The sequence below is a fragment of the Colias philodice genome, chromosome 29 (assembly GCF_061535455.1).
Source record: "Colias philodice isolate Cphi_HAF_F1 chromosome 29, ilColPhil1 Martin Lab GWU primary, whole genome shotgun sequence".
In the NCBI taxonomy this organism is placed as follows: Eukaryota; Metazoa; Arthropoda; class Insecta; order Lepidoptera; family Pieridae; genus Colias; species Colias philodice.
In genome coordinates, this window is record NC_143114.1 from 7,293,862 (window position 1) to 7,354,809 (window position 60,948).

Here is a 60,948-nt window from a genome sequence, read left to right on the forward strand (position 1 = left end):
AGTGTACACTATTAAAAACATGACGATTTTTTTTTTTTTATTGTTTTTCGTTTTTTTTACTTAAATTAACAATTGATATTCTTTTCATTATATGAAAATTATGATAAAACCTCTTAATCAGGATTATTTACTGAAATACAACTAATTTATTGCCCATGGAGAACAAAATTTATTCCATTCCGAAACGAATGGCTTTTGGTTATAGAAATAAAATAAAACTCATTTGGATTTAATCAAATAGTATAATTGGTTAACGGTATTTTGTACTTCAATACAAAATAGATAAAACATAAAATCAACAATAGCAAACATACATAATCATCATTTTAATTTCCATTACGTTACTCTTTGTACCAAATTAGTTCAATAATTTCTGGTATGTTTCTCAATTAGGATACAGCTTAGGAACTCTTTTTTTAATTATATTAATCAAATGATTAAAATCTTAAGTATCAAAATCTAATAACAATTAAATAGCATTTCGCTCTAAAAATAATATTTATATTAAAACATAAAATAGGACAGTCACGGAATAGACTATTTCTATAACGGAATAGAATTCTTAAGACTATTGCACATTATCAAGAAAATGAGATCAAATTATTACAAATATTCTAATATGAGCAAAATGACAGGTACATTATAATAATATTACCATGGGTACTGTAACTCTTGCCGTATTAAAGAATGCAGTTCCCACCTATTATTAATTAGTTACAATAATTACATTCATCTTCGCAATAGTGATCATAAATGGCATAAAATGTACATTGCTGACACCAAAAAAACTCAACATTTATTAAATTCTTCACTTTGGTATTATCAAATACAATAAAGTGGTATGGTTTATGGATTAAACTGGTGGGAAATCCACAACCGAAACATTTTTCCACAATTCGGAAATGAGTGATTAACCACGGCCACATTGATTCGTGCAATAACATAAAATCATTTTTGTTTAGAAATTTATCAACGTTTGCTAGGACAACCATTTTTACCAGGTAGGGAAAGTACCTGAAAAAAACACTCTTATTAGATAGTCAACTTGTGCCATTTTGAGTACATTAATTTCAACAATATTATAAAAAAAAAACTTTTAACTTCAAAACCTACCTTAGTACTTACTTAACTTAAATATTTTATATATATCCAAATAAAAATAAATTTTCTTATTATAAATAGATCGATACTACAAACATAATGTATCATCTTCCTAAGAATTCCATTCCGAAACTTTTCGATTCCATTTCTACGTTACCTGCGTTTTGGTTACGGAACGGAAGTATCGGAAGTCTAACTTTAAACACTTTTATTTTATTATTTTAAACTAACTCATATAAGATTAACAAGTTTGGTATCAATTTAAGTTCACTGAAAGCTAATTAAAGATATCAAAATAATTAGCAAGATATAAACTTGTAAACTTACCTTGAAATTGGTTGCGGTTCTGGGAAATCTAAACCGGACCGCTACTGAGATGTATGTTGCTCGTCCGCCGGTCGACGTCAAAATAGCCGAAATACTTGTTGGAACCAGTTTACAGCATTAATAATGTTGCCAATCGACATAAATAAGCATTAAATGGTAGTTTTTATAGAATCATTTCGCAAAAATTGCGGTTTCGGAAGGGAATTTTCCATTTTAATTAGTTTATGTCCTCACAAAGATTAAATTATTTAAATTTTTTATGCGACATTAGACTATTGCTGTAATTATTAAACAAAGGGTGCATAACTATACTTTCCAAAATATCAAACACATTATTATATATAAGTCAAAAAAATACATTAAGGTTACGTTATATTAATGAAAATGGTAGTGGGACAGTGCAAAAATAGGTACATTCTACTTTCATTTTTGAAAATTAAGGTAATATTGGTGTTTATAAGCAGCAACATTATACAATATATTGTTAAGATATCACTACAGATCCAAAGTTTTAGTGTTGTTTTTCTTAAAAGTTAATATTACTCTTTAAATAAAATACATAAGTTGTGGGACACACCCAAAACACGAATGTACACTTTTTGTGAAAATGACCCATATAATCAACGACACGTCACATTACCGTCCAACATTGGAATCACGCCGCCCGCATCGCGCGGCCGCGGGGACATTTAAAATTATTAAAAACCGCTAACACCCGCCGCAATTACAACATTGTTTAGAAAAAGTTTAAAACAAACGCGGGAAACGTGCACAGAGTATAAATTTTTACTTTTTCACATTTTTAATGGCGCAAGGCATTCGTATTTTTTTTCGAATTACATAGTATGTGTTCGCAATTCGTAAAATTATTGATGTGCACAAAAAAAACTTAAGCATACATTGCTTCCATATAATATGTTACAGACAACTAGCTCATATTATTATCAATCAATGAAAAATCTCTTTCCTAGCCAAGGTTTTCTTGCCCTTCACTAAGCAAGCCATCCTATAAAAGGTAATTTTGTTCACATAGTGACGTTATTTTAAAAAAAATTAAAATAACGTCACTATGTAATGATTATATTTTCTTCGTTACAATTTCTTGAAATAAATTAATTAATATTGAACATAATAAAACAAGATAGGTACTTAATTGAAAATCTATACTAATATTATAAAGCTGAAGAGTATGTTTCATTGAACTGCTGGTCCGATTTGAAAAATTCTTTCGGTGTTAGATAGCCCATTTATCGAGGAAGGTTATAGGCTATATATCATCATGCTATAAGACCAACAGGAGTGCAGCACTGCGGGTAAGACCGCAGGGCACAGCTAGTGCAAAATAAAATGTTACTTTAGAATTTAGATCTCCATTTTATTATAATTTTAGGAAATATGATTCGGAGTATATGTCATTATTTTTTCTTCACACCATCAGGCTGTTGATTTTTCCATTAAAACTTGTTTCTTTTAATTACACATCAAAACATTCATAACTATGACTATATTATAATATCTACCCCAGTCCGTCTAAATCCTAATTCAGACGCAATAACTCACAGCCCGCAGGTGTTCCGTCATGTTGCCCATTTGTATACGTTATTAGATTATTATTAATCTTGCTTTTAGATGTATAGCACAATGCTTACTACATCCTACTAAAACATATCTATACTAATATTATAAAGCTGAAGAGTTTGTTTGTTAGAACGCGCTAATTTCAGGAACTACTGGTCCGATTTGAAAAATTATTTTGGTGTTAGATAGCCCATTTATCGAGGAAGGCTATATTATATTATCATCACCGACGAACAAGAGCGGAGCCACGCGGGTGAAACTGCGGAGCGCAGCTAGTCGTCAATAAAAAAATTCAATAAAAACTGGCAACCCTAACTTCTATAATTCACTTTTTAAATAACCCTTTCCATACTTACCCCACAGAGAACTATTAAAAGACATCTAATAGATAAACGAATTTCCCTTTTAGGATGTTAACATAATAAACAAGCGACGAACCTTTATAATTACCCGGTGTGAGTTTCCCGCGCTTTGCTTTCAGTGCCATTTTACAAATGGCCGCGGCAAATGACGTGTGAACTGATAACGGCGGGAAAAACTTGCGGCACGAGCGCGCGATTTTGGCAAAACGTCAAAAATTTTGTTTAAAGAAAAAATTGGAAATGTGATGAATACAATTTTAATTAATTGGTTAACTTTATGTGCTTTCAAAAATAATTTCTTTTCAACATTGGAAATTTACGAAAACAGTTACCACCGGTGAGGTCGGAGTGGACTGCTCGTATAAACTAAAAATAATATCATAAAGAAGAAATATTTGTGTTTTTGTATACGCAGATTCACCGCAGATTACACTAACGTAAGTTCCTAATGTTCACACACAATAACTACTGAACTAATTGTAATTCTTTCACCACTGCAAACAATCTTAACAATCTTTACCGAGTAAAATAGGCTTTTATTAACATGCAAATATTATAAATAATAGCTTCACCCTATCACCTATATGTTTGCATTTAACAACCTATTCCTTTACACTGGATTTTGAGTTTTGACCTACTTTAAATGGAGAGATTAAATTCAAACTTTGTACACTTATCAAGTACTTACCTTATTTATTTTTTAAAAAAGCGTGTTTTATAGTTTTTCAAACTCACTATCTCATGTAAATCCAAGCAAAACCGGGGCTAGCAGGTCAATAATAAAATCGCTCTATTTACAAACATGTCCGCACCCTTTTCATTTCAGTGAACCGAGCCGCTGGTTTTCTATTCCGCTTATCTCGGGGTTAAATGATTTGTTGCGACATCACTTCGAATGGCTGTGTTATCCGGATGATATTCATATTTACTAGTATTTGAAACCTGGCTTCGCTTGTAGGGTAGGTGGAAAATACTGCGCTACGCACCTTCTACTCGCAAATCTAAATGATAAATGAATAAAAGTCAATGTAATGTTCGTATGCACTTCTTCCAAATGACTGCAGTAGTTAGGTAAATTGGATAAATCTCTATTGTATCCGGTGTTGTCAATACTTGTATTGTAACAGGAAAAGTTTATTGAAAATAAAAAAAATTTGGAAAATCCAAAAGTGCACGCCTCATAATTTTTTTTTAATAAATATTTATTAATTATTATTTTTGTTTATTTAATAACAATTAAACCACATCGAATCAGACCCTGAAAAATGAAAGGGTTCTATTCCTGAGCATACTCAAGCGTAAGAGAAAAAAAAAGACTCGATTAGTAAAGTATTTCGGTCGCTATCGTGTTAACAAGAAAAAGGATCCACACACGGACGTCCAAGACAGAACTTTTTTAAACTGTTTTTTAACTAGTTTAAATAACAAAAATGACATCAAAAATATCATGAACGTTAAAAATAGTGTTTTTTCTTAATATGTGTGTGTATGTATTATCTTACAAGTGCAATGTATGATACATAAAGACATTTTAAGTTTGAAAAATCAGATGTTTTGCGCGAAGTGACAGTAGTACCCACCTCAACGCTTCGCTTATGAGGCGTGCAATACCTGATAATTAGACATCGGATTATATGCATTTGCATATTTGCATATGCAAATGCATAAAACTCTCTAATTACGGCGTTAGTGCATATTTTAGCCTTTTTCCCCAATCGTGCATATTTTGATAAGTAGCGGGAGTTTTGATTGGTTGACTAACCTTTATTAGCCAATCAGAACGCTCAGCGAGTAAACAAACCCTATTTTGGCATGGTAAAATGGCAAAAAATTACAAAATGGGCTCCATTTTAAGTAAATTTTGAGCCATTCAAAATAGGGCTAGATTACCCTTTTGGGGCTAAAAACTTAAAACACGGGTTGAATTCCAAAAAAGGGCTAGATTTAGCCCGGAAAGGTCTAAGGTGACAACACTGGGCTCGCGGGTGACAAACGTCACAAATTTGTGCTCGCAAAATTTGGTAAAAATGCTTAATTGTATATTGGCACAAAATCTATAGTAAATCTATAGTACTTAATTTCAAGAAAATTTCACTGTTTTTGATTAAAATATATAAAAAATAATAAAGGTTTTTGATTTTGTATGGTGCATATTTTAGGCATATCAGTCGTTTTTAGTGCATATTTCGGCCTTTTTTAGTGCATATTTGCTTGCATATTTTGGCATTTTGTTAGTGCATATAATCCGATATCTACTGATAATAATTGCAAAAAATCAACTTAAGTGGAGTTAGGCCGCACAATAACTGTGATTAAAATGAAAATTCCATAGTTCAAAAGTTATTGAAATAGACGCATTTCACATTTTCTTAACTATCTAATTTTAAGAATTTTCCTAGTTTCATTTAATGTTATAGCTACTATAACGGAATGTCCATCAATATCTGGAATAATATGTAATGGCTTAGTTCAAAAGTTAAGAACGAAATCTTTCTATTTCTTATGTTTCTTCATTGTGTTTCTTATGATTTTTATACATATCCCAAATACCTTGTATTCGATACTATAAAAATATCCCACAAATAAAACAACTGTCATCTGTCTCAAGTGACAATTACCGATCAGCTGATATAACCTCGAAAGTGAAAATAAAAACAAAGCTAAATTATACGAAATATAACTTAAAAATAAGTTTTTAGACATAAAATCAATATTATGAGGTTACTCTCTCAAATATTTCAACCAATTATCACAATACCGAAAGGAGCTAAGATTAAAAACACTGAAATAACATGTAAAAGTCAAAAAGTAAGTAAATAGATCTTATTACTTTGAAAAGAACATGAAAATTCTACTTGAAAATGTAAGAAACACATTTTTTACGTTAAATATAATCTATACTAATATCGTAAAGATAAAAAGCTTCTAACATTGTATGTTTGTAAAAGTTATTGGAAGTATTGATCCGTTGAATTGTTTCACAAGCTACACAACTTATTTAAAGGATATTATTTGTCCCAGGGCAACCCGGGGCAAGTGGCTAGTACATATATACAAATGCCTAACAGTCCATAAATGAACTTTATACATACATAAAATACTAGCTTTTCCACGCTGTTGCACCAATATCTTTATCACTAGCTGTGCTCCGCGGTTTCACCCGCATTGCTCCGCTTCTGTTGGTCTTAGCGTGATGATATATAGCCTATAGCCATCCTCGATAAATGGGCTATCCATCACTGAAAGAATTTTTCGAATCCGACCAGTAGTTCCTGAGATTAGCGCGTTCAAACAAACAAACAAACTCTTCAGCCTTATAATTAGTATAGATTTCTTAGCTCATGTATTATTTACATTACTATAAACTTTCATCCAAATCCGTAGTAGATTTTCAGTGAAATACCAACACACATCCATCGTCACAAATTTATTTAATAGGATGATTGATTCTCATTTATTTAATAGGATGATTGATTCAAACATTACAGCTATTACTAGAATGCGGTCTTATCCGTCCAACGAGTGCGGGTTTCTTCACGATCCTGCCGCTAGCGAGACGAGCGATCACCAAACTCGAGGATCTGATCCATAAATGTTTACAAGATGTGAACGCTCAAAGAATATCGCTACCATGTTTAACATCATCTCGATTATGGGAACGATCGGGGAGGCTGGAGGATGTTGGCTCTGAATTGTTTCAAGTTGAGGATAGACATGATAAACGGTATTTGTTGGCCCCTGTGAGTATTTTTTTTAGTTAAGATCTTTTAAAGAAACACACAATTCACTAGTTCCACTTTTATTTTGATTATTATTACAAAATTATTAATCGGTTTCAATTCATCATTAGATAATATGTTTAATATTTTATCCAATATGGTATGTGTAATCTTCTTCTTCTTATATATAAAAATGAATCGCAAAATGTGTTGGTAAGCGCATAACTCGAGAACGGCTGAACCGATTTCGATAATTCTTTTTTTATTATATTCCTTGAAGTACGAGGATGGTTTTTATGTAGAGAAAACGTAAATATGTACCACGGGCGAAGCCGGGGCGGACCGCTAGTATTATAATAATACAAAGTATACATATAATTTTTTTTTGTTAATTTCACGCTCAAATTGTTTCTTGTTGTATTGTAGAGACTGGAAATTAATAACTAGGTCAAGTAGAATATGTAATAAATGAAGGTTGAGTGTCCTTGTTACTTTTTCTATATTTTTGATTGTTTTCTTTTGTTTGTTAACTAATTTCTCTGAAACAACTTAACCAATTAAAATGGCAATTTTTATAACAATAGGCAGTATTAAAATAAGTTGTAAACTAAGTTTTTTGCCCCTACTTTACTAGCATATCTTGTTAAAACCAAATTTGCCAGGTCAGCTTGTTCTTTTAAATATTAGTGGTATAAATGTAATACAGTAGAACTCCAATTATCCGAATTAATGGGGACCGGGACCCATTCGGATAATCAAATATTCGGATAATCGGATTTTAAAAAAAAATGCCATTGGAGAGAATAAAAGCTACGTTTTGATATTGCACTATTTTTTTATTGAATTAAATGAAAGAAACATGAAATTTTCACATGTTTTAAATATTTTTGCAATCATCTTTCTTATTTCCTCTAGTGACAACGCATCTTTATCATTATCATCCTCTCCATATTCTTGTTAGGGGAAGAATAATAGCGCACTTAGACTTTTTTTGGAAAAATTTTTGTGATTCGGATAATCGGCGATTCGGATAGTCGGAGTTCGGATAATTGGAGTTCTACTGTATAACAATTGTGTTTAATATTCCAGACTCATGAAGAAGCAGTGGCTGATCTCATGGCTGATGTGGGACCAATATCTTATAAACAATTGCCTTTACTTATTTATCAGGTAATTTTTTCATGTATCTTCTGCACTGTATAAACTATAAAAATTAACCTTCGTTATTATGCAAAAAATAAGTAAAATTTTATTATGATAATATCCAAAAGTATATGTAGAAATAAATATTATTGAAGTATGCAGTACAGAGCGTCTTGCTGGTTCTTGGCTGTAGATACTGTTTTCCGAATTGGTGGTAATTGGTAAAAGTATGTATTGACGATTCAAAAGTGCTTCTAGAAGAAGTCTAATTGAATAAATAAATGTTTGAGTTTGAGTTTAGTCAATTTGTAAGAAAATCTATCAGTTTGTTAAATTAAATTAAACTTTTTATATTTAGAAACAATCTATACTTATATTATAAAGCTGAAGAGTTTGTTTGTTTGTTTGAACGTGCTAATCTCAGGAACTACTGGTCCGATTTGAAAAATTCTTTCGGTGTTAGATAGCCCATTTATCGAGGAAGGCTATAGGCTATAGTATATCATCACGCTAAGACCAACAGGAGCGAAGCAATGCGGGTGAAACCGCGCGGAACAGCTAAATAAATTTGTTTTTTTATTTTCAGATAACAAACAAATATAGAGATGAACTACGGCCGAAACATGGTTTATTGAGATCAAGAGAGTTCCAAATGATGGATCTATACGGGTTCCATACTGATCAAAATTGTGCAGAAAATACTTATAATAATGTTACTCAAGTATATAAAAAAATATTTAAAATACTGAATCTTCCCGTCTATAGAGGTGAGATTTTTTGTTTTTAGTTTTTATCTATATAATTTTTCATGTAAGTAGTTTTATTTACTGATATTTTACGTAAAAAGGTGCAGATAGGTTATTAGCACGTGTAAATGTGGCTAATCCATACTTTATATCCATACTATTATACTATTAATATTATAAATGCGAAAGTAACTCTGTCTGTTTGTCTGTTACTCAATGACGCCTTAACTACTGAACCAATTTGCATGAAATTTGGTATAGAGATATTTTGACACCCGATAAAGGACATAGGCTACTTTTTACCCCGGGACATAGGATAGGTTTTATCCCGGAAATCCCACGGCAACGGGAACTACGCGGGTTTTTCTTTGACTGCGCGGGCGAAGCCGCGGGTGGAAAGCTAGTTAGCTATATTTTAGTGCAGTAAAACTTAAGTAAAACTTTTTTAGGCGTGTTGAGAATAACAATGTCGCGTCATGGCAATACCGTCACGCCATGGAGTAAGGCGATGATTTTGATATATTTGAATCTTGCCAAAGAATTTTCACTTCTGACACGTGTGCACGCCAGACGGTATTTTTTTTGTATATTTTTGGCAAAATAAATGTTATCCCCTCTTTCAAACAGACAAACACTTCAGCTTTATAATATTAGTATAGATAATATCATAGGTATTATTATATATTTTAGTGGTAGCACCATCTGGTGATATGGGTGGGACGCTATCCCACGAGTGGCAGCTCCCCGCTACCGCGGGGGAGGACTCGATAGCGATATGCCCGTCCTGCTCGCACACCAGCCTCGCTAGTGGGAAGTGTAGCGAGTGTGGAAAAGAGACGGATGTATGTGGTAGTGTTGAGGTAGGGTGATTTTTTTTTAATTTGATATATATTGCGTATAAATGCCTATTTCACACATTTTCACATGTATTTCCATATATTGTTAGTATTTTAACTGACAGGAAATTTGAACAGAATATAAATTATATATTATGCATGTTTTTGTCATAAATCAATGTAAGATTTTTTAAAATTTTGGTGGATATATAAATTGAGGGTGGACAAGCCATCTACATGATTGTTCAGCTTTTGTTACATATATTGATGGCTGTATGTATGTATGTTAAAAGCCATTTGGTTTCCATAACACAAGCGAAAAGCAGTATTAATCGTGCTGTGTGTGAAAAATGCCATATTTTTCCTTTGTTGTTGAAATTTTTGTTTTAATATTTCAGGTTGGACATACATTTATATTGGGCACAAAATACAGTGAGCCGTTACAAGCAAAGTGCATAACACAAGCCTCGAATCCCACACCTTTGATCATGTCTTGTTATGGGATCGGCATTACTAGGTAAGAAATAATTATACTATCCCATATTAGATAAGAATTAATTAGGTATCCCGTTTCTTCTGTGACTCTGTCTGTCAGTCGCTTCTTCACGCCTCAAAGACTCAACCGATTTGGATGAAATTTGATACAATATAGATAACTAGAGACCTAAAAAAGGATTAGGCCAGTGGAAATTAACATTAAATTCGCAAAGCACGATGTAGATTTGAATTTTTGGTATGTTGTTTGGATCAGTTAGGGTGATGTAAATCCCAATTTGCAACTTCGAAAAAGTTGTGCTCGCTGCGCACCACGTGATAAACTGCGAAAATTTTGGACTTTTTTCACTTTTTGCTCTAAAAGTCATAAACTATGCGTTTCCGACAAGTATGATTCAGTACATAAATTAAGGTTATTAAATTTGCAACAATTTAAGCCTAACCGCAGCTCTCTAAACCTTATAACGACTAAACTGTGGCCATTCGAAGATGGTTCATTTTTCCGGAAATATTGAAATTTTTAGTTTTGCTCCCGTTTGAAGCAAAATATTGGCAAAAACCGCTCGTTCTATGAGAAGTTCGTATAATAAAGTTGTAGTGCATTTAATTTTCTTTCATAAGAGCATAGAACAAAGTCTGAAAGACAAATATTTCACACACAATATCTGAAAAACAAAAAGAAGGTAGAAATAGATTTTTAAAGAATTGAAACTGAGAGCATATATAAAATCATAAAAAGAATAATACTTTTTCATTTGCAGGATAGGTAATTAACAAAATTACAAAATTTGGGAAAGTAGGAAAAAAGATTATACGCAAATAATAAACTGCGAAAATATTGGACTTTTTTCACTTTTTGCTCTAAAAGTCATAAACTATGCGTTTCCGACAAGTATGATTCAGTACATAAATTAAGGTTATTAAATTTGCAACAATTTAAGCCTAATTAAAGCTCTCTAAATCTTATAGCGACTAAACTGTGGCCATTCGAAGATGGTTCATTTTTCCCGAAATATTGAAATTTTTAGTTTTGCTCCCGTTTGAAGCAAAATATTGGCAAAAACCGCTCGTTCTATGAGAAGGTCGTATAATAAAGATGTAGTGCATTTAATTTTCTTTCATAAGAGCATAGAACAAAGTCTGTGAGACAAATAGTTCACTCACAATATCTGAAAAACAAAAAGAAGGTAGAAATAGATTTTTAAAGAATTGAAACTGAGGGCATATAAAATCATAAAAAGGATTATACTTTTTCATTTGCAGGATAGGTAATTAACAAAATTAAATTTTCTACAACTTTATTTTATGACCTTCTCATAGAACGAGCGGTTTTGCCAATATTTTGGTTCAAACGGGAGCAAAACTAAAAATTTGAAAATTTCGGGAAAAACTGACTATCTTTGAAAGGCCACAGCTTAGTTGTTATAAGGTTTAGAGAGCTGCGGTTAGGCTTAAATTGTTGCAAATTTAATTATTTTTATGATTTTATATGGCCTCAGTTTCAATTCTTATTAGTCTAGTTAGTCTAGTCTAGTTAGTCTAAACGCATAGTTTATGACTTTTAGAGCAAAAAGTGAAAAAAGTCCAAAATTTTCGCAGTTTATCACGTGGTGCGCAGCGAGCACAACTTTTTCGAAGTTGCAAATTGGGATTTACATCACCCTAACTGATCCAAACAACATACCAAAAATTCAAATCTACATCGTGCTTTGCGAATTTAGGGTTTTTTAGTGTCGATTTCTACTGGCCTAGATATATTATGATAGGTTTTATTTCGGAAATCCTATACCATAAAGTGTAACACTTACTAATATTATAAATGCGAAAGGCTGTCTGTCTGTCTGTTACGCTTTCCCGCTTAAACCTCTCAACCGATTTCGATGAAATTTGGCACAGACAATCTTACCCTGAGAAAGAACATAGGCTACCTTTTATTGCGAAATATGTACCACGGGTGAAGCCGGGGCGGACCGCTAGTATAATAGAATTCTGAAATTAATTTTAAGTTACTGGTAAGACACAATACTTAAACTTATTTCTTTACATGTCTAGGTTATTAGCAGCGAGTATAGAAGCTCTATCCACCGATACGTGTATCCGCTGGCCAGCCGCCATTGCTCCTTTTTCAACTATAGTAATAGGACCTAAGGTAAGTAATAACTTAAATTTTGTACCGCTTACAAATACCTTACAATTTCATGATTTAAATAGAAAAAAAAGATAAGTACAATTTGTTTTATCTCAAACTTTTGCCCCGCGGTTTTACCCGCAGTGCTCCGCTCCTGTTGATCTTAGCGTGTTGATATATAGCCTATAGCCTTCCTCGATAAATGGGCTATCTAACACCGAAAGAATTTTTCAAATCGGACCAGTAGTTCCCGAGATTAGCGCGTTCAAACAAACTCTTCAGCTTTATAATATTAGTATACTCTTTATTAACAGGAAGGCAATATTAAAATTGACAATTTATATACTTACAATCTACTTACTAAAAGGATTGCCGCTCAGCATTTTACAATGAAAAGCATAGGCCTTCATTGCAGAGCTGATTTTCAGCGACACTTAATTATCTTTTCATATACAGGATGGTTCAAAAGAATGGTCGTTGCATGGAATCCAAGCGACGCAGGGTGTAGCGCGTTGTATAGGTGATGTGGTTGGTGATGTACTTGTGGATGATAGACACACACTCACTATTGGGAAGAGGATGATGATGGCGGATCGGTGAGGATTTTGTGTATTTTTTGTGACTATTTTGTGTATTTTTTATAATTTTTTTGTGATTTTTTTGTGATTTTTTTTGTGACTTTTTGAAGTGAAACTTCTTTAGGCGCGTTGAGAGTAAAATTTCAAAGTCCCTCCATGGCTATAACGTCACGTTATGATGTAAGGCGATGATTTTGGACTAAGGTTTGACTTCTGACACGTGTGCTCGGTACACACGCTCTTTTTGTGATATTTTCGTATACAGGTGATTGGAAAGTTTGTAAAATCACTGCATAGTATAAAACAAAGTCGTAATCGCTGTCTGTCTGTCCTTTATATGTATGCTTAAAAATGTTTAAAACTATGCAACTGATTTGCTGCGGTTTAAAAAGTGAAACTGCTTTAGGCGCGTTGAGAGTAAAATTTCAAGGTCGCGTCATGGCAATACAGTCACGTCATGAAGTAAAGTGACGATTTTGGTTGAATTTTGCCAGAGAAGTTTCACTTCTGACACGTGTGTTCGGCACACTTTTTTAATTTATTTTTTGTTTATTTTTCAGAATGGGCTACCCAAATATTATTGTATGTGGCCGGAATTCAATAGAAAGCCCGCCAAAATATGAACTATATGCAAACAACGCAAAAACTCCCCTCCTACTGGATATCAACGAATTGATGCAGTTCTTGCGAAATGATAGCTCAAATAATGTTGTTGAGTGTGCTAATTAAATGATTAAGAGATTCTTTTTGTTTTATTTATCTAGTTTTAATAAAAAGTAAGTTGCAAGAAGTAATATACGAAATTAGTGATACAATTTTGAAATTATTTTACCATTACAAAGGTAATCTACACTAATACAGGGTGTCCAGCAGCAGATTTCAATGTTTGAACGCTTCTAGTTTTAAAACGTGACGTGCGAGGGGGACGCGGGGGGTGTCATTCAGCGCGTGAGTTCTGCGGATTTTTTAGTCGCCATGGAGCAGTGGAGCGGAGAGCATCGCGCTTATGCTATTGAGGCATACTTTTCGGGTGATTTCGCTGGCAAAAACACGCCGTCGGTTTAATAACCATTACCAAATTCATCGTTTAAGAGATGGACCTTCGATAAATTTGATACAGTCGTGGCTAGCAAGGTTTAGGGCTACAGGTTCAGTCATTAATAACCCTAGGCCGGGACCAGCACCATCAGTATCCACGATAGAAAACATTAAACTTGTTATGAATTCTGTAATTGAAAATCCTCGTTTATCACTTCGCACACGTTCGTCGATATTGGGAATTCCTAAATCGTTTTTCAGGTCATTATGTGAAAAAAGGTTAAGCTCCATCCATACTAAATTCAGATTATTCAAGATTTGCTACGGCTCATACTGCTAATGTGTCAATGAATTCAGTGCGGCAGTTATTTCCTGAAAAGCACATATCCCGAAACGGCACCATCCCGTGGCCACCCAGGTCACCAGACCTAAGTCCATGTGACTTTTTCTTGTAGGGCTATCTAAAAACTGTGGTTTACCAATCAAATCCAACAACCATAAGATAACTGAAGGAAAATATCCGGGCTGAAATAAACCGAATTCCCAGTTCCCTTTGCAAACAAGTTTTTCTCAACATGCGGAATAGATTGAGGAGTGTGTGAGAGTAGAAGGGCGGCATTTGGAAAATGTAATTTTCAGGAGATAAAATCCGCACTCGTCTTCTTTTGACTTTAATAAAAATATTTTGTTTAGAAATAATACTTCTTTTTTTACAAGCCCTCAAACATTGAAATCTGCCACTGGACACCCTGTATTATAAAGAGGAAAACTTTGTTTGTTTGTTTGATTGTAATGAATAGGCTCATAAACTACTGGACCGATTTTAAAAATTCTTTCACCATTCGAAAGCTACATTATCCACTAGTAATATAGGATAGGTTTTATCCCGGAAATTCCACGGGAACGGGAACTATACGAGTTTTTCTTTGAAACCGCGGGCGAAGCCGCCGGCGGAAAGCTATTAATTATTTCTAATACATATAGTAAAGGTTAGTTACAAATAAAAATATGTCAAGTGTCAGTCGGAATAACGACAGACCACAGACAAATAAGCAAAAGATAAACTGCAAAAAATGGTTCCCATCCAATTTATGACCGTGTTAATCGTTGCTTAACCACGATTGTTTATTATTATATAGAGGCAACAGAAATATCCAATCTCACAATTTTTCCAAACTTTCTATCACGGTTCATAAGATACAGCCTGGTGACACGGACAGACAGACAACGGAGCCACAGAAAATAATAGTCTCATTAAAATAAAAATCTATTTTACAACTAATTGTACCCCGCAGTTTTACCCGCATTGATCTGCTCCTATTAGTCTTAGCGTGATGATATATAGCCTATAGCCTTCCTCGGTAAACGGACTATCTAACACTTATAATTTTTCAAATAGGACCCATAGTTTCTGAGATTAGCGCGTGCAAACAAACTACAGCTTTAAAATACTAGTACAAGTAACTACACTAGGTACGGGGATTGCATTAAAATTCACGTTTTCTACCACGAAATGCCTTTCACCAATAAATATGCAAACAGTTTTTGTGCGAACATGCTATTCAATACATACCTACCATTATAGAATTATTCTAATAACAGTAATTTCAATAAATTATTAACAAAAAATAAATATCTAAAAAATTACTCTCATAAATACCACTAAAAATCCAGTCATATTTAGAGCACTAGCTGCGCTTCGCGGTTTCACCCGCGTAGCTCCGCTCCTGCTGGTCTTAGTGTCATAATATATAGCCTATAGTCTTCCTCGATAAATGGGCTATCTAACACCGAAAGAATTTTTCAAATCGGACCAGTAGTTCCTGAGATTATCGCATTCAAACAAACAAACTCTTCAGCATTATAATATTAGTATAGATTACCTATATTTGCTTTTAATCGAATAGAAATATTGTTTATGAAACAAAAATCACGCTTAAACTGATGAAATAAATTATTGTCTGTGTTAGTGTATTGTCACCGAACCTTGATATGTGTGCATATTTTTAATTAAATCTGTCCGTTTAAAGTCAAAATAGAGTATATAAGAGTCGGTTACTGTATACAAACACACAGGTGAAGCTATTAACCGTCTTATTAGTAAATACATCTAAAAAATATATCTAGCCTTCATTTGCTGATAATCGATGACCTATGTACAAACAATATTTCGAAGTTTGAGCAAACATCAATCTTTTATCGTAAACAAAAATATAGAGGTACAACTCTACCAAATTGAATGTACTTCGAACAATTCCAAACAGTAATTACCGCCATAAAACAAGTACAAAGGACGTACATACTCAATTTACAGGGATAATACCGTACACCGTTCACTTGAGAATATTAACCTCAGTATCCGCGTCGCTGGCAATCGCTTCACGCGTTCCAAATTCAAATACGAAAAAAAAGTAATTGTCAATTTTGGCGCTATTGTTACCCGCGCAACTGCAAGTGAGTTTTTTTTTAATTTGTTAATGGTCAACGAAACAGGTTTTAATTGTGTACATTTATAGTTAATGTAAAAAGTTAAAACAGGATTTGTTAGTGAACTTGAATTATCAGCAAGTTGCACTGCTTGAATAAAATATAATGATCCAGTCATTTTTGTACTCACGGCCTAGATACTGGTTAGTTCATGATAAAAATATGCGATGCGATTTTATTATTATTTCATATTTTTGAACGGACTTAGCGTTCAAACATATAAAAAATAGTAAAAAGATAAACAATATTTTTTGAACTTTTAAATATATGTAGTAATTTACTTATGGAAAAAAATGCCTAAATGAGCCTTGATAGAGTAATAAATAGAATTTATATATAAAAATATAATATTATGTTGGAATCTCAATAAATTTTTAAACATAAAAGTGAAGTCCCGTGTCTCCTAGTGGGGTAAGGGGCAAATGCATTATACATCTGTTTCACTGATCGATTTTCTTTACGGACAAGTACTTAGGTGATCAGCCTTCTGTGTCCTACCAGACCGAGCCATTTTTTTTTCTTCGTCTCCACCGGGATTCGAACCCCTCGGTGCTACGCTCACGCGTCAACCTGCACTGAACCACGGAGGCGGTCGTAAATTTTTAAAAATACTGAGATCATATTTCTCATTACTTCGCTAAAATTTATTTGTCAATGTGTAGAGTTCATATAATATTCTATTTGCTATTTATTTAACATCTGTTTCTTCGAAATCATGAAACAAGACCATGAAAAATATACTCAGGCTTAGATTTGTGTCAAATAATAAAAACTACCTATTTCAGAAATAGGCAGGCAAAGAGACAATTACTTAAAATCTATTATAAAAACACAAAAAAATCCATTCTGTAAACCTTTTTTAATTTCATCTACTTTTATCAGAAGTTCTCGATTCGTAACATTTTTAGCTGATATAATAATGCTGTAGTTTTTTTTGTAAGTTGTTTTTGTTTGTAAGTTATTAAAAGACACTGATGACAGATAGCCCATGTTGGACAAATTATGGGTCATTTGAACCACCAAGTGACCTATCTAGAACGATATAAGAGCATAAAATAATAAGATTCAGCACTATGCCGTCACTTGTAACTTTGTAAGCTGTCCACTGAGTGCAGATGAGAATTCGAAAGATTTTTTCCCCTTGTCTCCATGATTTTTGTACGGCGTTGCAGAATAATGGATTAAAAGCAGACACAAACACAGATTACAAAAATGGTGGTCCACAAAGTCGGAATTTATTTTTATTTACCGACAATTGCCGGGGTAAATTTGGTCATTTGATTTTGTACGGCTTCTGTGTCATACTATTTCAATACTGCTTTTAATCCAGATAGATCCAGATAGAGTAATAAACGTCTTCCTCGATAAATGAGCTATCTAACACCGCAAGAATTTTTCGAATCGGACCAGTAGTAGTTCCTGAGATAAGCACGTTCAAACAAACTCTTCAGATTTATAATAAAACTATAGATTGAAGAATGAATAAATTATGCTGCTAAGTGATAATTTGTTCGTAAAAAATCCCCTATGAGTTTTACTTTGATTTTCCTTATTCGATATTTTTAGAGTTATTTCTATAACGATCATTAAATAATAACTCAAACTCCAACTCAAACTCAAAAATTTATTTATTCAATTAGACTTCTTCTAGTCCCTAGAAGCACTTTTGAAACGTTATTACATACTTTTAACATTTACCACCGATTTGGAAAGCAGTAACTACGTATCTACGGAGAAGAACCGGCAAGAAACTCCATAGTTGCTCTTTTAAATCATGTCAGTTTTACAGAAAAATATACATATGTAAAATCATATATTATAATAATAATATGCCAAACTGATACACAAATGAGAATAGATTTTTTAATACTGTTTATTATTTAAACTTACGAAGCAATTGTTATCAAAACCCTGGAATTACGGGAATCTACGTGCAAAATTAAAAAATAATATGTGCGTGTACTAGTGTACTCACGTAAGAAGTGAAACCTCTTTATGACCTTATTTTTCAAAAAATAATTTACTATATGCAACTTCACAGAAATACGTCGAATCACGCGTGGTAGGGATAAGAAAAAGATGGTGCGTAACGGAAAAATGTCACGCGCATAGGTCACGCGTAACGAAAAAATGTTACACTAAATTTTTTTCCAACCCCGATAAAGAAGTTTCGCTTCAAAAATCAGTATTATCTAAGTACCTACATAATAAAATATCTATATCTCTATTGTACTTTTTAATATCTGAATGTTTGTGGAGCTCTACCAGTGACACCTGCGCCACCTGAGCCAAAACTTTTATCAGATGCTTTAAAGCTCTAATAAATGAACTTAATTTATTTTTAAATGTCTGATTTTTTATATATTATTAAGATTAACTAACTATAACAATCTTAGATTTATGAATTTGTTTTGTAGGTATACAGTATATCACCAACAACCCACCACTGTATGTAATTCTGTCTCATACGGCAGTACAGCACCTAAATTACGTCTAAGTGACATGGGCTAGTTTTTCTGGATTAATATGAATAGAGTCGGGACAAACAGATACCTAATCCTACTAATATTATAAATGCGAAAGTTTGTGAGGATGTGTGTGTGTTTGTTACTCTTTCACGCAAATACTACTGAACCGATTACAATGAAATTTAGCACACATTTAGATGGTAACTTGGATTAACACATAGGATAGGTTTTATCCCGGAAATCCCACGGGAACGGGAACTATGCGGGTTTTCCTTTGAAAACGCGGGCGAAGCCGCGGGCGGAAATCTAGTTATTTATACAATGTACAATCTTATACCTAGTTACTAATTAATGCAATTTTTTGTGTATTCGGTATATCTGGCTAAGTGAAAAGGGGCTTCTGCCTTCTGGCAGGTCGTTTGCCGATTACAGACTATATTTTTCCTGGTCATGACCCTGTTAAACATTAATTGGACATTCCGCTAAACCCCAAATAATATCTAATAACATTTCCCATGTCAAGTATTTAATAATAATTTGCACTTATAATATTATCTTGGCGCCAGAGACTTCCGTGACCTTTTTATAATATTTATACATAATATTATCAGACAATACCATTGACCCTGCCAAGTTCCGAAAGTATTTTCAAGCCGCAACTGTTAATAGTAACTAACTATTTAGTCTAGATTTTAACGGATTTTAAACGCGATTTATTCCTTACTAGCTGTTCTCCGCGGTTTCACCCGCATTGCTCCGCTCTTGTTGGCCGAGGATTTTTTGAATAAATGCCCTTGTAACTTAGTTTTTTTAGCCTGTATTCAGTCAAAATAATGCATCGCAATATATGTTGGTAAGCTCATTACTCGAGAACGGCTGAATCGACTTCGTTGATTCTTTTTTTATAATATTCCTTGAGGTGCAAAGATGGTTCTTATAGAGATAAAACGTAAACATGTAAAACGGGCGATGCCGGATCGGATTGCTTGTATAAAATAGTACTTACACAGTAATATAGAAACGATTAAAAGTATTTTTAAGACAAAATTCATTAGATGTAAACTATTTGCCTGTGGTTTCGTCTGCGGTTCAATCTACTTTATATTATCATATTTCAAACTATATAATAATATACTAGCTGCGCTTCGCGGTTTCACCCGCAGCGCTCCGCTCCTGTTGGTTTTAGCGAGATGATTCATGATATTATATTATAGCCGTATACGTCGATATATGGGTTATCTAACACCGAAAGAATTTTTCAAATCTGGCCAGTTGTTCCCGAGATTAGCGCGTTCAAACAAACAAACAAACTCTTCAGCTTTATAATATTAGTGTAGATTATGTTATAAAGATCCTAAGTTACTAGAAAGTCTACTTAATTATTATGTCAAAACATTTTAGAGTGCTCAAATGAATTATTATGTCAAAACATTTTAGCACAAAATGTTTTGAATATACTGTAGGTATAACCCAGAGAAATGGCCTCAAAGAATGATTAACGAATTGTTTATTTATAAAGAAAACAGATAGCAAAGTTCAAGCAAGTCATTTATTATCTTAGTTGCTGTTAACAACAGTGCATCGTTACACGTATTGTTAAAATATTTATATATGCGTTTTAAGCGTTGCTATTGTGTTGTTTGGAGGGTAAGCAATAAGCATATTATATCTTAATATATATAAATCTCGTGTCACAATGTTTGTCCTCAATGGACTCCTAAACCACTTAACCGATTATAATAAAATTCGCACACCATGTGCAGTTCGATCCAACTTGAGAGATAGGATAGTTTAAACATGTAGGTACCACGGGCGAAGCCGGGGCGGACGGCGGACCGCTAGTATTAATATACATTATGTAATCGTACTATTATAAATGCGAAAGTTTGTTTGGATGTGTGTGTGTTTGTTCCTCTTTCACGCAAATACTTCTGAATCGATTACAATGAAATTTAGCACATATATAGAGGGTAACTTGGATTAAAACATAGGATAGGTCTTATCCCGGAAATCCCATGGGAACGGCAACTATGCGGGATTCTCTTTGAAAACGCGGGCGGAAAGCTCGTATAAGTATAATTAATATGGTTAAAAAACTTAAAACACGCTTAATGGCCGCTGTACACGGGTAGAGTAAACGGTAGAGTGGTAGAGTACTAACTATCCTACTCACGACACTAATGTAGACACCATTGGTAGGGTAGTTAGTGTACTAGGCCCTTCTGGCTAACATTGAGAGACACCACACAAAGGAGTGTACTAAAATTTCTACTAAAACTGGTAGAGTATTTCGTATTATATTTAGGTTACCTGGAAGAGATGGCTCTGTCACTTATTATGCAATTTGTTTGTGTCTTATTTTATGTTATTTCTTTCATATGGTGTGTGCAATAAAGTATTCATTCATTGATCATTCATTCATCCATTCATTAGAGTACTGAGAACTGATAGAGTAGTACGCTAGTTCACTCTACCCTTGTAAAGCAGCATATCTCATGAATTTATTATACAGTGTGTCCGGACATGACATATCGATATTTGAAGGGCTATTCTCCAGGTATTTTTATCGACAATTCAACCCCTCTACAGTCCCCTACCTCACCCCCCTCAAAATGGTTTTCGAATTTTTTAAAGTATGTTTCCTCACTCTTATCAATTAAATTTGTTTAGTGGTCCCTAGAATAACTTGTTATTGTTCAAATAAAACCAAATTTAGTATTTTGTGACACTCACTTTCGAAGTTATTACAATTTTCATAAATTCACTATCCGAATTGATAGGTTTGCCATTTTGAGGGGGGTGAGGTAGGGGACTGTAGAGGGGTTGAATTGTCGATAAAAATACCTGGAGAATAGCCCCTTCAAATATCGGTATGTCATGTCCGGACACACTGTATTGTCACCGATCTTTGATAAGTGTGCAAAGTTTGAATTAAATCTGTCCGTTTAAAGTGGGTCAAAATCGAGTCCAAAAGAGTCGGTTATATACAAACATACAAGTTTGTAAAAAAGCTCAAAAACTACGCAGTGTTTTTGGAAATGATTTCACGAGTAGAAGGATGCATTATTCCTGAGTGAATTTGTTTTATTATTTTTAATCTTTAGCCTCAGATAATCCGATTACCTATAATATTTATTATATTATCTGTGCCCAGCTAATTCTCGGGCATTTATTATCAAAAATATTATAATGTTATGGGCATTGACATTATACCTATTTAGTTATCATTGTTATATCTTCAACAAGCAATCAATAGGTAATAAACTAATTTGACATAACAAAGAGTTACTAAAATTAAATTTATTCGTAGACATTGATCATATATTATGAGTACTAAAATATAATAATATACTGCTAATAGCCTTTTAATTCATAAAAAATCTAAACAATGAAATGTGCAACACAAAACAACAATAATTCATCTCTATACCGTGGCAAAACAGTAAATACATTGCAATAAATTACATAATAAATTATAATTCATACTTACCAAGGACGAATGCATTTATTGTACTTGATTCTGTTCTTAAGTTACGTCAAATATTCTATTAAGATTTTTTTTCTCACTGTTTACTTATCACTATTCACTATAGTATAAAACAAAGTCGCTTTCTCTGACCCTATGTCCCTGTGTCCCTATGTATGCTTAAATCTTTATAACTACGCAACGGATTTTGATGCGGTTTTTTTTAATAGATAGAGTGATTGAATAGGAAGGTATCAGTATATAATTTATTAGGATTTCAACAACGCGGGCGTAGCCGTGGCCCCCGTGGGCGGAAAGCTAGTCTTTAATAATTTGCATACGAAAAGTCGACTCTACCACAGAATACAATTAATGGTAGTTTTACTTCCTAAGAATTACTTTTAACTTTTAATTCATATATCCGCTTCACACTTGACCGGTGTTTAACTTACACTTAGGTGCAAGTAACGGTCACTTTAAGTTAGAGAAATCATTTTAGAAAACAATTTGACAGTTATCCGTTTGTGCATAGTCTGTGGTTTGGAAAGCGTTACGCGATTAGAAATTTGTTATTGTTATTATTGTTTTTAACTGACTCCAAAAAGGTATCGGTTTTATGCAGCATACTCTCAATAGTATCTATTACTAGCGGTCCGCCCCGGCTTCGCCCGTGGTACATATGAAAAATAGATGTTGGCCGATTCTCAGACTTACCCATATTTTACATATGCACAGAAAATTTCATGAGAATCGGTCCACCCGTTTCGGTCAATTTTATATATAAGATGTTATTCTGGTACATAAGCTACATCACTGCCGAGTATCATCAAAATCGATTCAGTTGTTTTATAACAAATATATATTTCAGTAACTCTCGCGTTGAGAATATAGTGGATATTTAGAAATATTATTGAAAATTTGAAACTGTACCTACTGGCATTAGCTTCAGACTATGCTTTCGCTCGCGTGGCCCAAATATATAACAAACTAGTTGTGCTCCGCGGTTTCACCCGCGTGGCCTCACTCCTGTTGGTCGTAGCGTGATGATATAAAGCCTATAGCCTTCCTTGATAAATGGGCTATCTAAGACCGAAAGAATTTTTCAAATCGGACCAGTAGTTCCTGAGATTTGCGCGTTCAAACAAACAAACTCTTCAGCTTTATAATATTTAGTATAGATACGTAAAAACATACTTGTAATTGAGAAGAGTTCTCACTTCTCAATATACTAGATGATACTGGTTAAGACAGACACTGTTCTGATTGAATTAGCGGTCAACGATCCAAACTTTCACAATTGACCATTCATGTGTGACCCGGACAATGGACATTATTTAGATAGTCTATTCTTTACGGGTTAGGGTATCCTACTAATCCTATTAATATGATAAATGCGAAAGTTTGTGAGGATGTGTGTGTGTTTGTTACTCTTTCACGTAAATACTACTGAACCGATTAGGTACTATGAAATTCAGCACACATATAGAGGGTAACTTATGTGTTACATAGGATAGGTTTCATCCTGGAAATCCCACAGGAACGGGAACTATGCGGGTTTTTCTTTGAAAACGCGGGCGAAGCCGCTGGCGGAAAGCTAGTGATATCATAAAGCAGATAAAGCCGGCTACTCACGTACCTGCCGCAGCTGCAGGGGCAATATTGGAACAATATCGGTTGCACGATTGTCGGAGCAATTTCAGCTGTTCTCTAAATTGCCCCTGCTTGCTTATACACATCACAATTAAGGAGCTAATTAAGGGTGCAATAATTCCAATATTGCCCCTGCTGCAGGTAGGTGAGTAGCCGGTTTTAAAGATCAGATTAATTATTGTTTCCTTTTTAAAACATCAAATTACCTGTATGTTTGATACAAAGATTACAGCTCGTATTTATTATAAAAATTCTTCCATAAACTTACACAAGTGAAGCCACAGCTAGCTAGTAGTCTAATACACTTCACTATCACTACATAGTATAAAACAAAGTCGCTTTCTCTGTCCGTATGTCCCTTTGTATGCTTAAATCTTTAAAACTACGCAACGGATTTTGATGCGTTTTTTTTAATAGATAGTGATTCAAGAGGAAGGTTTTAGTATATAATTTATTTGATTTTAGACAAAGCTTGCGAAGCCGCGGGCGGTAAGCTAGTAAATAGATAAATTAAATAACATTATATACTTATTTCAGTACAAGATGAGATCACTGCTCGCGATCTGCGCAGTCGCATTCCTGTGTGGTGCGCTGGCGAAGAATAGGAAGGATGACAATAAGGTACGTGTGTTCGATTCCCTGTACTATGGATAAATAACAATTAAATATAACCTATGTTAGTTACCTATCGGTTAGGATTTAGCTTTCTTTAGATTGAAAGATTTGGTTGTTTGTTTGTTTAATTTGAATAGGCTCCGAAACTACTGTACCGATTTAAAAAATTATCTCTGATGCACATAGGCTATAGGTACTTTATAATGTTTTTATCCCGGGTCAACCCGAGCGGATCCGGGGCGAGCGTAAAACTAAAAAAAAGTCACAACAAACGAATAGGTACTTAACTATAGTTAAGTTAATCTTTTCTTTTATAATGTTAGCTGAGCGAACATACTAATTAGATGTCCGCAAATGGTATACTGTTGCATAAATCTCATATGCAGTTTTTATTGCAAAACTTTGGTATGCCGTATGATGTTGAGAAGGGATTGCAGTAATTTAAAGTCATTTGTATATCTACTAGCGGCCCGCCCCGGCTTCGCCCGTGGTACTTACATATGAAAAATAGATGTTGGCCGATTCTCAGACTTACCCGATATGCACAGAAAATTTCATGAGAATCGGTCCACCCGTTTCGGAGGAGTATGCAGACTAACATTGTGACACGAGAATTTTATATATAAAATACTAGCGGTCCGCCCCGGCTTCGCCCGTGGTACATATGAAAAATAGATGTTGGCCGATTCTCAGACTTACCCGATATGCACAGAAAATTTCATGAGAATCGGTCCACCCGTTTCGGAGGAGTATGCAGACTAACATTGTGACACGAGAATTTTATATATAAGATATAGAGATGTTATAGTCAAATCCCGAAACACAATCTCTTATCGCGGAAGGACTTGTTTATCTCATGTTTATCTTAGGTTTGTTAAAAGCCATCGGGCAATCCTTGAAAAATATTTGTAATTTCACCCTTTGACTGCAACAGTCTCTTTGACTAGCATAGGCATCGCACGCGCATAAGATGCCTCAGCTAGACAACAACTGACGAAAATTGTTTAGTAAAAGGCAGAAATATTACATTTATTTGGGCTTTGACAAAGTCATTATGCCAGACCTGGCCCAGTAGACAAAGTAACAATTACAAAACGATAACGAAGTTAGAAATCGCAAAAATGTATGGGATTGACATACGCCGCGTTAGATCACGTGGTCTATCTAATGTCAATCCCATACATTTTTGCGATTTCTAACTTCGTTATCGTTTTGTAATTGTTACTTTGTCTAAGGCCCCTGAGGTTTGACCAGTCCAACCTAGGATTGCCCGAGCTTTGGGGTTTGACTATAACATCTATACGCAAAGACATTACAAGTAAAAACTAAAAAGGTGTAGATATAGATTGTTACCGCTCTAGAAGTTCAATGAAATGTGGCTAATTGACCAGATTTTATTTCAGTCTCTTTTTCGCTCACGATAGTTGAATCATGCCATCTCACTTTGACATCTAATGGTGTGTGCGTTAGTACGTTTTTGATGATCGAATGTTGTGTTGGTCTATCTACAGCTTTTTATTTAGAATTGTCTGTATGTATGTTTGTTGATCACGCACTGCTAATAAAAAATCGGTATGCACATAAATCTCATTTTTAAAACATCTAAATTGAATTTAATTGCAGTAATTACCGAGATAAATGAGAACATACACGTTTAAAAAACATAAAGTAACTTGTCGATCAAGATCTTGAGTGGGTCAAAAAATCTAGGAAATTTCTGATAGGGCTGCCTCCGATATGAATTTAGAATACATGGATCATCAAATCATGTTTTATATAATCTTAAAAAATATATATATCAGGTATATAAAAAAAAACATGTTGAGACAAAAATTTTAACTTAAATTTAGCCTCACTATTTTTTTCTTAGATTTAATTCTTAGCTTCACTTTTTATTTTTAAACTTGAACAAATTTTGTTTCAAATGAACAAATTCGATTCTGGTTTTTATTTCTGCATTCAAATTCCCAATTTTATGTGTTTAACAATTACTAAATACACACACATACTATCACCTGACTATATTGATAAAAGTTCGCTAATATGTTTGTTACTTTGCTTACAATGCAAAAAACGTACATTGAATGTACACCTGCAGCTCAAATTGTCCAGTGACCAGTAAGCAAGATGCCTGTTCCAAGAAGTAATTGACGTCAATTTTCTATAACACGTTTACTTTTTATAATCTGTTGAACACAAAATTCTTTAGGCGCGTTCAGAGTAAAATTTCAAGATCGCGTCATGGCAATAACGTCACGTCAGGCGTAAGGCGGCGATTTTGGTATCTTTGAATCTTGCAAAAGCAGTTTCACTTTTGACACACACGCTCTTTTTTATCTTTTATTATTCAAGAATGGATAAATTAATTTTACGGTCCTCAATTTGTTAAATTAAACCGCCTCTTCTAATCAACAAAGTAATTACTGATAACAAGCTTGTATTTGCAGTATAAATAATCTTATATATAAAAATGAATCGCAAAATGTGTTGGTAAGCGCATAACTCGAGAACGGCTGAACCGATTTCGATAATTCTTTTTTTATTATATTCCTTGAAGTACGAGGATGGTTCTTATGTAGAGAAAACGTAAACATGTACCACGGGCGAAGCCGGGGCGGACCGCTAGTAAACAAATAAATTAACGAGAAGGACTTTAAAGTAGGATATGGTAGTTGCCATGGTAACAAAACATTTTGTTATTCTAAGCGACTCCATTACTTTCAAATCACTACATAGTATAAAACAAAGTAGCTTTCTCTGTCCCTATGACCCTATGTATGCTTAAATCTTTAAAACTACGCAACGGATTTTGATGCGGTTTTTTTTAATAGATAGAGTGATTCAAGAGGAAGGTTTTAGTATATAATTTATTATGTTTTAGACAACGCGGGCGAAGCCGCGGGTGGAAAGCTAGTATAAAATAAATCAATGTAATGTATAAAAACATCTGAAAGTATGAGTTGGCTACTCTGAAACCTATCACATTGTAGAAATTTAATGTATTTTATGTAAGCTGTGCCCTGCGGTTTTACCCGCAGTGATCCACTCCTGTTGGTCTTAGCGTAAAGCCGTATCGTATAGATATATAGCCTATTGCCTTCCTCGATAAATGGGCTATCTAACGCCGAAATAATGTTTCAAATCGGACCAGCAGTTCCTGAGATTAGCGCGTTCAAACAAACAAACAAATTATTCAGCTTTTTAATATTAGTATAGATATTTAATTAACAACTAAAATCTATGAGATGGCAGCCCTAACACCTAAAAACGATCTTGCAACCTTCGCACGCACCTGGGAACGAGGTCACTTAGCTGAGTCCAATTCCTTTGTTTCATAAATTAGGGTCCCGTATGTTCGACTTTATTACGACTTCCATACTGTACTTGCAGTTAGCACTTGAGAAATGGAATGTTCGCAATATAAAAAAATGTGTGCGTGTACTAGTGCACACACGTAAGAAGTGAAACTTCTTTATGACCTTATTTTTTAAAGGCCCTAGTCCGCGGACGGGGAATTTAAGTTTGTAGGCATTTATTTTGTGTAACACAATGGTCGATCATGTCAAATACAGGTTTTTTCTTTCTATTTAATGAATCTCATAATCATAGTAGTAACTAGTTATGTTTAAATATAGGTTATGAACCCTTACAACTTTTTTATACAATATTTGCAGGTGAAAATAGCAGTGTACTACGAGTCCCTGTGCCCCGACAGCAAGTCATTCATCACCAACCAGCTGGCTCCCGTGTGGAGAGAGTTGAGAGGAGCTGTCAAAGTCAAGCTCGTGCCTTACGGAAAGAGTACGGTAAGAGTTTTATATTTATTTAGAAAAGAAAATTGTTGAAGTGAAACTTCTTCAGGCGCGTTGAGAGTAAAATTTCAAGGTCGCTTCATGGCAATACCGTCGCGTCATGAAGACAAGCGACGATATTGGTCTTCGAATCTTGCCAAAGAAGTTTCACTTCTCTTTTGTTCGCCGATGTAGCAACCCTGTATCGGATAGATTCTGTAATGCATCATTTTCAGCAATAGCTTATATTATGATATTTTATGCAAAAAAAGACTAATGTGTAATGTAGGTACCTACTGTAAACAATTGAGTTAAAATAATATTATGACGATCTTGCCAAAAAATAAAAATTAATAGTTTATTAAGTAGGTAATAAACAAAATATTATAGGAAAAACAACCTAGATTAATCTAGATTACCGACCTATTTTAGTATTTTTATTTTTTATTGATTTTCTACGTTTATAATGTTCATGAATAATCAATAATACTTAACCGACGACAAAAAAGGTTATCAATTCGGCCGGTATATATTTTTATGTACCTACCTATGTACACCGATTTCGCCGAGGTTTTTAATATTAAATACTAGATAGCTATGCCACCCACAAAATTTCGCGTCATTTGTAACAGGATGGCGGTTCTACAGGGGTCTTAGTACGCAATGACAAAAAGAAAAATGATGGTCCGAACGCTGATACCGGATGCGTTAAGATACTGTAATCTTCTTATATATAAAAATGAATAGCAAAATGTGTTGGTAAGCGCATAACTCGAGAACGGCTGAACCGATTTCGATAATTCTTTTTTTATTATATTCCTTGAACTACGAGGATGGTTCTTATGTAGAGAAAACGTAAATATTATGTACCACGGGCGAAGCCGGGGCGGACCGCTAGTATAAAATATAACAGTATCTTAAGATAAAATATTATAGTATCTTCACCGTGTGTGACGCGCTTAAGAGTTGCCTAAGTCTAAAACACAAAGTTCCCCCTAATTTGACACACATTTATGTAAAATAAACTTACGAAAAATTAAACTAGATTTTTGTTGTTCCAGCATGACAAAGTGAACGGCAAATGGCAGTTCATCTGTCACCACGGGAATGATGAATGTTACGGGAACAAGGTAATATTATTTACATATTATATAGTTTAAATAATTATTTACTATTTAGACTTAACTAATATAGTTACATATTATAAGACTTTCAGCTTTTAAGTCAGAAAGCTGGCCATTGTTCTGCTTTTATATTTTCTCTGCTATAGTTTTTCTTTTAGGTTCGTGTAAAATTTTTGTAAAAAAAAACAGAATTCAAGCCATTTGGAACTTACTTATTTTGTTTTAAGACATGAATATAATAAAAAATAGGAAAGAATAACTCTACTCAAATAAAAATTCAATTATAGGCCATGTTTTTTGAAGTGAAAACTTCTTTAGCGGCGTTGAGCACTTTTTCTGTAATGGGTATAAAATCTTAAACTCGCGTCAGGACACGTGACCTGATCGAAAAAGCGTAAGACGGAAGGAGAGAACTCAACGTTAATAATCAAGTTTTCACTTCTGCCGGCACTCCCGGAGTGCAACCCATCTTTTTTTTTACTTTTACAGCAAATACAGGATGTTCTTTTTGTGAATTATTATTTTAATAAATTCTTCCAGGTCCAAGCATGCATTTTGAAAGACCGGAGCCTCGCGGACACAGACAAGATGGAGCTTGTCATCTGCCTCATGGGACAGGCCAACCCTGACAAGTCTTTGGACACGGTAAGCTTCCACAAATTAACTAATACTATTTATGAAGTGAAACTTCTTTGGCCGCGTTGAGAGTAAAATTTCAAGGTTACGTCATGGCAATACCGTCACGTCAGTACGGCGATGATTTTGGTAGGGATCTTTGAATCTTGCAAAAGAAGTTTCACTTCTGACGCGTGTGTTCGACATACACGCTCATTTTTTATTATGTATACCTTAATCTATGTCTATCATGATTTGATTTGAATTCAGCACTTACAATTATTATTATATAATAAAAAAATGAATAAAAAAATCATTTCTGCCAATTTATGTGACCGTCTTAACATAACACCGTATACTTAAACAGCAAAATTACGTCAAAATTTTTTCCGGAAAATCCATGTTTTCTTCTCTAGGTTCGCGTAGCCGGCATATACCGCTTCTCTAATGTGAGCATATTGTCTATAATGAAAACATAATCTTAAACGATAGCTCACTAGTTTTAAGAATTCATCTATTTGAAAAACATGCGTCTGGAAATTTATAAGTATTTTTTACGTACTCAGCGTATGCAAAACCTCCTTTGAGCTTAGTATACCAACAGTGGGACAGCCTGTATATTACAAACCCGGTACCCCGTTTGTCTTATATAGTACATTTAAGTAATTTTTTATGTTAATAAAAAAACATTGTCGTGCACCCAGTTCAGAAGACTTCAAAAACAAATTTGCCAATATTTTTTTTAAACATCTCTATAACAAACACCCTGTACATTCCAGTGTCTAGAACAAATGAAAAAGTCAGCGGAATCAAGCAAACTCAAGAAGTGCGCGAGCGGGGAACAAGGTGACAATCTGCTAGCTTCCTATGGAGATAAATCCGATACTGTACAACGCCCTCTGTCTTTCGTGCCTACTGTGGTTATTAACGAGGTGAGTTACTTGAAAAATGGAATGAAAGAGTATTTTTTGTCATAAAAAGTAAAAAAAATTATAAAAAATGCAAAAAAAATTGTTTTTAAACAAAATCCTAAACCGCCTATCAAATGATAAGAACTGGACAAAATATCAATGGGACAAACTCGGTTCACCCAGTCGAAAGTTTAGAGGTATCAAACGCAAAAAATACAGTCGAATGGAGAAATTCCTCCTTTTTTGTAATCGGTTGAAAAATGCAAAAATTGCCGCTTTCGGTCAACACAACATTGTATTCTTTGCAATAATGTATCATATTATCATCATAGTTTAAATTTTGTATCAAAACTTTACAGAAATTTACCTATTTATCTAGAGAAAACAACATTTTAATTTTGTATTGTAATATTTAAAATGTATTTTTTTCTGAATATCTGTCGGAAGAATAAACGGTCTTAATTATTAAAAAATAAAGTTTTTTTTTAATATTCTTCTCTCAAACAAAACATGATATATTTACGTTTTTTCATATTTTTTTCAGAAATTCGATCAAGCTGTCCAAGACGAAGCTATCAAAGACTTGAAGGCTGTAGTGTGCCGCGTCGCGATCAACAAGCCAGCATCTTGTTCATAAATTATTTATTATTTTATATTAAATAACCTCAAATTAGATATAAAACATGACTCATTTTGAACTTAGTGTCTATGGAGGTAACGATAGTTTTATTTTTCAGTACATAATCGTAAAAACTTAAACAAAACTTAAACAAATCTTTTTTATGTAAGATTATTTTTAATAACTATATATATATATATATATATTTGTATGTCCCATTGAGATAATATTACTACGTATGGAGGAGACACCACGAACAAAATCTGTGCGCCATTTTTTTGCTCTAACTAAGTTTTAAAAATTATTATTTAGTTAGGTACTTAACGATGAAAGTTATTCCTTTGCACTTTTCCGTATTATTTGTATTATTTGTGCAATATCGTAACACACACGAAGGCATGTTTGATGCGTTTCACTTTAAAACCATTAAAAAATACCGCTCAACATACGTCACATGACGTATGTTGAGTGGAACATAAGCGATGTAGGCGGTGTCGTCTCCTATTAATATTATCTCAATGGTATGTCCATATATTTTTTTATTCATTTCATAACATGTTATTAAAATCCACCGCAAATGTTTGTTATATTATACATTTTAATAATAAAAAGGGACTCAATATTTTTGTACGCGTTTAATTTTGATGAAGTATTTCTAATTTAAGTTTTTATCTAAAATAAATACTAAAGTACTTAGTATGATTGTTGTTTCTTTTACCTTTCCTTCCTTACAAGAGGTCGTCAAATCTATACTAATATTATAAAGCTGAAGAGTTTGTTTGTTTGTTTGTTTGTTTGTTTGAACGCACTAAGTAATCTCGGGAACTACTGATCCGATTTGAAAAATTCTTTCGGTGTTAGATAGCCCATTTATCGAGGAAGGTTATAGGCTATATATCATCACGCTACGGGCAACAGGAGCGGAGCCACGGGGGTGAAACCGCGCGGAGCAGCTAGTCAATAACATAATTAAAAATTTAAGGGTGATTTTCCACCAATACTATGCGAGGAATGTGTTTGTTAATAACCAATCATATCGCTTCTTTTAGTTTGAAGTTTGAAGCGTTTAGCGTTTGAAGCGATACTATTGGTTATTGACAAACACATTCCTCGATACACATCCTCGCACATTATTGGTGGATAATAATGAAGTTTGACCGCCGTCTTCAATTATGGTACAGTGGTTTATGAGTGAGCGTAGATCCGAGGGGTCCTGGGTTCGAATCCCGGTGGAGACGAAGAAAAAAAATGTCTCGGTCTGAGAGGTTACAAAAGGCTGATCACCTACTTGTCTCTAAAGAAAATCGATCAGTGAAACTGATACAGTATATCATATATGTCTTGGTAATATCGTAGATTTGCTCATTTCATGAAATGATTGATCATTTTATGAAATGGTCGCATTTCATGAACTTAGTGTGGCCAACTTAGTTTAACCAGATCGTTAAATCGTCAATGTTTCACGATTTTGTTAGCAAATCTACGATATGGCGACGACATAAACATAATAAATGTCCATACATAAAAAACTAGTTCTTAGTTCAGAAATCGAACCCGAACATTCTGAAATATTATTTTTTTTTAATCCATGAATTTATTTTTGTAGAAATTAATTAACTACGCTAGTGGCCTTAATTTTTTAATGAACATAAGACCTAGGTTCCACAATCGCTTTACTAAGGTGGCTATACTACAATAATATTATAATAGTGGTAAAATCATTGAGGTATTATTATAGAGAGGGCACCACGAACAAAATCTGTGCGACAAGCGCGGCGGCGCGGGCGGGCTGGTGAGTCATACAATTTGTAGGATATTCTGCCTCTTATCTTCTTATATATAAAAATGAATCGCAAAATGTGTTGGTAAGCGCATAACTCGAGAACGGCTGAACCGATTTCGATAATTCTTTTTTTATTATATTCCTTGAAGTACGAGGATGGTTCTTATGTAGAGAAAACGTAAACATGTACCACGGGCGAAGCCGGGGCGGACCGCTAGTTACTTATAAATAAACCAATCAATGTAACAAATAAATATTGTTTATCTTATTAAAAATTATGAATAAACTTATCAATTAAAACTGATTAAAACCAATTAATGTAACCAAAAAAAATGGTTTGAGACGATTGACTAACTCGTGTTCAAATAGTGTAGAAGCGATATCCTCTCTAGTACGTAGTAGTAACTCAATGGGTAAAATAAACAATGTTTCTAGAGCAATAAAACAACAAAATGTATTCAATTATTTATTAATTTTTACACATAGTCACACTTAAATCTCAAATTATTTACAACCATGATTTTAGTTATATTTTATACACTTACAACTTATAATGTAGTAGAAACATTTGTATGAGACATAGTAAATATGTTTTTTTTATAAAGAAATAAAATATAAAATACATTTGTAGACGACATTCAGTTTTGTTGCAATCATTCACGACAAAAAAATAAAAATTTCAAATAAGAATACTTACGAAATAAAATATTATTAATAATAATACAATACAAAAAAATTGGTTGTTTGTAAAGTAGGTTTACGATCGAGATGTTTACGTGATAACGTCTTATTGGTGGCAGCGCTCGAGATGAGACGGGAGATCGGTCCGTCTCTCTCTCGTTATACCTGCGATCGCGCTCGTGAGGTTTTGGTGTGACACAAGTTTCTGAACATGTCATCCGACTAAAACGATTTTAAAAACGTTATCACGTTAAAAATATAACTGCACAATGTATAACCAATGTACATTAAACTGAAAGATTATTACTAAATATATTATTATCTTAAAATCTAAACCCTATTAATTATCTGTACTCAATTACTTTAAATAGAAAAGAATGTATAAGGTTTTTAATTTATGACATTCTTACATTAGGGCGTTTGTCCACTACAAGGAATTTTACGGTCCGGCATTCCGATTTTTTACGGTCCGGTATGGCACGCCATTAATCTATATACTAGCTTGTGCACTATACGTAATTTTACTGTCCGACATTTTACTTTTCCCTATTCCGGATGGTTTTTTGTGTCTACGAGTCGCTGTAGGTATAATTGTTTTCGAATGCCCACTTGCTTGGATTTTACTGTTTTTACTGCATATGCCAATTGAAAGCAAGCTCTTGTTTTACTTTCTTTTAGTTGGCAATGAGATTTGAGAAGTCGGTATTGTTATTTTATATACATTGACCAAGCATTGACCTATAATTATTATCTAAGTAAGTGTTGGTAAGTTAAAGTTCAAGTGGGAATAGCTTTAGCTCCTCGTCACCGATTAAAATAAATAAGTGAAACACGCATTTTAAATCTCTTACGGAACTTTACTTTTTATTATAACGAAATAATATAATATTTCACCTTCTATATTTTTTACTCGTTACTTGTAAAATGCAAAAACAATCATTTATGATAGCATTATACCGCCAAACTTCCTTGAACTGTACCGCACTGATCCGAGTAAAGACGGACAGGTGCACAAGCAATTCATCGGTTTTTTCATGCCACACCGGACCGTAAAAAATCGGAATGCCGGACAGTAAAATTCCTTGTAGTGCACAAGCGCCCTAATACATTTTCCCGCTCAAAAATTTGCATTTTTCTAATGGGCGCCATAATCAATACTAGCTGTTCCCCTCGGTTTTACCCGCAGTGCTCCGCCCCTGTTGACCTTATCGTGATGATATATAGCCTATAGCCTTCCTCGATGAATGGGCTATCTAACACTGAAAGTACTTTTCAAATCGGACCAGTAGTTCCTAAGATTAGCGCGTTCAAACAAACAAACTCTTCAGCTTTATAATATTCGTATAGTTAACATGACGTTTCATTTCATACCGTTTCTATATTGAATGTTTATTTCGGACTTCCCGTATATTACATTCTAAAGTTATTATTATTAATATTCGGTAACTATATGTTACATAAAATTAAATTATTTTATCATATTAATTATTTATTATACACTTTATTTACAATATTTTTCGCATTGAGAATCAAAACTCATAAACTAACATTTGTGATTTTTAACTCTATAAGGTTTAAGTTCACACTATATTTTAATAATTTCCCAAAATTTATCTATTCTAAGTTTCTCCACATTGAGTTCAAAATAATTAAAAATCATACATCTTATATTAATTTAAACAACCATCGGCCTATCCTTAAAATATAATACATGAAATAATATTTTTGAAGTGAAACTTCTTTGCGCGTTGAGAGTAAAATTTCAAGGTCGCGTCATGGCAATACAGTCACGGAGAAAGGCGACGATTTTGGAATCTTCAAATCTTGCCAAAGAAGTTTCACTTCTGACACCAGTACTGGGCACAAATGCAAAATTTTATTAACTAAATCAGTTTTTATTACTTCACTGTTACTTTGGCACTGTTTACTCTTTTTTATGTTTTCAAAAAGTCTAGTTGAGTAAATTAATGCTTGAGTTTGAGTTAAAGCAATCACTATAATCTTAATCTTAATACATATATAAATCTCGTGTCACAATGTTTGTCCTCAATGGACTCCTAAACCACTTAACCGATTATAATAAAATTCGCACACCATGTGCAGTTCGATCCAACTTGAGAGATAGGATAGTTTTACCTACACCACGGGCGAAGCCGGGGCGGACCGCTAGTTATATTACAAATATTGTTATTTCACTAATAGTTCACTGTATATTTATACTAATACTGTCTCAATACTAACAAGTCTTTCTTCTTTTCAATTCACTTCACAAACATAATTTTGAATCTTTCCCTCGAATCTTTTACCTTTTTCTTCGATTATATCTGTCTTTTCTAAAAAAAAAGACGTGTGGCACTCGGGGACTACCGCGGTAAAGCTATTGCATACTATGCCTTCAAGCCACACCTCCGCGCCCGTCCCCGTGGAGAGCGTGAGGTTTTTCGTTACGGAATTTCTGGATTCGGTCCCCGCGCTCAAGGCCCGCGATAAAAGCTATGCAATAGCTTAAAAATTATTTCTCCATTTGGTTGGGAGAGAAGTTAAAACACTTTTACCCTCCCCATTACCTTCCCTGTCAATTTTTTTCCGTCCTTAATCTTTTCCTTACGTTCTAATCTTTTATCTTGCTCTATCAATCTATCAATTCTATCTTTCCCTTGCAATCTTTTTCCTTCTCTTACTGTCTTTTCCTTACGTTCTAATATTTTATCTTTTGCTTGCAATCTTTTCCTTTCCCTTACAATCTTTTTTTTAGGTTCCAATCTTTTATCTTTCGCTTGCAATCTTTTTCCTTTTCTAACAATCGTTTCCTTACATCCCAATCTTTTATCTTTCCCTTGCAATCTTTTTCTGATCTTCCATCTCCGAATCTTTTCTCTTTCCTAACTCCATCCCGGCGGTACGTAATCCCCATCCTCGACCTTGTCATCTTGATGAGCACTTACCAAATGCCTTTTTAGAGCCCCTTTCCATTTGGTACTATATAAACAATGGTTACATTTAAACGTATTGCCACATATCTTCAAATGTTCCAACACTGTTTCTTTTGCGTTGGTGAAAAAGCCACATTTTTCGCACTCAAAAGCACTTTTCGCCTCATGCGTACTCATGTGGTACACTAAACTCATGTTATGTTTCGCCCTGTAATTACAAAGTGGACATTTGTACTTCTTTTCTTTGTTTTTCTTTTCTTTCGCATGTTTGTCTTTATGTCTGGAAAGGAGAAGTTTACTAGATGTGGTGTAACTGCAGTTTTCACAGCAGTGCAAAACATTCGAATGTGAGGTTATATGGTACTCGTAATCGGCTCTATCGTTTGTGGTGAATTTGCAATGGTAGCACTCGTATTTGCAGAAACTCATGATTTTGCTGAGTGCTTTGCTTTTTTGGTTCTTTTTGGACTTTTTCTTGGATTTTTTGTGTTTTTTTGCTAGTTTTAGCAGTGGAATGTCGTCTTCGTCTGTCGCGTCTGAAACTTCGATGGTGTCTATTTTTGGCTCTTGGATTATGACGTCATCTTCATCGCTGGATGAGAGTAAGCTGATTGGCAGTTCTTTTCTGGAATAAAGATTTTTGTTGTATTTTGAGAAAAACTACAGTTGTACAGTAGTTACTTAGATGGAGATGAGAAACAGTTTTTTAGGTTACCCACCTACAGACCACAAAATATAGCATCGTAGTGCATATGGACAAAAGCAAGATTTATTTATTAAAATACATTTTATTCAATTGTAACCTCAATGTTAAGAATATCCTTACTTTTATATGGTAAATTTAACGTAAATAAAAAGTAATAAAATGGTTTAAAAAGTTAAAATATCAAATATTTCTGAAGCTAAAAATTTTCTGCTCAGTAATGTTTCCTTTTTTGCTCCAAATGAGCTATACTTTCCCTTTAAAACTATAACCTATATCAAGCCTGTACTCACTTTTCTCCCAGATCTATGACGTCAGAGCTGGAGTCCAGATCCAGGTCTACCTGCTCGATGCTCAGATCCAGGTCCTCATGCTCAAAGAGACTAGGGTCCACTTCTACCTGGACGTCTTCGAGTAGCATCAAGCAGTCTTCGTCTTTTTCTGGAGTACATATTATACTAACTTTTTAGAGGAAAATTTGTATGGATGGATGGTATTTTATGTAACTACTGGACCAATTTGGTTGAAATCCTGATATTAAATGCGAAAGTTTGCAAATATGGATGAATGTATGTATGAATATGGGTAGAATGTATTAGCCACATAATATTGCAATTAAAAACATCTATAATTTGTAACTACATTCTTGCAAATAAATATAATTTGAATTTGAATTTGAATTTGACGAATTTGGATGAAACTTTACAATAATATAGGTTTGGTAAATTTTACAAGAACATCAGAATAACACACGAGTTTGATATTTAGTTAAATAGAATTCAAATGCTTTACAAATGAGAATTTTATAAATACGTCACGAGGCAGGATTAGAACTAAATAATATAAACAAATAAATTTTTTCGAATCCGGCCTCGTTAGATTTTTTTTCTATCCTTTAAAAAAATCTCTCTATCTCTATATTTATTATCATCTTCATACCACACCCATTTTTAAATATTTTTTTCATATTTTGAAGTGAAACTTCTTGATCGGGGTTGGAAAAAAATTTAGTGTAACATTTTTTCGTTACGCGTGACATTTTTCCGTTACGCGCCATCTTTTTCTTCTCCCTACCACGCGTGATTTGACTTATTTCTGTAAAGTTGCATATAGTAAATTATTTTTTGAAAAATAAGATCATAAAGAAGTTTCACTTCTTACGTGTGTACACTAGTACACGCACACATTTTTTTACAAATCATTCACACTTTTTCATATTTTCACAATTTTTTTATTTATTTCTCACCATGTCCTTTCCCCGCAGCCACTTCCACATAAGTAGTGCTATCTCGTTCTACATCGATTGCTTCTCTCAAATCTGTTTGTATGTTCGTCTCTCCGTTTATCTGCGAGAGTGGTATCGTTTGTTTTATCTGATAGTTCGTTATTATGTCTTCTATGTCTTTGTTCGGCGAGAATTCTACTTGTTGCGGCCTGAAATATTTAAAAAAATATTAGGTTTCAAATGTGTCAATTTTTTATATGTCGGTATACTACATAATATAAAACAAAGTCACTTCCCGCTATCGGTCCGTATGTTGACCTATATGCTTAAATGTTTAAAACTACGCAATGGATTTTCACGCAATTTTTTTAAAGAGTAAACCAAGAGAAGAGAAACAAGGTATATAATTTGTTGAGTTTTAAACAAATTTTAAGCGGGCGGAAAGCTAGTAATAAAAAGGTGTTGTAAAAATATTATGAATGAATAATGTCAGTGTATTATATTTTGCTTAAAAAAAATCTTTGTTCATACCTTCTCTAATTATCATAGTAATATTTCTATTTTTACCATTTATTGTCTGTTTAACACATACCTCTTCACACAATTTTGGGGACTTTTTGGCGGTTCACTACTTTCTTCTTCGTCATCTTCATTTGTTTTGTCATCATCTATAACTCTATTATCTTCATTGTCTATGGCATCAGAGCTTTTGGTAACCTTGTCTATGACTTCATTAGGGTTTACATTATTGGTTTCTGTGTTGCCTATGCTAAGTTCGTCTTTATTATCTATGCTTTTACTTGTTTCTTTGTCTATGGCTTCTTTTTCTTTTTCTTGGCTGTTATTTGTTTTGTCCTAAAATATGAAACGGAGTATTCACTTAGTAAGTAATGTGGTATTCCTAATTTATGGATTTTGCCAAATGCTACAGCCAACTTTAAAAAAAATACAGATTTTTTTACACAAAAAATGTAAAAATCTATTGAAAGCTGACATCATAGTTGAAATTTATTAAAAAAAGACTTTTCTTTTAAAAAGTTTTAAAATGACTACTTATATATTTTAATTTTTTCAAACTACTTTTACTATACTCACATCAAAAACACAAGGCACGACCTTCGGTTTCAGTCGTCTCTTGCCGCGCACTGTCATATAATTGTCCTCCAGAAAATGCCTACTACATACCACGGCGTCGTCTGTTAGTTTGAACGAACTGTTGATCGCGTCTAACCATTTCTTGCGTAAGGTCCTGCTTATCGGTAACCTGGGAGTTGAATTTGAGTGGTGGTAAAACTATGTTATGACGATTCAAATGTGTCTAGAAGTCTTATCTCTACTAATATTATAAAGATGAAGAGTTCGTTTGTTTGAACGCGCTAATCTCGGGAACTACTGTTCCGATTTGAAAAATTCTTTCGGTGTTAGATAGCCCATTTATCGAGGAAGGCTATAGGCTATATATCATCACGCTAAGACCAACAGAAGTGGAGCAGTGCGGGTAAAACTGCAGGGCACAGCTAGTAACAAATAAATGTTTGAGTTTGAGTAATATAATATGTCGTAATATTGGTAATCTGAAGGATGGACTAAATTTGAGTTAAGTAGTATCCGCGCTTTTTAAGCTAAGCAAAGTTAATAAAAATTTAAAACATTTTAAAAATTAAAGATAAAACGCGATTATGACTTGGGAATTGGGATTCGAACCCGCGTCTTTTGCAACAAGCATGCAGTCTTTTTCGTAACGTGGCAGAAATATTTTTAATTCTTTTAAAAAATCTTTTATTAAGCATTTACTCATACAACTTTAAGAAAAACTAGCTTTCCGCCTGCGGCTTCGCCCGCGTTTTCAAAGAAAAACCCGCATAGTTCCCGTTCCCGTGGGATTTCCGGGATAAAACCTAGCCTATGTTACTCGTGGATAATGTAGCTTTCGAATGGTGAAAGAATTTTTAAAATCGGTACAGTAGTTTATGAGCCTATTCATTACAATCAAACAAACAAACAAAGTTTTCCTCTTTATGATAAAAAAATAAACTACTAACTTGAAATACGTAATATCCTCTTTGGCAGTGAGGCAGCCATCGACGCAGCACTGTTCCACCATTTTTTGTTCTTCAATTTAATATATTAAACCTGCAAATATAAATGCAAGACATGAATTTTTCAGCTACTACTACTCTTATGAAACAAAACTGATTACGATAAAAAATTTGTCTCATAAACACACTCCAAAATTGTCCGAAACCAAACTCTGCTTACGCGTCTGAGGCATAGTTTTCTAATAAGCTTATAAGCGATACGATTTTGAACATTACTGCCAAAAAATAAGTTGCAAATTTCAATGACCCTACTTAATATTACAGATGCGAAAGTTTGTGAGGATGGATGAACATGTTGCTCTTTCACGAAGAAACTACTCAACAGATTTTGATGAAACTTTTCAATAATATAAGTTATACATCGGAATAACACATGAGCTATAGGTACCTACTTGATTTTGACTTTTTAATACGCGATTTTGATAGGCGATGAAGCATAATAATAATCACATAATTTGTTTAACTTTTCGATTATATTTACGTATAAGTAGGTCTAGGTAGTTAAGTACCGTCTTTTCTTTCTTTCTTTCTTTCTTTCGCTTCAGATAATAATTATTAAAAAAAATGTGTGCGTGTACTAGAGTACACACGTAAGAAGTGAAACTTCTTTATGTCCTTATTTTTCAAAAAATAATTTACTATATACAATATTAAAGAAATACGTAAGTCACACGCTCGTCGCTACCTACTTAAATATTTACACCGGCCGCTGCTGCAACTCGCTCGCTTCGCTCGCTCGGCTCGTGCGGTAGTTCAAAAGTTAACCTAAGATGCTCGTCGCTTCGCTCCTCGCTACCTATTTGAATATTTACGCCGGCCACTGCCGCGACTCGCTCGCTTCGCTCGCTTGGCTCGTGCGGTAGTTCAAAAGTTAACCTAAGATGCTCGTCGCTTCGCTCCTCGCTACCTATTTAAATATTTACACCGGCCGCTGCTGCAACTCGCTCGCTTCGCTCGAGCGGTAGTTCAAAAGTTAACCTAAGATGCTCGTCGCTTCGCTCCTCGCTACCTATTTGAATATTTACGCCGGCCACTGCCGTTTTCAGCTTATAAAGGATTTCGACTTAGGCGGATTTTGATTGGACAGAGAGTTTGAGGTTTATTCTTATAAATTTTGAATTCATAAAATTATAATTGAACACCTGACACCAATCAAGCAAACACGTGTTTACGTGAGTCATAGATTTATTATCGTATACTCCTAAAATGTTTTCTAAGAAACAATAGTGTACTTACATTGTCGGCACGTTCTTAAAGTCGGTAACTTATTTTTGTTCGAACAATAGATGTTTTCTAAGAAACAATAGTGTACTTTCATTGTCGGCACGTTCTTAAAGTCGGTAACTTATTTTTGTTCGAACAATAGATGTTTTCTAAGAAACAATAGTGTACTTACATTGTCGGCACGTTCTTAAAGTCGGTAACTTATTTTTGTTCGAACAATAGATGTTTTCTAAGAAACAATAGTGTACTTTCATTGTCGGCACGTTCTTAAAGTCGGTAACTTATTTTTGTTCGAACAATAGAGGTAATAAATTCCTAATGATTAAGTTGTAAAGGTTGTACAATAAAACGTTGCTATGTTCGACATACAGAGCTCAAATTTAATTTTTCGAGTCATAGAGTGAAAATATTTACCAAAATGGCTTGGAGGGACTCGGTGATTATTTCGACAAACAGAGGGTAGAGATTTCAAGTAATGGAGGTTTTGGTGTTTGAAGGGAAGGGAACAAAACATTTTTTCGAGATTTGGAGGTTTTTGACTTATCGAGGTTCGACTCAACGGGGTTCTACCATATATAAAATATGTGCGTCATTAATTTCTAACTGTTTCGAGATTTGGTGCAAAATAAAAAATAGTGTGTAAATAAAATTTGTAAAATTAAATGAACAAATGAAAGAAAATTAATTAATTATAGTAAAAAAACCATAAAATAAAATATTCTATATTAAACGTATATATAATATGTGCGTCATTAATTTGTGACTGTTACGAAATTTGGTGCAAAATAAAATAGTGTGTAAATAAAATTTGTAAAATTAAATGAACAAATGAAAGAAAATTAACTAATTAATTATAGTAAAAAAACTGTGTAAAAAAAGCATAAAATAAAATATTCTATATTAAAACGTATATATATAATATGTGCGTCATTAATTTCTGACTGTTTCGAAATTTGGTGCAAAATAAAATAGTGTGTAAATAAAATTTGTAAAAAATCAATAAAATAAAACAATTGAGTAAAGATCTATAGGCATATTATGTATGTATTTATACAAGATATGTATATATATTTATACAGGGAACTTCTCAACGTGTTATCTATGAAATTATACTTTTACTCAATTGTTTAATTTTATTTACACACTGTTTTATTTTGCACCAAATCTCGAAACAGTCAGAAATTAATGACGCACATAGTACATAATATATACATATTAAGACAGAGGTTAAGCTTAAATAACTTGAAAAATAAATAACATGATCACGCCCACGTGTTGGTGTTTTAAAAAATTCAATCATAAACTGAGAATAACTGTAAATATTTTAGAATTAGAAAAATAAATATGTACCACAATAACATTCAAGTATTAGAAAAAATTTATACATAATTCCACCCACGTGCTAGTGTATCTATACATATTATCTATACATATTATAATAAAATTGAAAAAATTGAAAAATACAATCAAAAAGTGAGGTTAATTTTAAATAACTTAGAAAAATAAATACCATAATTGTCCGTATTTAAGCAAAAAGGAACCACCCAGCAAAAACGCACTTCTGAGATATCAAAGGATTTACAAAAACATTTGCAGCTCTGTCAGATGAAGTAAAATTAAAATTTATTTTATTTAAATTCATTGATAAATTACTTATTTAAGTATGTGTATATAAATTTGCTCTGAATATTCTTAAACTTTCTAGATAATTAAGAAAATGTGCATGTGGTTCCTTTTAACATTTATCAATTGATAGGTTTTCTCTTATACAAAAAAGAACCACATCCCAGGGATTTAATGATATTAATGAAACTATGTATTTATAATATCGTAATTAAAGCTTTAATTAATAAAATATATAAAATAATACTTATATAGGACGTTTATTCGACGTCATCATCAAATTGGATTTCGAAATCCACCGTGTCTAGTCCATCTATGTGGTCTTCTATTGCATCATCACTAATGAGACCGTTATAAAAACTGTGCATCTTGTGGAATGAGATGTAGGTAATATGGACTGAATATCGCTAGAAGGTGAAGAAAGCTTCTCCAGAGGCAGCGACGTATAAGGTTCTTCGTTATCTTCTGTAATAAAAAGAAAAAAGCTTTAAATCAAAACAATAAAGCCGCGTGGCTTTTATACGTAGGTAGGTATATGGCGACAGCAAAATATTATTAGTTCTTATAAAGCCGTGTCCCTACTAGACGACTAAGTATGTTGCATGTACATGCGCCATGTACAAAAAACTGGCTAAGTGCGAGTCGGACTCGCGCAACGAAGAGTTCCGTACCATTATCTATAAAAACGGCAAAAAAATCACGGCTTATTGTATGGCCCGAGCTTCTTAAATATTTATTAAGCTATTGCATAGCTTCTATCGTGGGCCTTGAGCGCGGGGACCGAATCGAGAAATTCCGTAACGAAAAAAACCTCACGCTCTCCACTCCGACGGGCTCGGAGGTGTGGCTTGAAGGCATGCTATGCTTTACCGCGGCAGTCCCCGAGTGCCACACGTCTTTTTTTATTCTGTTTTTTAGTATTTGTTGTTACAGCGGCATCAGAAATACATCATATGAAATTTCGACTGTTTAACTGTCACGGTTCATGAGACAGAGGGATAGACAGACGGACAGGGAGTCTTAGTAATAGGGTCTCGTTTTACCCTTTGGGTACGGAACCCTAAAAATCATACGCAACAGTGGCAACCCTAGCAAAAAATTAAATAAACTTGTTAAAATTTTGAATTTCGCAGGCTAGGGCCTTGTTTCGGTCAAAACAGTGGCCGCGCGAGTTTTAAAATCAAACAAATAATTAAATGCGCTGAATGATGTGGCTGAATGTACTGTACTGAATCTGAATCTAAACGTATTTTACCAAAATAGTAGGTAGGTACCTAGATCATCGACAGTTATTTTTAAAACAGGGTTTAGACTTTAGTAGTTTCATCTCACAATGACAGATGAAATAAATGCATTAAATAAAACTACTTACCCGTTGTATCTTCATTATTATCTTCGGTGTTCGTCTCCAATGCTTTTCTTACCCATTGCTTGCTTATTTATTTATTACTAAACATTTTCACATTGAATTTTAAAGGTAATTATTAACAAAAACAATAGAACTTACTTCGCGGAGGAAAAAAACACCGTCACGTATTCGAACTACTTCGCTGAATGTCATCTATATTGACCTTAGATCATTAAATGATCTAAGATATTGACAGATGTTCGACGTTTTACTTTAAAAATTGGAGTTTTGCACTTTGAGCTATTTAAGTAATGAAATACGTTGTTTAAAGATGAGAAGCATTGTAACAAGTCAAGGCATTTGGTTCCATATAGCGATGATGGGTTTCAGAATGTTTTACAATATTTATTTATGCATAATAGAACCGAATGCTTGTGGTTTTTTTTTGCAATAAAAAATTACAATTAAATTATGTATTTATTTTACGCATAACCATACCACAGAAACCTGGTTCCATTTTGTGTATTAAAAATAATTGTTATTAATAGAAATATGTGTAATGTATAATGGTACCAAGTAGGTGTGGATCTGTTTTGTATAAAATAACATGATAGTAATATCGTTTATTTTTTTGAACAAAGCAGTCTCGTGGTGCTGTGGTTCGGTTTTGCTTAATATGTAAGTATTCGTTGTTGCTGGTGGTTCCTTTCTGCTTTTAGTATACCTTGTTTCCAACGTAAAAATCATGTGGTTCTTGTTTGTATAAGAATTTAGACCACTTTTGAATGAGTATTCTTCAATAAAAGCAAAAAACGAAATTTGTCGAGTGGTTCCATTTTGCATAAATACGGACAATTACACCTAAGTATTAGAAAAAGATATGTAATTACTTACTTTTTTTTTAAATTCACTGGAATTAGAATAATTAAAATAAACACTTTGATTGTGCTGATCACTTTAATATAATATTATCACGTCACCATAGAGCGTTGGAAATAAATACGAGTGCAATAGAAAAACGGTCAAGTAAAGTGGTAGGACGTACGTTAAAACGATACGATATCCCTACTCCGCTGGAGAAAGTATACGTCGAATCACGCGTGGTAGGGATAAGAAAAAAAATGTCACGAGTACGGCGTAACGCAAAAATGTAACGCGCGCGGCGTAACGCAAAAAATGTAACGCGCGCGGCGTAACGCAAAAAATGTCTCACAAAATTTTTGTCCACCCCCGATAAAGAAGTTTCACTTCAAATATTTTAAAGAAAAATAGTTTAGCTAATACCGGAATCGAACTTACAACCTGTCAGTTACAATGCTTACGCTATATAGGTTTATCTTAGTACTATTATAAAGGCGAAAGTTTGTATGGATGTTTGTTACTCTTTAACGTAAAAACTACTGAACCGATTACAATGAAATTTAGCACACATATATAGGGTAACTTGGATTAACACATAGGATAGGTTTTATCCTGGAAATCCCACGGGAACGGGAACTATGCGGGTTTTCCTTTGAAAACGCGGGCGAAGCCGCGGGCGGAAATCTAGTACAAACTATTTAGTTTACCTACCTACCTTATTTTAAAAACATTTTTTTTAATGCTTTAAGTTTAAATTGAGGTTTATAACATTTTGCTGAATCTAATCGAACGGATTTTTACGCAAATTTCTCTCAAGTAAAAATCTGCCAATTCTAAAAAGTGAGGATAATACCCATAGAGTAAAGTAATACTGTGGGAAATAATACCTAATAACTGAATTGTTCCGGAGATACGCATGAACAATTCTACCTACATACATATATACAATTGTTACATATCTATTCCTTTTTATTTCATTTTTTAAATAATAAATAGACATAATACTACGAAGTTCGTAATAAAAGAAATAGGTACCTATTCGAAATACATAACAAGAAATTAATTGAGTTTCTAGTTTATTAAATCATTTTTAATATGTAGGTACATAATAGTCCTCATACTATAATTTCGACCATTCACTTTCACTATTCAATATAGTTACGTTATTAATTATTATAATATTATAATTAATCGTATAACCGGGAAATCAGAAATGGCTAGACTTACGTTGATAGGATTGCAAAGGGAAAATAGATATTGCGCGAAAAAATTCAAAGTACCTACATATTTGAAAAATTATTTATTTATAAGGAATTTATTGTAGGATTTATTGTATAAAACGCACACGATCTTATTTTGTTTATATTTGCGTACAAAATTCATTAATTAAAACAAATAATTACAATAAAATATTTTTTAACATTCAAGTAAATAGTTTCATTAGGGACGACTAGACAAACACGCAAAATTTTTTCGTGAATAAACCTCAAAAATATTATATACCTTATTACAAAGCAATAAGGCCTATATTCTAACAGAGAACGACCCTTTATACGCATAACTTGTTCAGCGTCCGTATTCCGGAATCGCAATATCGCATTAGCATCGCTTCGAGATCGACCTTATTGCTATGAGCATAAGAGCTATATCGCAAAATCACTTCGCAACATCGCTTTTACATTTACGATACAATTTCCAGAATAATACCATTGTAATTATTGACTACCAATAATTAAGAATATAATTTGAATTTAGAATGCTAAAAGAACGTTCAAATCAAATTTCGCGGCCGAACACGGCTTTAGCGCGCGAAATATTTGTAAACAAACTAGCTGTAAAAATGTATTCAATACTTACAAAGATTTTGAGCGTATACTCTTTATTGTAGTAATTCATCCTGCAAATCTCACTGCCAATTTTTTATTGTCACATTTTATAATATGTGTTTAATATAAATAACTATACTTATTCATAGAAAACAAATTCAATTATTTACAGAGGCTAGTTTTTATTGACTTTTTTGACAGTTCCATATCCATACTCTATAGGGCTGGATACGAACCGCGAACGCGACTCGATTGCAAACTGTATCGATCATCTTTACCGATTTACGTAAAACCGATACTAAATTCATCGAAAAATTAAATATTATTTAATTATAAATTATAACAGATGTACTCTACTAGTGATATTAGTAAATAAAACAATTGTAGTCGGGTAACAACACCATTATTTTATAATTCTATTTATGTAATATTATATTGTAAGAAAAATCGGAAATAATATTTTTTATCCTACAAATAACAATGTTTATTCTGGGGCCTCGGCTGTCAGTTGAACTGACTTCAGATTGCTTCAGACTTGTGGAACTCAGTAGTCAGTTCATCGCTCTTCATCGGTGATCGGTTCACGGTTGCAGTTTGTGATTTGCGAATTTGCGTTACTAGTACGTACGTACGTACGTACGTAGTATTTGTATTCTCTTTGCGAATTTGCGCTTCCAACAACAGAAAAGTTGTGTTTATTGTATAAAAAAACAATCTTTTATTTAAAATTATAATACACATAGATACCTAATCATGTCGGTGGAATTAAGTCTCACAGATGAAATCAACGAAGTGAAAGAAAACTCAGACGAAGAAATTAAAACAGTAGAGCAAATAATAGTAGAGAATAAAAATGCTGATGTTGATGAACCCAAGTTTGAAATTGAAGATACGAAACTTGACTCGAGTGATACCATTCAAGATTTGCTGAGCAATTATAATTTGCGTAAAGTTAAACGGTAAATAAATCTTACAATAATATCCATTCTGAAATGTTATTTTTATATTTGTTGTTTTGTGAACTCTGAATTACTGTAGTTAAAGTCTCTAAAATGGTGATCTAAAGTGGTGGTGGTGTAATAGAGCATTGATTTTATTTGCCTGGAAGTCTCTGGATAAGCTAGTTTAATTTCTAATATTTAATTTGAGCCATAATATATACGTAGAAAATTAGGTACTTCTTGGTATACGAGATTTAGGAAATAGGGTTTTGTCTACTAACTTTATTATTACAGAATATAGGAACTAATAACAATGAAAAAAAATTCATACATATAGTCCGTTCGCGTTAAGAAAATAGTGAGTCATCGTTGTCCGCCTGCCTGGCCGTGCCCCAAATTAGAAAGTCGAGTTCACAGTGACCAGTTGAAATCTGACCTTCGAACAAAACAGTTGTGTATTTTGCGTGACTCGTTCAACAATAAATTTTGAAAATGAATACTTCACCAAATCGAAAGAATAAAAGTGGATCAATAATCCATAGCGGAGAGAGACACATAATTTACAATGTTTATAAGTACTTTAAATTGTGTGATTTTAATGCAACTGTGGAGAGCATAGTCATAAAAACAGCAAGTGCATGCGGTGTGTCCGAAAATACTGTTTATAAAATTATTAAAGAACAAAAGGATACCAACACATTAAAATCACCCGTGAACATTTTTTTTCCATTAATAATAATTTAATGTTTAAAAAAATGTTTGTACTTTTTCTCCACTGTGAATACACCCTCATCCTGTAGTTGCACTGATGACTCACTATTTTCTTAACGCGAACGGACTATAGGTATTATATGAAAATTTTTCCTGAATGCTACCTTATATACTTGTCTTTAGTAATAAAACAAGTCTATTAAATTTAGTATGAAACTAATTCATGTTGTAGATTTATGTTTCTCTATGGTACTTGTTAGTAAGATCTGTAAAAAGTCTAAATTCTTTATTATCTTTTTCAGTACAATAATCATTGAAGATGTGTGTGATAACGGTAATCACGAATATGTACCGGAACAAAAGAAAACGAAGAAGAGAGAGAGAGAAAAGCCAGTGAACCGTTACAAGTGCAATTTATGCAACAACACATTTACAAGCGAAACTACATTCAACAGCCACAAGATAATTCATCAAACAGATATGGAATATACATGTGACCTATGCAAGGAGACGTTTGACACAAACAAACACCTTTTAAAACACAAAACAGTCAGGCACAACGACAATGACTGTTACCTATGTAAGAAGTGTAAATGTGCCTTCTCCGATCACCGATCTTACACCAACCACAGGATAGGCCACTTGAAACCTCCGTACAAATGCTTCGAATGCAACTTTCAATTCACAAAGAAGACTTCGCTTCAATCCCACATATTCTTGCATTATAATATGCAAACTGAATGCAGTGTATGCAAGAAGATGGTCAATCACAAGAGACTGGGTCCGCATATGGAACAACACAATAGGATATCGTGCGTCGAATGCGGCAAGAAAGTCAGAAAATCTAACTACAGTTATCACATGCTTGTGCATACTGGTGTTAAGAAGTACCAGTGTTGGTACTGCGGTCAGGGGTTCTTTTCTAGCGGACAGAGGGCAACACACACACGGAAACACACAGGCGAACGTCCGTACAGCTGCAGTCAATGCAGTCGATCATTCACACAATATACCGATCTCAACAGACACATGTCACAGCATAAGCAATCTGCTAGCTTCGATTGCGATCACTGCGGAAAGAAGTATTCAATCAAACAGTCGTTGATAACACACATGCGTATACATAGCAACTATAAGCCGTACAAATGCCCGTTCTGCTCAGAAAGCTTCCATACATCTACATACTTGACGCTCCATACCTATAAGAAACATTTAAAGCAGAATAGGTTTAAATGTGACGTTTGTAACAGAAGCTTTAAACTGAAAAATGACTATCGGAAACATTTGGTGACTAAGGAACATCATAAAATGGCGTATAAACATACTATTAATGTTAAGGTTCTTAAATAATATACACATAAATCAGTGGAAGGAAGTGGAAGACGTGGAATCTATTAAACATGTTGGGACTTTGACAGCTGGTTTTATATGTAAATCTGTATCTGTAAAGTTCCTAAAAATTAACCATTATATTGATGTAAAATCCCTGAAACTCCTACTACAGTTCGATTTAAACTTAATGGCGTTTCGGAAGTTAGGTTCAGGTGCGAGTGCGGGTTCACACAGGTCCCTTAACGTCCCGCTAACACCTAAAATTGTTTTCAGCGCATCGGATCGTACGTTCCGAGCTGCCATTAAGTTTGAATTGTACTGTATCTAATGTAAAAACAAAAAAAAAACATATGCGATGTCAAGGGACATCCGGATGGAACGAAGTGTTCAGTTAGAGAGAGACAGACAGAGAACCACGCGCACGCCGCACAACTCTAGCAAAAAGTGTCGTGACAACTTTTCGTAAGAATTTTTTCCGTCTAGCCCCCTTCACAACGCGCGATAAGGAACTTCGTTCCAATAATGATATGAGATTAATTATTTTTATAAATTTTTGTGATAAAAAATAAAAAATATTCGAATTATAAAAAGTTTATTTTTATACATTTAAAGAACAACATTATAAGAACATTATACATATTTATAATTATTAATATTACACATTTCCTAATATACCAGGAAAGTTACCATGATGACTTAAAGCAGTATTATTGAAGTGTGAGAAAGAGATGGCGCTAGACAACCTTTATAGTTTATAGCTCTGTCATTTTTCCACACTGGAATTAATATTGCTTTAAGACTCCATGGTAACCTCCCTGATACTGGTTATAGTAATTACCATGGTATATGGAACAAATATGCCACAATTGATAGTGTTCCAAATTCCAGTCTGTTAATGACCAATTCCATTTGGAAATACCTTCTACTGCTCTAAGATAGATTTTGGTATTTACAACCTCAAATTTTTATGCTTACATAGGCAGTATTTACACAACTTTCTAATATTATTAGTTTAGATATTATAGGTTCATACATTTAACTCAATACATATATTCATTACCTTAGTTAATATACACTTATATCTGAGTGTCTGGTTTTTTTTAAATTGCAGTATACAGGGTGTCCCACTGTTGGTATACTAAGCTTAAAGGAGGTTATAGTTTTGCATACGCTGAGTACGTTAAAAATACTTATAAAATTCCAGACGAAGTTTTTTTTCGTGATCAGTGTATGCAAAACTACAAGACCCTTCGCGCTTAGTATACCAATAGTGGGACACCCTGTATATAACTTTTTACATCATCCTCATCAGCAAATTATGTTCCCACTGCTGGGACACGAGCCTTACGGGATCAGGCCATAATCGACCACGCTGGCCAAGTGTGGGTTGGCGGATGTCACATGTCGTCGAACTTTTGATTTGTCGACATGTCGGTTTCTTCACGATGTTTTCCTTCACCGTTCAAATAACTTTACACATATTATTTATCTTAAATACATCATAAAAAAGGATATTATATACCTTAATTATACAAAGTCTTCATACATTCTTATTTATTACACTTTTAATGTTACACAGATAGAGAAAAGCATTTATTTCATAAAAAGTTTTTAAAATTGTCCATAGAATTACATAGTATGATATTCTAAGGGGGTATGTTTACCAAAGGCCTTATAGCTACAACATTTACAATATTTTTTCAAATTTTATACATATATAGGATAGGGTTACTAATTCTTAATAATGTAAAATTAATTATTGTCTAATCATACATGTCCATATTTTTGCATATTTTATTTAAATTTAAATCCAATTTAGATAGGATATATAATATATATACAAGATTGAAGATACTAAGGTTATTATGATATAATTTGCAATGTTTAATTAAAAAATATCAGTTAAGTATAAAAAATCAATTACAATTACTTTAAAATTAAATAAGTAGTTATATTGGGTACAAAAATTATGTAATTATTCTAATCAAAGTTATACAAAAAACAAACTCAACAATGATATTAAGTTTTTAAAATGCAGTGGGCAAGTATTAATCAAACTAAACAACACTATAATAAAGTGAGATATTGATGTTATATTATAAACACAGTAGAATCCGTTTATTATGACTCCGCCTATATTGACCAACCGGTTATTATGACGTAATTGCACTACGAAGTTTGGTTTTCATATAAAATTCTTTATAAAAAGTCGGATATATTGACTTCCCTTACAGTGACATGCCGCTTATTATGACCCATTTTTAATAAATTATGTCTGGTTATAATGACCGGCATGATTCTTTACACGGAAATGTGGGAAGATTATGTTGTCATTGATAGCGATCTCCTCACATCCGAAGAACCCACCAAGGATTTGGAGAAAAGATTTTTCATTTCACATAACGCTTTGTATGACGTCCGCTTATTATGACGTGTTTGTCGATTCCCTTTGATGTCATTATAAACGGATTCCACTGTATATCAATTTTTTCTTCAAATAACATTTTCAAAAATTAGTTTATTAAATTTTACTTCATTTACAATTGGTATACTTTCTAATGAGCTTTTCCTAACCAATGATAATTATAAGTACTTACCATGATGTTTTAAAAAAAAATGTGTTGGTCTTGGCAGGACACAAAAGGCTCAAAAAACAACTAGACTCACAATCAAAATGTAATCAGAAATTAATTTCGATCAGCATTCTATGCAAAATTCATTGAAATTAACACCTTATTTCGTAACAGTTATGTTCAAATTCTATTGTATCCCACCTAAGAAAACTCTGCCTGACAAATGCGGAAGCAGAGTTTCGAATCTCAACACTTTTTGAGTGCGATTGCGAGTCTAGCTCTTGTTTTTTATACATCAATAATTTTACTACCTTGTGCAATTTCTCACTGTTTACAGTTACCTCTTTCCACCCTTTCTCAAATTATCACTTCACCACCAATACAACACCACACCCCGGACACTCCATACAAAATTATCGTTTTGACAGTCACATTGTAGAGACTGCAAATGTGTGTGTTAACGCTTTATGGTTGGCACATTTGTGACTAGCGTAAAAAAAAAATTCGCGTTTTTCTGATGAAATACATCCGAAAACAGCACAATATCTAACCATTTACTACGAAAAACGATAATCACAAATCCAAAATAATAAAATTACTTTAAGTCAATTTGATTAATGTTGTCAATCTTCATTGCGTATCGTCCTTGCAGAAAAATGCGGCCCATTTATAGCATGATCGTGCGGGGTGAGGTAAGTGTTTAATTTTGGCGGGAGGCGGAGAGTGTCCGTTCTGTAGCGTTTAGCTACTATTATGCATTCTGTGACGACACACTAATATCACTTCACTTGTCCCATCACTTAGTTTAATCACATCACTTAGTCCGCTAACAGTGTCTACCAGGTCGTTTCGACCTGTACGAGGTCTAGAACACTCTATCCTGGTACCCCGAGTCCTGTGGCGGGGGGTTGGGCTTCGCTTGCGCACCAGCCACGTGGTGATGGTGCCGTAAGTGGCCTGGTCGTCGTGGTGGGGCCAAGTATTCGAACATGCTTTGCGTATGTTGGGCCAACATGTTGGCCAAGTCGCACGGCATCGGGTCCGTCCAGAAGAAGTCGTGGTTCAACGCTGTGTCCGCGTCGTATCTGTAAAAAGTGGGTGTAATTTGTATTTTCACATGTTGTAAGGTTTAATTAAAATTTAACAAACATCCAAACATATAAAATGAAATAGAAAACGCTAACAGTTTCATTAGCTATTAAAGAGTGGTCAGTATAAATCTATACTAATATTATAAAGCTGAAGAGTTTGTTTGTTTGAACGCGCTAATCTCAGGAACGACTGGTCCGATTTGAAAAATTATTTCGGTGTTAGATAGCCCATTTATCGAGGAAGGTTATAGGCTATAATATATCATCACCCTAAGACCAACAGGAGCGGAGTAACGCAGGTGACAGCCAGTGATAAAATAATTTAATTTTGAATATAGTAAGAAGACAATTATTATAAAAAAAAATGTTGTGTGGTTTTATGAAACCACGGTAAAAGTGAAACTGTTCGAACGGTTCCGAACACTGCTTTGTGTAGCGCATGTCGCGTGACGGTCGGCTGCCGAGTAGGTATACCTACTCGGCAGCCGCGATACACGCGACATGCGCTACACAGACCAAAAAGTTTGAGACGATGTAATAAAAGTTTCACTTTAAAAACTTATTTGAACAACTTTTTCTTATACAGCATGTTTTTTTTAATAATAATGTATTTACCTCTTTGCTGGGTCCAACTGCAGGAGCTTGTCGAGTAGGTCGCAACCGTACGGGTCCTTCACATATGGCTTTAGCCTTTCCTGTAATATAATATGTAAAAATTATAAGAATTAAAAAGTAGTATCAATTCATCTATACAAAACTTCAAATAAAAGGATTCAGCACTAAAGTAGTGCAGTAAATAAAAATTAACTGTCCATTCTACCCTCACTAATAATTTTAACTATGAATTAAATTTTTATTTATATAGCACTAGGTTTCCGCCCGCGGCTTCACCCGCGCAGTCAAAGAAAAACCCGCATAGTTCCCGTTCCCGTGGGATTTCCGGGATCGCGTCATTTTCCCGGGATAAAAAGTCCTTTCTCGGATATCAAAATATCTCCATATCAAATTTCATGAAAATTGTTTCAGTAGTTTAGGCGTGATTGAGTAACAGACAGACAGACAGAGTTACTTTCGCATTTATAATATTAGTATGGATTTGAAGTTAGCAAAATTTTACAAACTACAAACCATTATTATTTCAACAAGATTATATTCTGGCGATTTCGAGATAACGTCAACAAGAGATTGAACACAAACGGACAACAAAGTGATCCTATAGGGTTCCGTTTTTTCATTTTACAGTAACTTTTATCCTAAAAAGGGTAAAAAAATTGGTTGTTTGTAAAGTAGGTTTAGGATCGAGATGTTTACGTGATAACATAATGCAGTGGCAGCGCTCGAGATGAGACGGGAGATCGGTCCGTCTCTCTCTCGTTATACCTGCGATCGCGCTCGTGAGGTTTTGGTGTGACACAAGTTTCTGAACATGTCACCCGACTAAAACGATTTTAAAAACGTTATCACGTTAAAAAATTTCATAGACATCTATAACCCAGTCACACATACCTTGACCTTCCTCTTCTGACCTTTCGGCAGCTCCATCTTATTGTACAGGTCGAGGCTCTCCACGCCCGGCCACACGTCCGGCGTGCACGAACCGCATAGCTGCGATATTAGGATCAACTGTTGTTGTTCTGTGGGACCCTGAAACATTTGTCAATTATGATCAGTATGTATAGGTTCACTTTTGACTTATATTTTCATACATTACTAGCAAACCGGGCGAACTCCGTTTCGCCACCAGAGACAACTTTTTTTTGCTATAAACCTCACGGAGCCTGAGACCTTACCAACAAATGCAAAACCGTGGAAATCGGTTCGTGCGTTCTGGAGTTATAGCGTCAGGAAGGAAAACCCGACTTATTTTTATATAGTAGACTATCTATTGCTGATGTCTTTGCATGGATTGTCAAAGAAAAATAAAAATTGAACATAGCGCCATCTAACGAAATGTAAAAATGCCATAGTGATTAAAAATCCACATCAAAAAGACCTTCCAGTGGAAATGAGTAGCCTATGTCTAATAAATATTTTAATAAAATTTAGCTCCTTTGAAATTTTCATCAGAAAACAACCAAATATTTACATTACCAAGTATTTTGTTACGTTACATTGGAGTATGCTTGTGGGACAGTAGATATAAGAAAATTATTAATTACTAGCTTTCCACCCGCGGCATCGCCCGCGCAGTCCTAGAAAAATCCCCATAGTTCCCGTTCCCGTGGGATTTCCGGGATAAAACCTATCCTATGTCCTTTCTCGGGTATCGAAATATCTCCATACCAAATTTCATGCAAATTGGTTCAGTAGATAAGGCGTGATTGAGTAACAGACAGACAGGCAGAGAAACTTTCGCATTTATAATATAAGTATGGATTTCATAATAAAATGTCACTTATCTCTTGTGCATATAGCCTATAATAAAATCAAAACAATTTATTTATTCATAACCATATGTAAATAATGACGAAACACTAATATTTAGAATGAAATTCGCCCTGCCATTCTCAACTCTAAATTACTATCTATTCTTTCTACACATCTGTTACATCTATACAACAATAGGTATTACATCAAATCTACCTGCATGATCGGCGAGCGCGTCCACATCTCAGCCATGATGCAGCCGGCACCCCACATGTCTACTGGGGGACCGTAGTTGCGATCACCTGTTAAAAGAAGAATAATATCATTTCACATTGTTTCTTTGCTGTAGAAACTTCTTTTTAAATTAATTTATACTAAGAAGATTGATCATCTGTTTAAAAAAAAAGTGTGCGTGTACTAGTGTGTGAACACGTAAGAAGTGAAACTTCTTTATGACCTTATTTTTCAAAAAATAATTTACTATATGCAACTTTACAGAAATACGTCGAATCACGCGTGGTAGGGAAAAAGATGGCGCATAACGGAAAAATGTCACCCGTAACGAAAAACATTTTACACAATTTTTTTTTCCAACCCCGATAATGAATTATATTTAACCATCAGGAAAGCTCAATCTATAAGCTCTTTTAAATATCAAGTCAAACAGCATTATCTTCACAACTGACGTTTTAATGTTTCATTCTTTCTTATCTATCTTACTTAGTTACTTTATCCTGTTCTTTTTCTTTATTCGCTATGTATATTTTAATATTTGTATTTATGTATCTATTTACTACTTTTATTTGCACCTTATATTATGTTTCGCTATGCTCCTTCTACTTTTCAATTGTTTATTTTTATTCAAACTTTTCCTATATCCTAAGGTTGCCTGGAAGACATCGCTTCTTAGCGATAAGGCCGCCTATTTTGTACCGCTCTATATTACTTTGTTTGTATTTTTTGTTTGATTTTGTTTTGTTTGTGTGTGCAATAAAGTGTTTATTATTATTATGTTTCTCTGTTCCATAATACTCGGGTACCACCAGAAGGACGGTACCCGGATCTTTGGAAGGCTTACGTGGGGACACGGATCCAACACGCAGAGGCCCTTTCGAGAATTTTAATGTGTTGTGGGACACCAGCCGCAGCCTGCCCATGACTGCACTATAGAGATACAGCCCTAGGCAGTCCGCGGCCGATGTAGGACTATTGCAAGATAAGGGAATAAAATAAACTGGGCTATGGAATGGGATGTTAATGGACCGGAATTAAGGACTATGGAAGACTATGGCACCTGCCTTTCCACTAAGATATAGCAAAAAATTGTTGGCAGGTGGTGACTCGCCCTCTCACTGTATGGGCCCCCGAAATAAGTCGCTGCAATAGTGCGACAAGGGGGCAACATATTGTGAGCAGCTAAGGGTGGAGAGGCGTCCCTGGACTTTAAACTACGATCACGCGCTCCCTGAGGGTCCAGCATCACGTGCCCACTCGCCACTTACGCTTCGCATCCACCCTTCGAGCTAAAAGCTCTCGCGACTCCACTCTGGCCGGCCGGTTAAGGCAAGCCAGAGGTGGGGGTCCTGTCCTCGTCAGGCTTCACTCCAACCGGCCGGTGAAGGCAAGCCGGAGATGAAGACAGGGGCCTCCCCCGGGAGCACTCGGTTCCCGCGGGGCCGCCACTCCCCGACACCCCGCCACAAGGTGTCCTGCGGGTTGACTGATTGCACGGGTGGAATATCTATTGTCACGTAGACAATAGATATTCCAACCGTGGGCGATGGGGTCGTCACATCCCTACGCCCTGTTATTATTATTATTAATGAAGTTTCACTTCAATAAATATTTAAGCTGAAGATCTTCTTAGAAGTAAGAAATATCACCTATTTGCCTGTAAAACATAGCATAGAATGAAATATTTTAAAGTATGACTGATACTTTAATATTATGATAATATATTTTGCAAATAGTGGGACTAAACTGTAGCAAATCATAAGCAAGAATGCTACAATTTATTCTTACCTAACAGCAATTCCGGAGGCCTATACCACAGAGTCACAACTCTGTTAGTATATTTATTAGCTTGTCCAGACTTTGCAACACTGAAGGCTCTCGCTAGACCAAAATCAGCCAACTTCAGCACCCCATTCTTTGTTATCAACACATTCGCAGCTTTCATGTCTCTGTGTAATATTTTATTACTGTGTATGTAATATAATCCGTTGAGTAATTGTTGCATCACCTTCTTTATTTCGCCCAAGCTAAATTTAACGTTCACATTCGATAATAAACCCGCCAAATCGTGTTCGCAGAAGTCAAAAACCAGGTAAAACGTCGATCTGTACTTGTTATGTAAAGTTGCCTTGGTCCGACATATTTCGATCAAATTCACGACATTTTCGTGTTTTAATAACTGAAGTATCTTAATTTCACGTAGGGCTGTGATCGGGAAGCCTTCTTTTTCATTGTCCATTAGAACTTTCTTCATGGCTACGAATTTTTTGCTGCTGTTTCGAGCTCTAGCTTTGAACACTTCTCCGAACGTGCCCTGGCCGATTTTTGCTACTTTTTCGTATTTAGATGACTCGTCGCAGAATGGAAAATCGAATTCTTCTATATATTTTTCTTTCTCTCTCATATTTAATATAGTAGAACTCGTGCTTAGCACGGGAGCTGGCTCCCGTGGAGCATTAACGTTTTGCATTTTGGACGCAATTTTGACGGCTTTCTAAACCACTCTTTACGTTAAAAAGATGGATAAACACTGATTAGAACAGTGATTGTCACTTTCTTCAAAACTTGAATTATTCTGCCTTGAATTACTGGATTAACAGCTTAATTTCTTTCGATAAAAACAATTCAACTTGCAAACGTGAGAACTGAGAATCGAGGAATTAGGAAATAGGATGTGTCAGTGCCAATTGCCAAAATAGAAAACAAATTCACGTTTGTCAACGTCAGCGTGTTATTATTTTTTTTTTTTTGAATATTTAATGGCCTGGTTACTAGACCTTTAAGCCAAATGTGTGTTATTTTTTATCTTCAACAGATAACAGCTAATTGTATGTTCGGAAATAAATGTGATAACTTTTATAAAACTCATCATCTCAGCTATATAGGCTTGATAATATAAACAAAATAACCTAATCTCTATATAATATAGTGCAATAGCAGCAAAAATTGTATTTAACCCTAGAACCGTACCCTGGGGTACAAATGAAAAAAAATTTAGAAAATCTTCTATATCTTTTTTTCTAAACAACGGTTTCTTTTGCGCGTTCGTGTATTTATCGGGGATGAGGAGACACGTAGATACCGTATTCGATCAGTGGTCAAGCTATTGAGAACACGTCGTACGAACCTGTCGGGGTACTCCAGTACCCCTGGGTACTACGAACGTAAGTATTTCAAGGTTCATTTATTTTATTTTTTCGCCTTTTGGTCCTTTTATTTTATATTTTTATTGATAAATTTGATGTACAATTATAAGTTTACTTTACATTCATGTTATATACATACTGTTATTGTTAAAAAGTGAAGGAATTTGTATTTTCAACAAATTTATGATTTGCTGCATGATTTGAATACCTGAGTTATTCATTTTCTTTTTTTGATGGCAAATAATGGATGAATTTTGATTTTTTGTGGGAGGTGGAATAACAAGAAGAGCTGGTACTTGGTGAGGCATCAAAATATGAACCTGACGAAATTTTTTTAATTTTTTTCTTATAGAAAACTTCACCTAGAAGAATGATTTCAGTACATAACTTTGCCAATGTCTCTACAAATAAGTAATGGAGATATTTAAGGACAACAATTACCAATAACTG

At 34.1% G+C, this 60,948-nt stretch overlaps 5 protein-coding genes and 1 long non-coding RNA gene across 7 annotated transcripts; 3 read left to right on the forward strand and 3 right to left on the reverse strand.

The window, feature by feature from the left end:
* Window positions 1-5,989: 5,989 nt before the first annotated feature.
* On the forward strand, window positions 5,990-13,755 carry ProRS-m (prolyl-tRNA synthetase 2-like protein, mitochondrial). Of its 2 annotated transcripts, none has more exons than XM_089713176.1 (9): window positions 5,990-6,176; window positions 6,857-7,108; window positions 8,177-8,257; window positions 8,817-8,997; window positions 9,667-9,836; window positions 10,211-10,329; window positions 12,360-12,456; window positions 12,892-13,031; window positions 13,574-13,755. In XM_089713176.1, the coding sequence occupies exons 1-9, from the start codon at window positions 6,084-6,086 to the stop codon at window positions 13,740-13,742; spliced, it is 1,302 nt and encodes a 433-aa protein (XP_089569302.1). In that variant the 5' UTR covers window positions 5,990-6,083; the 3' UTR covers window positions 13,743-13,755. The 2 variants fall into 2 exon arrangements, with proteins under 2 accessions (XP_089569302.1, XP_089569303.1); XM_089713177.1 differs by having other exon boundaries at window positions 6,161-6,231.
* Window positions 13,756-16,345: 2,590 nt separating this feature from the next.
* Window positions 16,346-32,496, forward strand: LOC149476091 (gamma-interferon-inducible lysosomal thiol reductase-like). Its single transcript, XM_089712690.1, has 7 exons — window positions 16,346-16,505; window positions 24,660-24,743; window positions 28,412-28,543; window positions 29,590-29,658; window positions 30,193-30,297; window positions 31,047-31,199; window positions 31,723-32,496. The coding sequence occupies exons 2-7, from the start codon at window positions 24,666-24,668 to the stop codon at window positions 31,813-31,815; spliced, it is 630 nt and encodes a 209-aa protein (XP_089568816.1). The 5' UTR covers window positions 16,346-16,505; window positions 24,660-24,665; the 3' UTR covers window positions 31,816-32,496.
* A 2,997-nt stretch (window positions 32,497-35,493) lies between these two features.
* Window positions 35,494-48,315, reverse strand: LOC149476092 (uncharacterized). The gene is made up of 7 exons (XM_089712665.1): window positions 48,135-48,315; window positions 41,165-41,255; window positions 40,218-40,386; window positions 39,715-39,977; window positions 39,144-39,331; window positions 38,191-38,338; window positions 35,494-37,819 (listed from the first exon to the last, which is right to left on the reverse strand). The coding sequence occupies exons 2-7, from the start codon at window positions 41,224-41,226 to the stop codon at window positions 37,144-37,146; spliced, it is 1,506 nt and encodes a 501-aa protein (XP_089568791.1). The 5' UTR covers window positions 41,227-41,255; window positions 48,135-48,315; the 3' UTR covers window positions 35,494-37,143.
* On the reverse strand, window positions 43,950-45,852 carry LOC149476093 (uncharacterized). Its single transcript, XR_016318017.1, has 3 exons — window positions 45,682-45,852; window positions 45,441-45,639; window positions 43,950-44,533 (listed from the first exon to the last, which is right to left on the reverse strand). It is a non-coding gene; the product is annotated as an uncharacterized LOC149476093 (long non-coding RNA).
* A 395-nt stretch (window positions 48,316-48,710) lies between the features above and the next one.
* Window positions 48,711-51,635, forward strand: LOC149476094 (uncharacterized). Its single transcript, XM_089712668.1, has 2 exons — window positions 48,711-49,062; window positions 50,058-51,635. The coding sequence occupies exons 1-2, from the start codon at window positions 48,857-48,859 to the stop codon at window positions 51,103-51,105; spliced, it is 1,254 nt and encodes a 417-aa protein (XP_089568794.1). The 5' UTR covers window positions 48,711-48,856; the 3' UTR covers window positions 51,106-51,635.
* Window positions 51,636-53,598: 1,963 nt separating this feature from the next.
* Window positions 53,599-60,012, reverse strand: Cdk9 (Cyclin-dependent kinase 9). The gene is made up of 5 exons (XM_089712576.1): window positions 59,141-60,012; window positions 57,335-57,420; window positions 56,258-56,395; window positions 55,367-55,446; window positions 53,599-54,745 (listed from the first exon to the last, which is right to left on the reverse strand). Exons 1-5 carry the CDS (start codon window positions 59,820-59,822, stop codon window positions 54,526-54,528), a joined length of 1,206 nt encoding a protein of 401 aa, XP_089568702.1. The 5' UTR covers window positions 59,823-60,012; the 3' UTR covers window positions 53,599-54,525.
* Between the last annotated feature and the right edge of the window lie 936 nt (window positions 60,013-60,948).

Excerpts from the sequence above, each read along its gene's own strand:
- ProRS-m (XM_089713176.1), top strand. The coding sequence starts at position 6,084 with ATGAGGTTACTCTCTCAAATATTTCAACCAATTATCACAATACCGAAA. Across the intron at positions 8,258-8,816 it reads TGCCTTTACTTATTTATCAG|ATAACAAACAAATATAGAGA; the intron begins GTAATTTTTTCA and ends TTTTATTTTCAG. Across the intron at positions 10,330-12,359 it reads TATGGGATCGGCATTACTAG|GTTATTAGCAGCGAGTATAG; the intron begins GTAAGAAATAAT and ends TTACATGTCTAG.
- LOC149476091 (XM_089712690.1), top strand. The coding sequence starts at position 24,666 with ATGAGATCACTGCTCGCGATCTGCGCAGTCGCATTCCTGTGTGGTGCG. Across the intron at positions 28,544-29,589 it reads TGCCTTACGGAAAGAGTACG|CATGACAAAGTGAACGGCAA; the intron begins GTAAGAGTTTTA and ends TTGTTGTTCCAG. Across the intron at positions 31,200-31,722 it reads CTACTGTGGTTATTAACGAG|AAATTCGATCAAGCTGTCCA; the intron begins GTGAGTTACTTG and ends TATTTTTTTCAG.
- LOC149476092 (XM_089712665.1), bottom strand. The coding sequence starts at position 41,226 with ATGGTGGAACAGTGCTGCGTCGATGGCTGCCTCACTGCCAAAGAGGAT. Across the intron at positions 39,332-39,714 it reads CCCCAAAATTGTGTGAAGAG|GCCGCAACAAGTAGAATTCT; the intron begins GTATGTGTTAAA and ends TAAATATTTCAG. Across the intron at positions 37,820-38,190 it reads GTCATAGATCTGGGAGAAAA|AAAAGAACTGCCAATCAGCT; the intron begins GTGAGTACAGGC and ends TCTTTATTCCAG.
- LOC149476094 (XM_089712668.1), top strand. The coding sequence starts at position 48,857 with ATGTCGGTGGAATTAAGTCTCACAGATGAAATCAACGAAGTGAAAGAA. Across the intron at positions 49,063-50,057 it reads AATTTGCGTAAAGTTAAACG|TACAATAATCATTGAAGATG; the intron begins GTAAATAAATCT and ends TATCTTTTTCAG.
- Cdk9 (XM_089712576.1), bottom strand. The coding sequence starts at position 59,822 with ATGCAAAACGTTAATGCTCCACGGGAGCCAGCTCCCGTGCTAAGCACG. Across the intron at positions 57,421-59,140 it reads GCCTCCGGAATTGCTGTTAG|GTGATCGCAACTACGGTCCC; the intron begins GTAAGAATAAAT and ends TTCTTTTAACAG. Across the intron at positions 54,746-55,366 it reads CAGTTGGACCCAGCAAAGAG|ATACGACGCGGACACAGCGT; the intron begins GTAAATACATTA and ends CACTTTTTACAG.